The sequence below is a fragment of the Hibiscus syriacus genome, unplaced genomic scaffold, assembly GCF_006381635.1.
Source record: "Hibiscus syriacus cultivar Baekdansim isolate YM2019G1 unplaced genomic scaffold, ASM638163v2 tig00000218_pilon, whole genome shotgun sequence".
Lineage (NCBI taxonomy): Eukaryota > Viridiplantae > Streptophyta > Magnoliopsida > Malvales > Malvaceae > Hibiscus > Hibiscus syriacus.
Genome location: NW_024061774.1, coordinates 906620 through 978708, shown reverse-complemented (window position 1 = coordinate 978708; position 72089 = coordinate 906620). Strand labels below are relative to the sequence as shown.

Here is a 72089-nt window from a genome sequence, read left to right as displayed (position 1 = left end):
AGACTCCTGGGTGAGCCTCTTGTACAGCTGGCGATCTAACTGAAATGTGCACTGGGGTGAAACCGGGAGGATGCGAAGGGTCGGGTGTAAACCCTGGTGGGTGCTGGGGGCCAGATGTAAACCCGACAGGATACGATACCATAGGTTCAAACCCTGGAGGATGCAAGAGATCCTGATCAGATGATTTTGGTTGGTCAACAATAGCTTTTCCACTTGTAGCGTGCTTCTTAAACATTTCTTCGATCTTTTATAGCAAAACCGTCTTGTGAGCTTCTATCTCTGCTTCCATTTTGCTTAATCTTTCTCTCATCTCTGCTTGAGCTTGTTTGTGTTCTTGTTCAATTGAGCTAATTCGCCTCCATTTTCTTAGTTTTACGGGTACCGTATGGGTGTGAGGTGAATGCCAGGATAACTACAAATAATTGGAAATTATATTTTATTATTCGATGAATTTAATGAATGAATTGTTATAATGCGATTATCAAGATTTCAAACATTTAGAAAAACGTAAGAAAATGCAAATGCAACCCGATATTGATTCCGAAATAACTTAGTTCATACAAAAAGTACTCAACAACACACAAAGTCTAAGCACTTTAGGCAAAGAGAATACATCCTCATTGAAATTAAACGTAGAATCTTGCCCTATCGCCTAATCTCTCGATCTCTATTATCAATCCCAGGATGCGTCGCTCTTCCTCTGAATTTGGGATAATAAAAACTCTGAGGGCTGCCGCTTCTTCAGATATCTCGTAGACTTGACGAGCAACACTGCGGGCCTGATTCACTGCTCTCCCCATTGCTTCAAGTTGATTCTGAATGGTGTCGTGAGCCTGCCGTAGCGCGATTCCAAGCTCTGAATTAGTCAATGGTCGGATTTCTTCTAATTGTTGGATTCGCTGATGGCCTTTTTGTACTGCAACTTCTAGCTCAACGATCTTAGCTTTTAAGGCCTCATTCTCCTGTCTGGCTATATCCTGTGAGGATGAGTGAATCAACCTTGCTTCTTCTAACTCTGTCATCCTTTTCTTTAACATCACATTTTCTTTTTGAAGACGGAATACATCGCTGTTGTATGGGTTCTGAAAAGTCTTATCCATACTAAGTAATTGTGCTTCGAGCTGTTCAATCTGTGCCCGCCTCTGTGTCAATTCTTGGTTGGCCTCATCTCTTTACTCTCTTAGTCTTTGAGCGTGCTGCAGGGCTCGCTTCTTTTCTTCTTGACCTCTTCTTGCGCTTCTTTCTACCCTATCAAGTTTTATTTTTAGGGTCTTAACAGTATGATGTAGACCCTAGGCTCTCATATTCTTCTCTAAGGCCCGAAAATCTTGATTTAGCGCATCAAGACTCTTCTGAACCTTCTCTTTATCTTTTGCAAATTGTTTTATCACTCCATCCTTCTTAATCAGCTCGAGCTCCCACATTGTCTTCTCATCTGAGAAGTTTCTCTGTTCTTTTTCTCTATCCAGATTCATTAGTCGTATATCATCTTTTAACAATTCAGCCTCTGTCGGGAGCCTCCTCAATCGCTCCTCCATAGTCAACTCGTCTTCTAAATTTGGCTTCGGTGTATTGTTATTAATTCTTTGCGACCTCCAAACCTCATAGGTTGGTGTGAATCCAGGCTCTATCATTTTGAAGTTCATGTAGTGGGGTTTTTGCCACGCTGTATAGATTTTTGAAATCCGCTCTCGATAACCTGGAGTAGAGAAAGAAAATTCTGCCTCCTTTAAGCCGTGGGTAGCTGGTACGAACTGTCGGGTACTGAACTGTCTGAGTACAATCAGCAGAGTATACCCGATTGCTCCCCATAATCCATGCAGCATCACAAAGCTATCGTTACCACATCTGAAAAGTACATCCTCTTTGGGTAACCAGTAAGCCTTCCACACAATCTCAGTATCCTTCACGTTACGAAGAGCTTCAACCCAATCTTTTCTCTTGCGATGCTCCGGGATTTGACATTTGTCGAGGAAATCCACCAGAGGTGAAAAATTTGATTGATGTCTCCGAGCCCAGCCCTTCTCAACTATCCAGGAGTGGCTCCACCACCAAACTAGTAATAGTGAAGTACATCCAATGAACTGACCTCCTCCCAATCGTCTACATTGATTCAGTGATAGGAATGTTTCCGCAATGATGGCTGGTGCGGGATTCTTTCTGGAAATAGCTTCGACGAAATCGATTAAGGCAATGTCAAAGTGATCCTCAATCTTGGGGAAAATTACCAGGCCATTTTACTACAAGCGCGAAGTGATCTCTTCTTCTTTTTGATGGAGTCTGCTCATAAATCAAACTCTTCAGCTGAGCCCAGGAGATCCTTTCATCACGAATGTACTCTTCGACCCATTCCTTGGTCTTTCCCGTCAGCGTGACCATCTTGGTAATGAACCCCTTAGGTCGGATTGCCTTAGTGTAAATGGAATACTTTCTAACATTCGGGATGTTCAGCAAAGCCGTATATTCCTCCAAGGTAGGGGTCATGTCCACTTTACCGAAAGTGAAACACCTGTAAGCTGGATTCCAACATTCGACCAGGGCCCGAACCAACACTGAATCTATTGGTACTCTCAGCATCTCTGCGATGTCTCCGTATATTTCCCTGAACATTGTCTTCTCATTATCATCCCAGGTGGCCCAAATTCTTGATAATTCATCCCAATGTGCTTGCCTGACTCTGATAATTGCCTTCTCTGGCAAAACTGACTCTTCAGTAGTGACAAGGCTATCCCCGAACCGTGATTTGCCCATACTCGGACCAGGTCTGAACACTGATTGCATTCTCAGTCCCATCGGAATACATTGTTGCCTTAAGCTCTTTTATAATAACTAGGTGATCTGGGAATCAATACCATTTATGAGATGATATGATATGATAATGATACATGCAAAAATGCAATAAGAGTATACAAAAGAAAATCAATGTTAGTAGAAACAAGACAACACGAATCAAGTTAGTTGAAATGATTAGTAAAAAAATAATAATATTAAATATGACTTAAAGTTGAGAATAAAATAAAGCATACAAAGAAAATTAATAATCCTAACCGCATACGTTCTAGTTCTCCTAGGCTATCCACATGGCTTTAGCGGGGTAGACTTACTAAATTCTCTATATGAGGCTGGGTTCTAGCGAAGGTTCCCAAGCTATTTTTACAACCTACTAAGATTGACCCCGATTCTAGCCCATTACAGACTTGTAAATCGGGTTCAGCTCAGGGGATTACACCACTAAAAGCGTACCTCGGAACTAATATCCGGATAGGCAACTTAGGGTGCTTTCCAGAGATACTTTGTCAGACCCATACAAGGAAGCCTAATGCTCCTCATGAGGTGTGTCGTTTCTCTCTACTTAGGTAAATTTGGTTTGAGCTCGGGTTTAGAGCTTTGATATGCAACAATCTTAAATATTTCATAGAAGTGTAAGCATTAACCGGAGAGAAATCTGTTTTTTCTTTTTGAAATAATATAATGAACCATAAATTAAATAAGATCGAACTAGTAATTTCCAAAATCATAAATATAGGGTAACCAACTCGTGGCTCGACTATCAACTTGTTTAAAAAAAATCCCCAGTGGAGTCGCCAAGCTGTCGACACCTTTTTTCGCCTGGGCGGGGAAAGACCGATACCGACTCGGGGTTTTCTTTTTGAAAATCGTTTCAAAATGTGAGGAGTCGCCACCAATCATTTAAGGTGAGATTGGAATACCGTAAAAACTGGGTGATTTTAATAAAATATTTTATTTTAATAAAATATCGAGTTTTGGGGTTTGCAAAAATCCAGAAATCAGGTTCGGGAGTCAGTTACGCGTGGGGAAGGATTAGCACCCCCACAAGCGCCCGAAAATTGGTACCTAGTTGATTACCCTATATTTAAAATCGGAAACTTTGAGTTCGATCTTTATTTAATTTAAAAATCATTAAGGATGCAAAGTTTGAAAAGGGTATTCGTTTATTGAGACCGATAGCATTCTCCCTCGAGCGTAAACACAGGAGATCAGCTATTGTGCCTAATAACCGAATATTGCCTTATTTTTAGAAAACATGATGTAGTTTTGAAAAGGATGTTGACTTATTAAGAGAATTACCAGTAGTCACCCCCTGAGCACGATCGCGGAGGATATACTATTAACTCCTTAATAAGTGAACAGTGCCTTAAAGTTTAAAATAAAATGCACTCGGACAAAATCTTATTCAATCCTAATTAATCTAAGATAAATTAAGGCCTTTTCTAACTTAAGGTATCAAATTATGATAATTAAGGAACCTAGGGGCTTAAACCTAAAAATGTAGGTTCTAATATTAATCCTATTTGATTTAAAAAAAATATTAAATCAAATAACCGAGATGGTCCCTCGAGCGTTTACGCGAGGGCCAACTCAAATTATCCCCTAAATTAAAGACTAGTTTAAAATCTAACCTAAAATGGAGGCTCTATTTAACATATTTAATTATGTCAATATTAAATGTGTAAACATAGTTTGGGGAATAAACATGTCAAAGAATTAAAATAACGGACCTAAAAGATTTAAAAGTCTAAGGTTATTTTCAAACAAAATAAAATATGATACATTGATATATTTAAAAAATAAATACACACATTAAGGTTAATTTTAACTTTGTTTTACTTTATAAATATATACATATTTTCTAAATATGATATTAAACGTATGACATAATATTTATTCTAAAATATAACGAATATAAAATATATATCGTGCTCTACATATAATATTATGTATATAATAATATATAATAATATAAGTAATAAATACCTAAAACATAAAACATACTTTAATGGTACAAATAAACATATACATATATATTCATTAATATCTTAGTGACAAAAATGAGTGAAAAATAATTTTAAAATTATAAACATTAATAAAAATAAATATCATGGCATGAAAAGAAATCACATAACATGAGCACTAGAATCGTAATAAAATAAAATATAGGACTAAAATAGAATAGCATAAACATCAGTAACCCATTTCGAACACAAATAATACATACAATAGTGGACTAAATTAAAATAATACAAAACAAAGTAGCCAATTCGCAAATCATGTAAAGTAAAAGAAAATGGTGACCAAAACACAAAAAACGCTAAACTTGAAGGGACCTAAGGCATGATTAACCCTAAAAATGACTAAAGACGCATATCACATTAAACCTAAAGGACCAATAAAGTGATTTAACCTAAAACTAGTGATCTAAATGCAAAACACGCTGAAACTATGATGACCTAGTATGCTATTTACCCTAACACTTAAACTAAAACATGAAACATATTAAAAATGGATGACTTGACATGTGATTAGCCCAAAACCCAAAATAACTTTACTTTTTTCTCTCCCCAGAATCATTTCTGCGCATGGTTTTTCATTTCCTCTCCTATTCTCTTTATTATTTCTCTCAACTTTCTTCCTCTTTTACTATTTCATTTTTTATTTCGTGGAATAAACGATCGTTGGCCATGAACCACCATGGCCACCACTGCGAACTATCCCGATCTAAGGTAATAATCTACTCACTCTTTTTCCTTCTTATTTTACATACAAAGCTTCAAAAAAAAATATTAGATTCAAAACTAAAAAAAATATTCAAAATACCTTGGAATAATCTGATTTTTATTTCTTTTCTCTCTGATTCTAAATTATTTTAGTATTTTCTCGTAATAGCATAGAGTAAAAAAAATAGTATTTGAATACGAAAATAAAAAATTTACCCTTAAATGCTTGTATTTCTCTGGAAAAATCGGAGAAAAAATCCTCCATTTTTTGATTACATGCATTTGGCTTTTATAGCCAATTTTACAATGATTTTTCAGTTGATTATGCCTTGATTTTCGCAGGGAACAAGGGGTGATGGGGTTGGTGTTGAAAAAAATGGGATGATGGGTGTTGGTGTTGAAAAATGGGGTGGTAGGTGTTGGTGTTGAAAATTGGTGTTTACAAAATGTTTTATCGGGTTTTTTTTAAGTATTGTTTTGTTTAGTCAATGTGACATCCTAGACTCGTATCCGGGTCAGATATGAGTTGAGGGTATTACATTTAATGGTATCAGAGCTATGGTTTAGCCGATTCTAGGCATAAACCAGAGTCTATAGAGTCTTTAAATAGAATACATGCTAACAAATAGTGAGAACTTCTGATCTGGTATAGTATGAGTATGTTGTTTTGCTAATAGAACAATGTGTTTATTCTTAATAGATGTCCGGAGATAATAGCTCCCGAAGTGAAGCGGGAGAAGATAGGCCTGCTGAAAGCAGTAATTCACCTGCCCTGGCCAGGCAAGGTGAAGAACATGCATCTCAATGAGTTCCTGTACAAGATCAGGATACGTTCTTCAGAACGTTAGATGCTATTCTGACACGTCTTCAACCTCCTGCTCCACCAACTCAAAGGATGAATGTAGCAAAAGAGTTGAGAGGTTTAGGAGATCCCAAATTTAAGGGAGAAGCCGAAGAAGGTCCGGATGCGGCGGATCTTTGGTTAAAATGATTTAAAAATCATGTAGGATGGTCTCCACTATTCTGAAGTGGAGAAGTTAAATGGAGTTGTCTCGTTGCTGAAGGGTCATGCAAGAATATGGTGGACGAACGTCACCATGAGGATGCCTAGTGACCAGTTGACTTAGTCTTTATTCTTAGATGAATTTAAAAACAAATACATTGGAGATCAATTTATTCGACAGATGAAGTAGGAGTTTTTGAATTTGAAACAAATGAACCGCTCTGTATATGAGTATGAATGTGAGTTTAAAAAAAGTTGAGTAGGTTTGCATCCGAGCTGGTGCCTACTGAAAAAGAGGCTTGTAAATGGTTTGTGGAGGGTTTACGCCCTAGATTGAAAGAGATGCTGATAGTATTGAATTTGTCCTCGTTCCAAGAGGTGATCAATCGTGCCAAGGCTCTTGAAAGAGCTCAGAATGAGAGATTTGGGGATTTTAGAGTTCAGACATCAAAGAGAACGGGTGCTTCTTCTAGCTTAGCACCATCAAAAAGGGGAAGAGACTCAGAATTTTGATCACAAGCTAGATCAGAATCAGTTGCATCGTCTGCTAGGGGAACGAGTCAGGCAAGACCTAGACAGACACAATCAGTGGGATCTGGTGTTGGGAGATCTACTCCGAGTCAAGCGAGACAGTGTCAGCACTGTGGGAAAAACCATTCTGGGGCTTGTCGGATGGCTGCTGGGACTTGTTTTCGATGCGGAGATGTCGAACATTTTATCCGAGATTGTCCATTGATGGTTGGTGAGCCTGCACCATCTGAAAGAGTTGGTTCTTCCTCACAAAGAGGACGAGGAAGAGGAAGAGGAAGGAACCAGTCTGAATTCTCTGCTCAACCTGAAGTTCGGTCAACCGCACGGGTGTACAATCTAAAGACAAGTGAAGACCCTGATATTATAGCAGGTACTTTTCAACTGTACGATAAATTAGTATTGGTACTGATTGATCCGGGTTCTAATTATTCTTACATTACAAGTAAGTTAGTAAAGGAATTGAGGATTCCCTTAGAAGCTACGAGTAATGAGATTATAGTAACAAATCCTTTAGGCCATAGTGCTCGGGTGAATAAAGTCTGTAAGGGGTGTCCCATAAAGGTTCAGGGAATTGAATTCCCTGCTAATCTGATGGAATTACCCTTTTACGAGTTTGAAGTGATTCTGGGGATGGATTGGTTGTTCCGTTACTATGGAGATATTAATTGCAGATTGAAAAAGGTAACCCTGAAAAGTCCAGGAGGAACAGAGATAAGTGTGAGCAGTGAAAAGTTTAATCCTTTAGCAAATGTAATATCAGTAATGTCAGCTAAGAAGCTATTGCTACAGGGATGTCAAGGATTTCTTGCAAATGTGATATATTTAAGAGCTATAGAGAAAGGGCTAGAGGAGATTCCAATAGTTCAAGAACTCCCTGATGTTTTCCCCGCTAAATTGCCAGGATTACCTCCAGATAGAGAGGTAGAATTTCTAATTGAAGTAATGCCAGGAATTGCTCCAATTGCAATGGTACTTTATCGGATAGCTCCGAAAGAATTACAAGAGTTAAAGAATTAATTGCAAGAGTTGTTAGAAAAGGGATTTATTCGACCAAGTGTGTCACCTTGGGGAGCTCCGGTGTTATTTGTTAAGAAGAATGATGGATCAATGCGTCTCTGTATTGATTATCGACATCTGAATTAAGTGACCATCAAGAACAAGAATACCCTTCCGCGCATTGATGACTTGTTTGATCAACTAAAAGGAGCTTTGGTATTTTCGAAGATCGATCTACGTTCGGGTTATCATCAATTGAAGATTCAAGAGAAAGATATTCCGAAGACGACTTTCAGAACGAGATATGGTCATTATGAATTCATCGTAATGCCATTCGGAGTAACGAATGCACCAGCTGCTTTCATGGATCTCATGAACAAGATTTTTCATCCCTATTTGGACCAGTTTGTTGTTGTCTTTATTGATGATATATTGGTTTACTCGAAGTCCATTGAAGAGCACAACGCACATCTGATGCTAGTTTTGTAAATTCTCAGGGATAAAAATCTCTATGCGAAATTGTCCAAATGTGAATTCTGGCTAAACGAAGTAATGTTCTTGGGGCATGTGATCTCGGCAGTTGGGATTAGAGTGGGCCCTCAGAAGGTTAAAGCTATAATGGACTGGGAAGTTCCAAAGAATGTATCTGAAGTTCGGAGTTTCCTTGGACTTGCCGGTTATTATCGAAGATTCGTTAAGAATTTTTCGATGATAGTGCTGCCTTTAACAAAGATGATGAGAAAGAATGTACCATTTGTTTGGACTTCTGAATGTCAAGAAAGTTTTGAAGCTTTAAAGAGAATTCTGACAGAAACTCCGATATTGGTGCAACCGAAATCTGGCAAAATTTTTGTAGTATACAGTGACGCATCCCATAACGGGTTGGGTGTGTATTAATGCAAGAAGGGAAGGTGGTAGCGTATGCATCGAGGTAGTTGAAACCACATAAAAAGAATTACCCCACCCATGATTTAGAAACGGCAGTGTGGTGCTCGCTCTCAAGATTTGGCGTCATTATCTGTATGGAGAAAGATGTTACTTGTATACAGACCATAAAAGTCTAAAATACCTGATGACTCAAAAAGAGTTGAATTTGAGGCAACGTAGATGGGTAGAGTTCTTAAAAGATTATGATGTGATAATTGACTATCATCCTGGAAAGGCTAACGTGGTAGCAGATGCCTTGAGTAGAAAAACGTTTGCAACTTTACGAGCTATGGATGCAAGATTATCTTTGACGAGAGACAGTGGTCTTTGTGCAGAGTTAACACTTAAACCAGCATGGTTGGAACAAATAGGAGAATTGCAAAGTAAAGATGAAACGTGTTTGAAAAGAATTGAGCAAGTAAAGAGCAAAGAGATTAAAGACTTTGAGGTTAAGCCAGATGGAAATTTGTATTGTAAAGGAATAATTGTAATACCCGACAATGACGACTTGAAGAAAAAAATATTAACAGAGGCTCATTGCAGTCCATTAACGATGCACCCAGGTGGAACCAAGATGTATATGGATTTGAAGGATCGATTTTGGTGGTCAGGGATGAAACGAAGCATCACCGAATTTGTGTCTAAGTGTTTGATATGTCAACAAGTCAAAGCTGAGCATCAAGTTCCGTCAGGATTATTATAACCGCTTTTTATTCCTCAATGGAAATGGGAAAATATTACGATGGATTTTGTTTCGGGGTTACCATTGACTCCGAACAAAAGAGAATCAATCTGGGTAATTGTTGATCGATTAACTAAGTCAGCGTATTTCTTTCCGGTTAGAACAAATTTCTCTATAGAAAAGTATGCAGAGCTGTATATTAGAGAAGTTATTAGATTGCATGGAGTGTCTGTTTCCATAGTCTCTGATCGAGACCCTCGATTCACTTCTAGATTCTGGAAATCTTTGCATGGAGCGTTGGGAACTCGTTTAAACTTTAGTACGGCTTTTCATCCTCAGACTGACGGGCAATCAGAGAGAACTATTCAGATATTGGAAGATATGTTGAGAGCATGCATAATGGAATTTAAAGGATCATGGGAAAAATATTTACCGCTGGTAGAGTTCACTTACAATAGTAGTTATCACTCTAGTATAAAGATGGCCCCATATGAGGCATTATATGGGAGGAAATGTCATACTCCATTAAATTGGTATGAACTCAAAGATCAAAATGTTCTTAGTCCGGATTTAATTCAGGATGTAGAAAAGAAAATTCGAGAAATTCAGCATAACCTCAAAGTGGCATCTGATCGGCAAAAGTCTTATTCTGGTCTTAAAAGAAGAGAGATTGAGTTCGAGGTTGGAGATAAAGTTTTCCTTAAAGTATCTCCCTGGAAGAAAATATTACGTTTTGGTCGGAAAGAAAAGTTAAGTCCTAAATTCATTAGGTCATATGAAGTTGTTAAGAGGATATGACCCGTGGCATATCAGTTATCCTTGCCACCGAAAATGGAGAAGATCCATAATGTCTTCCATGTGTCCATGTTACGAAGATATAAATCCGATCCCTCTCACATCATTACACCAGAACAAGTAGAAGTCCAATCGGATCTGACATATGGAGAAGAACCAGTAAGAATATTGGCTTTTGAAGTCAAACAGTTAAGAAGTAAGACAGTTCCGTTGGTCAAGGTTCTTTGGAGAACTCACAAGGTAGAAGAAGCCACGTGGGAACGTGAAGAAGATATACGACTTCAATATCCCCATCTGTTCGTACAATGAAAATTCGAGGATGAATTTTCTTAAGGGAGGGAGAACTGTAACATCCCCCATACTGGGTTAGTGATTAAATTGTGAAATTTTAAAATTTAGTGATCAAAGTTGATAAATTGAAAGTTGAAGGAATTGATTGAAATATTTGGTGTAGGATCAATTAGCAAAGCATGGGGAACTAAAAGGGCAAATGAGTCTTTTGACAAGGAAATAATTAAATATTTCTTAAGGATATTTAATAAACCAAGTGGAAAGTTAATGAGAGAAACAAGGTTCTGGATATTTCTTTCTTCTTCCTTCTCATTCTCTGCCGTGAAGCCAAGCTAAAGGTGAGTTTTCTTGTGACCAAATTCTTGATGAATTTAAGGTTGCTTATTAATCCTTAGTTGATAACTAAGCTTAAGGAAAGGTTAGATTATCTTAAAACCATAAGATGAGGAGAATATAAAGAATTAAAGAAAGGAAGTAGAAAAGTGAAATCTTAGATTAGAGTTCCTAATAAGAATTAGAAGTGGGATTTGACTTGTCATAAAGCTAACTAAGAGGTATGAAGTGTTAGAATTCAAATTAGAACATGTTGGAATTTGGGTTAGATTCTTAAACTCTACATGGAGAATTGGATTTTTAAGTTTTAAAAGTATGGAATGGATAATAATTAGTTTAAGAAAGAGTATGCAAGTTAAGGATATAAAAAGAGGGGAAATCTAAAGTGTTAAGTAGACTAAGAAGAGATTTTCGTGCTAAAATGACAATTCTGGGCATGTGCATCGATGCATTAATTTAAAAGAAAACATCGAATGCCATCGATGCATAAGGAGTGCATCGATGCACCCCATTAAATGCAAACATCGAATAGGATTTATGCATCGATGCATGGTGTAGTGCATCGATGCATACCTCCATTAAAAGATGAAAATGTCTTTTCTTTTAGCCTAAGAAATGATAGTTTAGAATATATTAATTAGTATACTGATAAGTATCAATGAATTACTATGTAGATATTAAGCCTAAACGAGTTCTGGAACAATCGACAAGTAGGATTGATCGAGGGAAAGACAAAGAAATCTAGGTGAGTGCATATGCATAAAATGAATATGTATTCTATTTAGTTCTAGACTTGTGATAAGTCTAGATTTAATATTTTAATACATGATCACATTTCATATTATGATACATGACATGAATTCATACTATACACATTATGTGACATGAATATGCAGGAAAAAGGTGTATGAGCTATGTGATAAAGGTATGAAAATAATATGTCTACGTGATACAAATTATGTGAATTGTGAAAGCCCATGTTATGTAGATGAGAACTATAGGTATAGTTGGCATGCCAAGGGTAGAGGGTCTACGCGGTCCTTCGGGATATATATATATTCTTTGGAACATGTGTGAAGTCTTGTGAGACACATACTTGATCCCTAGTATATGTATATGATTCTTAAGGAATGATATGTGGTCCTTATGGACATTATTATATGTCACTACGGTGCAATTCTACGCGGTACTCTGGTGCAATTCTACGTGGCACTTCGGTGCAATTATACGAGCTCTGGTGACAGCATAGTGCACAGCCTCACAATACTCACATACCTTAGGCTCTCAGTATGGTACCATGGGCTAATGAACTTAATAAGGTGAACTTATAAATGTGAATTTAATAAGTATATGTGTAAGAAACATGGTTCTGGTTATTGCGTTGTTTACATATATCTTATCATTGCAACCCATCTCATTTTAGCAATTCCTTTATATTTATTGATATTATTATATTGCCTCACTAAGTCGATGACTTAGCGTGTGAGTGTTTCACACGTAGGATCCGATAAAGTAGACGATCGAGGTTAAGCAGCTGGACAACATTACTCCTGCAACTATCAGATCAGAAGCAACTTAATCAGTAGGTCATTTTGTTATGGAAATGGATGTTGGCATGTAACTAAAGGGTGAAGTTGTGTATGCTCTGAGTGTTTTGATAAACTTGTATTAATATATATATATTATGGTATTTTAATAAAATAAGTTCAAATGTTTTATAGGGTTTTTTTAAGTATTGTTTTGTTTAGTCAATGTGACATCCTGGACTCGTATCCGGGTCAGATATGAGTTGAGGGTGTTACACAACGACCCCACAATAAGCACAGAGGAAACAAATGCAAAACAAAAAGCAGTAACCAAAAGCATAAAAGAAGGGGGAAAGCATCATTCAATCGGAGAAGCCCTCGGAGGAAAAGGAATCATCGGAAAAGGGTAAGGGACAATAACTTTTCAGCTAGATCTGCTTCAATCAAGGTGTTATCTCAGTATTTCAGGGCTAGAATCGGGACCGGGGGATGGAGGTGAGACTTTCGATGCATTTGGGTTTTCTTTGACCACCGGAGGCGGCGGCGGACGGTGGTTGGCCATCGGAGGGGTGGCCGAATTTTCGCCGGGCTAGGGAGAGTTGAGAGTGTTGGGAGATGAGATAGTTTTGTATTTTGAAAGGGGGAAAATGAAGAAAACTTGAGATTTTTTGGGATTATATATCGACCCATAGAGCCCAACCGACCTGACCTACAACACGCATGACCCGCGTGTTTCTGGAATAAATAGGGTAAATTACAATTGTGGTCCTTTTTGTTTTAAAATCTTCAATTTTACCCCCTAAATTTAATTTGAGCCCCAATTTCCTTTCGAATTGTGCCTTTAATTTTTTCTTATTGGTTTTTATTTATTTTCTTAGCATTTTATTTATGTATATATACATTAATTTTATTTTCGTTTTTTTATTTTTTATTTATATTTTTTTATTTCATTTGTTTTTTTTTCCTTTTTTTTCTTATTTATTCTCATTTTTTCCCTCCTTTGATTTATTACGTTAGTTAATTTTATTATTTTTTTTATAACATTTATATCTTTTTAAGGGTATTCGTTTAAATCAATCAAAGGTAAGTAATTCGAATCGAATGCTTTAAATTTTAATTTTATTTTTATTTTTCACAATTAAAGACAACCGACAAATTAATTGGTATCGAAAGGGTGGTTCAAGGGTGCTAATCCTTCCTTGACCGTAACCGACTTCCAAACCTGATACATTTATGGTAAAACGCAGATCAGGTAAGGTGGTGTCTAATCCACCTAAACATTTTAAAATGATCGGCGGTGACTCTAACCTAATTATTCATGTCGAAGCCCAACTCCAGGTCCAACCGAAAGACAGTCGCGACAGCTTGGCGACTCCGCTGGGGACATGTAAGTGAGTCAGGCCAGAATTAATTTTCGGTTGTCTTTTTATGCGAAAATAGGAAATTTAAATTTATTTATTTGATTCCAATTATTTACCTTTGATTATTTTTCAAATAAATAGTTATACTGACATTTTTTTCCAATCATTTCAGATTTTTGAAAAGTTTCTATCTCTGGCCCTATACTCAAGCTCCGAACCCTTTTTAAGTGAGGGTGAAAGTGACACCTTCATGAGAATTTATTCTCCGCACAGGCCTAGCAAGTAACCTTCGAGATTCATATACCTTATGTCTTAGTGTGAATTTATTCACCACATAGGAATAAGGGAATGCATCCTCTCGAGTTTAACTTAGTCTATATAAGTTTGTAATGAGCTTAGGACTAAGGGTATGGCAAGCCCAAGGGGCACCAGCAAGGAGAACTTGGGTACCTTTTCTAGAACATAAACTGGGAGACTATATGGAATTAGATCCCACCCCAAAACCTCATTTCAAACTCTAAGTTATTTTGAGTTCATTTCCTGCCTTATTTTATGTTCAAAGCATGTGAACTAGAAATTTATGCGGTTAGGACTGGTTCAAAATCAACTTCCAAGATATAGATCATGTCCGGGTAGGAATATAGGACTGGTTCAAAATCAACTTCCAAGATATAGATCATGTCCGGGTAGGAATAATAAGCATGTGGGGGTAGATGTCATGTGATGTAGGACTTTTATTTTCATGATTGTTTTGATTATTATCATTACCTTACTAACTCTTTTCATTTTTTCTCTCTTTTATTTTATTTCCATCATCTGCATCATTCAAAAGAGGTGTTGATCCACCAAAAATGTGTTTGTTAAACGTAAATAATCTGAATTAATGGACAAATGGGTTATAATACGAGAGATAAAAAGCTCAAAAGTCCAACTATGGTCAAAGAATACTCAGGATGGACCGGGATTTACGTCGGGATTTACTGACCTGGAGAATCCCTTCAAAGATAACAAGAACAAGATGGTGAAACCCTAGCTAAGTTGATCATTATTTGTCGAATTCAAGAAACAAACAAATAAACTTCGGATGGAGGGCTTCAATGGCGCTTTCGTTAAGAATAAGCTCAGCAGAGAGTGAAAGTCGGAGATGCATTCATTCAAGATTTTTTAGAGCAAACAGCTCGTCCATTTAACAGTTTAGCCAGAGAAGCTGAAACAGTTCGATAGGGTATTCAACCAGCAACAGAAAAAGGCTGAAGATGAACCAACCAGTCTGAAGTTGTTCGGGGTCTATACCTTTAAAATGTTTTTGTCTATTAAGACGTAACACTTTTTCCCCCAATAAGGATTATTTATAATAACAGACGTATTTTGGATCAATGCCTTGAACATTCCATGCATTATGCATTTAAACATACTTTGCATTTTTGTTATTTTCATTTCTTTACATTTGCATTAACTAACAGAAGCATGTCTCATAAAAATGGGAACATTTTGATCTCATTCCCATGACTTACAAGGAACTTTACCAACAACTTTTGACACTCACGTAGTATCACCATGCCTGGTGAAACCCCTGAAGCCCCCATACCCCAGGTGGTTTAATGAGAACACTCATTGCGAATATCATAGCGGTGTCCCAGAGCACACTATCGAGAACTACTCTGCATTCAAGAGAATCGTGCAGAAAATGCGTAACAAGAATTGGATCGACTTCAGTAACTCGGGGGCATCCAAATAAGGAAGAAGATCATTTCATCATTTGACGTACTTTATTTGAATTTTTTTTTCTTCTTTTCTCAGTTCTTTTTTAGGAGATTTAAATGAATTTATGCTACTTTAAAGATAATGAGCCATGAATCAAATTTGCAGACTTGAAATTCGTTTAATATCAAAAGAATTAAAAAACTCTGTAAATGATCAGAGTTATAAATCTTTGACAAAGTAACATGACCCTTGATCTTACCCCAAAAGATACGCTCGAAGACCATACATTTCTCTTACGAGAACCGATATAGCCTTTTCATCTCATAAAAGAATGAAAAGAGGCTTGGTATTTATATGTGCATAGGTACGGAAACATGGGGCATATTTTGCATATGTCATTACTATACTTTTTGTTTAAGACTTTCAATGATGGTGGTGATATTTACAGATGGAATAATTGAGTTGGTGAATCTAGTTTAGGTCAGTTGCTTGAAAATTGAACTCTAAAGATGATTTTTTTTACTTTCAACAACACCTAGACTATAACATGTTCTTCTTAACAATCTTAAGATATTAAATCCGTAAAGTTGAGCTATTCCACTAAGGCAATTGGTTATAGTGGAAACTCGAAAGCCCTGGCTTTATGAATAGATTGCGTTCAAACCATGGCATTGCTCGGACACTTGGCAATTCGGTGTTTGCTCCACTGCTATTGTCTGACCGAAGACTTTGTGATGAGATGAACCATTTAGTTAACTTGATAAAATTGATTATAATGTTAGGTTGTCCCTCTAAAGCAATTGGTTAAACGCCCCGACTTTATGGATTCGACTAGCCAGACAATGGCAAATTCAATCAAATTTATCTAAACAAGAAATTTTCGATAATGATAGACTAAGGGAGATAGGAAAACCTATTATAGTCAATTTCACACGAGTACTCAAGAATTTTATTTTTAGACCTATATTTTTGCACTACCTTTGTTAGAGGAGCCTACGAAGCTTGAACAAATGGAGGATTTCAGAGTACCGAAATAGAAGGCCTAGTAGTTGATCATGCTAGTTGCATCATTTTTTCCGCATCCAATTAAAATGTCAAGCAAAAAAAAGGGCATGTTGCAATGACCAAGAAATGACATTTTTTATAGCTGAAACCTTAAAAAAAATAGGAGGTCAACCTAAATCCAACTCATCCATTTGAACATTTGTCAAAGAGCTATAACTCTAAAAGTATGAAAGAGCTATTGATTATTTTGATATCATTTGAATTCATGTTTATGATTTGATTCGATTGCGAGCCTGAATTAAGGAGCAATGTTTTACATGATTATTCCCTCTTAAAATAAGAGAAAAGAAAAAAAACATTTTCAAACAGGACATCCTCAAATATGAAAAGTTATAACCCGAGAAGAAAGTAGGGCATGTTCAATTCCGAGTACAAGACCAACGGACAAAAATGAGACTCCATCAATGATTAATTCATATTGCATGCATCTTAGAGATAATTAAGAGCATCACATTTATTTTTCTCACATACATAATGTTTTGCAGCTTTTAGAGTCAAGTTTCGACTCCAAAATGAAAGATACTCGATTCAGAAGCACCTTCAACAAAAGACCTTCGAGTTCGATTACACTCAGCTCAAAGGCATATCATTTGTAGCATAGCTCAAGGAAAGAAGGGTTATCTGCCAACGAAAGACCTTCGAGTTCGATTACACTCAGCTCAAAGGCACATCTTTTGCAGCATAGCTCAAGGCAAGAAGGGTTATCTGCCAACAAAAGACCTTCGAGTTCGATTACACTCAACTCAAAGGCACAATATTTGCAGCATAACTCAAGGCAAGAAGAGCTATATGTCAAAAAAAAACCTTCGAGTTCAATTACATTCAGCTTAAAGGCATATTTAGTACAACATAACTCAAGGCAATAAGGGTTATCTGCCAACAAAAGACCTTCGAGTTCGATTACACTCAGTTCAAAGGCACATTATTTGCAGCATAGATCAAGCCAAGAAGGGTTATCTGCCAACAAAAAACCTTCGAGTTCGATTACACTAAGCTCAAAGGCACATCATTTGCAGCATAGCTCAAGGAAAGAAGGGTTATCTTCCAAAGACCTTCGAAAGACCTTCGAGTTCGATTACACTCAGCTCAAAGACACATCATTTACAGTATAGCTCAAGGCAAGAAGGGCTATCTGCCAAAGACCTTCGAGTTCGATTACACTCAGCTCAAAGGCACATCATTTGCAACATAGCTCAAGGCAAGAAGGGTTATCTGCCAAAGAACTTCGAGTTCGATTACACTCAGCTCAAAGGCACATTATTTGCAGCATAACTCAAGGCAAGAAGGGCTATCTTCCAAAGACCTTCGAGTTCGATTACACTCATCTCAAAGATACATCATTTGCAGCATAACTCAATGCAAGAAGGGCTATCTGCCAAAGACCTTCGAGTTCGATTATACTCAGCTCAAAGGCGCATCATTTGCATCATAGCTCAAGGCAATAAGGGTTATCTGCCAAAGACCTTCAAGTTCGATTACACTCAGCTCAAAGGCACATTATTTTCAGCATAGCTCAAGGCAAGAAGTGTTATATGCTAACAAAAGACCTTCAAGTTTGATTACATTAAGCTTAAAGACATATCAAATTTATAGCATAGCTCAAGGCAAGAAGGGCTATATGTCAACAAAATTATCGAGTTCGATTCCATTCAGCTCGATGACACATCAATCACACTACTTTTCGGTTGCGGTCGAGGTTTTCAAGTCGAGAAGAAGATCTGGGTCAGCCGTGCCTTAGTGACAAGAAACCATTTCCCGGCAGCACAACTTAAGTCGAGAAAAGCTATATGTCAACGAAGATTTCTGAGTTCGATTTCGAGAGACTATCAACCATAGGGTGGAGTCAATGAACTATTTCCCCATCAAAATTTTAAATCGAGGTCTTTAAGTCGAGAAGAATATCTGGGTTAGCAGAGCCTTAAACCGAGAAGAAGACCGAAAGGTAACGAGAAGCCACATTCCGATTCAAATTCCGAACTATGGCTTCAATCTCATATCATTTCAAGACTTCTCGACGGAGGAGTCATCCATAACTCAATTCTACAGGGAGTTGTTCTTAATTGAAATATCAGAATTAATTTTTCAACTCCACCGAATGGAAATTTTTGTTATTTTGTCTTTATCCTATTTTTCGTTCCACGAAAAAGGATAAAGAGGGGCAGTTGTAGATACTCATTTTCGTCCGCATTATTTATATATATATATATTATATAGTTTTGAAATCAATTTGAATATATATATATATATATATAATATAGTTTTCGAAACATTTTTTTGAAAACTTGTATAATATATAGTTTTTAAAACATTTTAAATATATAGTTTTAAAAACATTGTTGAAAATTATATAATATATAGTTTTAAAAACATTTTTGAAAACTTATATGATATTTTTTAAATCATTTTTGAAAACTATATAGTATATAGTTTTGAAAACTTCTTTAAAAAATATAATATATAGTTTAAAAATATTTTGGAAATATATATATTATATAGTTTATATTATATTAGTATATTATTATTATTATTTTATTCATTTAATTTAATCTAATTTATTAGATTTTGTTTTTCTTTTCCAGATCCAATGTTTCGGTCTATTTCAAATGGCCTAGTAGAAGTCTAACGGGTTTGGGGCCTGACCCAGCCTAGAAACAAAACCCAAATGCATTAGGGTTTCCCAGCTTTCAGTCAAGGCACCAACAGTCAAAGGGCGAAACGGCCGATCGAAATTCCGGGACTGACCCATCCCAGGATGGCCGGTTAACCACGGACAGAACGAGCCTGGAATATCCGAGATTGACCCCAAAATAGCCAAAAATAACCCTCATCGGGGCTATATAAATACACAGGGGGGCATCATCGAGGACAAAATAAATCATGATCGAAAAATAGTAAACCACACAATCGAACATCGATCGACCAACAACCACAAAACACATTATCCAACAAGCCATATACGAAATACCAAATGAACACCGAGAACCATCGACCAACAAATAGTCGAATGCCAACCAAACACAGTGATCCCACAATAAGCAAAGAGGAAACAAACGCAAAACAAAAAGTAGTAAAGAAAAGCATAAAAAAGGGGAAATCGTCGTTCAACCGGAGAAGCCCTCGAAGGAGAAAGAATCGTCGGAAAATGGTAAGGGACAATAACTTCTCAGCTAGATCTGCTCCGATCAAGGTGGTATCTTGGTATTTCGGTGCTAGAATCGAGTACGGGGGGTGGAGGTGAGCGTTTGGGTGCGTTTGGGTTTTCTTCGACCATAGGAGGCGGTAACGAAAGGTGGTTGGCCACCAGAGGGGTTGCCGGATTTTCGTCGGGCTAGGGAGAGTTGAGAGGGTTGGGAGATGAGAGAGTTTTGTATTTTGAGAGAGGGGAAGATGAAGATAACTTGGGATTTTTTGGGATTGTATACCGACCCATGGAGCCCAACCGACCGACCCATAACACGCATGACCTTTATGGAATAAATAGGGTAAATTGCAATTATGGTCCTTTTTGTTTTAAAATCTTTAATTTTACCCCCTAAATTTAATTTGAGTCCCAATTTCCTTTCGAATTGTACCTTTAATTTTTTTTTCATCTGGTCACTTACTATTATTATATATATATATATATATAATATATATATATATATATATATATATTTTGTTATTTTGTTATTTTCTTTTTGGTTTTTATATATTTTTCTAGCGTTTTATTTATGTATTTATACCTTTATTTTATTTTTGTTTTTTTTATTTTTGTATTTTTTATTTCATTTATTTTTTTCTTTATCTTATTTATTCTCATTTTTTCTCTCCTTTAATTTATTACATTAGTTAATTTTATTATTTTTTATGTTTTTTATTTATTTAATATTTATTTATTATTTTTTCTAACATTTTTTAAAGGGTCTTCGTTTAAATCAATCAAAGGTAAGTAATTCGAATCGAATGCTTTAAATTTTATTTTTAATTTTTAATTTTTGCAATTAAAGATAACCGACAAATTAATTAGTACCGAAAGGACGGTTCAAGGGTGCTAATCTTTCCTTGACCGTAACCAACTCCTTAACCCGATATATTTCTGGTAAAATGCAGATCAGGTAAGATGATGTCTGATCCACCTAAACGTTTTAAAATGATCGGTAGCGACTCTAGCTCAATTATTCACGTCGAAGCTCAATTACGGGTCCAACCGAAAGACGACCGCATCACATTCCTTATTAGACCTCCTGTTGCGGCGATGTTTGAATCAATGTTGCATGCTCCATCGGAGTTGAGCGTGAAGAAACCAGCCGGTGGCTTATTCCATTTTACCCATCGTGGCTCTCTGGTAATATTCGCAAAACTCTCATCACTTGCTTTGTTAATATCCTTTGCAAGATTGAGGCCATATTAAAATATATAGTTTGGGTTCCTATTCTTCCCCTGGAATATAGCTTTGTTCCTTTCCTTCCAAATTCCGCAGATTAATGCTGAGAAAATATTTCCCCAAGTCAGACCTTCAAAGGTTCTCTTTTCCGATTTGCAATTTCTTTTTATCCAAATCGCGGTCATTCTCGTTTATTTGTCTCATTCTAGAGTATCTTTCCGTGATTTCCCAAACTTCCTTTGCAATTCGACAATATTTCAGAATATGGCTAATTGATTCTATTTCTCCTTGGCACTCAGGACATTCGTAGTCAGTTGTCATTCTTTTCCTTTGCCGGATATCTTTAAAAGCTGATTTGACTGTGAATAGACCATTCTTTACTGGATCCCACGTTGCTTTGTCAGGAAGCTGCATCTGTTCATTATTTTGGAGTAGTTCAGTCTGGATTTGGTCTAAAATATTTGTTGGTTGCTGTTGATTTATTTCTTGGAAGTTCCACTCGTGGTCCGCGGTTCTATAATTTGCCACCCTTTCCAGTCTATTTGAAATATCTATATCGGGACACATGTCTTTAATGGGTGATGTACCAACCTACCAATCATGCTATAACTTTACTCCATCTTCAGAGTTAACTTTCCATTTACAACCCTTTCTAATTATGAATCTAGTTTTTCAATATTCCTCTCCAAACATTCGAGCTGTTGGCATTTTCCTTACTGTCCCAGAGGTTATTCCTTTTCAGATATTTTTCTTCAAAATTTTACCCCAAAGAGCTTCCTTTTTTGTGTAGCTTCCATCCATTCTTAGCCATAGGTGTTAAAGTCATATCTCTAGCAGTTCTTAATCCCAAACCTCCATAGCTTTTCTCCTTGCAAACCGTTCTCCAGTTTACTAAATGATTACGCCTGAACTCATAATCCCCGCTCCACAGAAAATTCCTATTTAGTCTGTCTAATTTGTTCCAAGTCGAAATTGGCAGCATTGTTGAGTGCATCGTGTGTACGGGAATTGTTGCGGTGACTGATTGGATCATGGTCTTTCTTCCTGCCATAGATAAAATTCTTCCTTTCCGTACAGCTAATTTCATCATAACTCGTTCCGTAAGATGGCTATAGGTGTTTGAGTTCACCTTCTTATGAATTATAGGGACACCCAGGTACGTTCCTAATTCCGTTCACCGAGGAATTTTCTCCCATGGATGTAAAAATAATTTGCTGTTTCTTCACGAATATTTGGTGAAATCAACATTCTCGGCTTCTGCAAGTTGATCTTTAATCCGGAAGCTTTGCTAAAGTTGTTTAGACAGTCTTGAGCCTTTCCAACTTGAAGTGCATCATCTAACTTTGAGTTATTAAAAATGAATTTTATACGTTAAAAAACAATATTTTTGTTCACTCGATACTATAATATTATATTATATTATATTTAATATATATAAATATCATATTTACGAAAATTATTCAAAAATATAAGTTTCATATATATCTTAAGGGTAAAGTATAGTAATGGTCACTGAACTTTTTTAAATCTTTCATTTAGATTCTAACGTTTAAAACTTACAATACAATCTTCCAACATTTAGTTTCAATACGGTCTTTCAACAGTTACGTCGGGATCATATTACAAACGGATTAAATGTTAGAGATTATATTGCAAGTTTTAAAAAGTGAGGACCTAAATGAAAACTTTAAAAAAATTCAGTGACCATTATTATACTTTACTCTTATATTTTATAAAAATCCTTATGAAATTTAATTATCAATTAAACTTGTATTAATGCAAATAACAACTTAAACGTTGAAACTCCAAATTAGAAACGAAAAATAGCAATTAGCCACTGCTCGACATCTGGGTTATTTGCCATTACAATTGTCCACCCACTATCAACTAATGTTTCTCTTGGAATAGATATAAAGAGGGGAAATGAAAATGGCAAGGGATTAAACGATAAACGACTTATGTCGAATGAGATATATTTTATAAAATTTTAAAGATAGGTGTATTTGTAAAATTTTAAAGATGAAAATAAATTATTAATAAAAAATAAATTATTAATAAGAAATATAAAAATATTAAAACATAAGATAATTTAAATGTTTTAGAGATAACTGTCCTGCTCCCTCTTCTATGATATATTCTTGGGGCCGTCGTCCTCTAAAAGCGGTAAAATGTTGGAAAAGAAAGACCCACGTAGTGGGGCATGGAATCGTGAACATTTTAGAGCTGTAGCCATCCATCTTCTTTTCAATGTCTCAATCATCTAATCTTCATTCATACATAGAATAGTGTTCGGTCTAAAAGGGGCATTTTACATAGGGATGGCAACTCAACTCAAATTCGACGGGTTTTGACTCGATTTAAATGGGTTAGATTTTTTAAAAAAAAATTTGGGTTTGGGTAAGGTTGGGTTCGAATTTAGAGTGAAAAAAATTCGATCCGACCCAAAAAATATATATAATTTTACCCTATATATTAAGGGATAATTACAATAATACTTCTCTATATATAATTTTTTCAATTAAGTCATTATTTTTATTGAATAAAAATATTTTTTTATTATTTCGGGTCAGGTCGAGTTTCTAAGTCATATATTCGGATCGGGTCGGATGAAACTTTAATTTTATCGGATCGAGTCGGGTCCGGCACGAGTGGAAGATCCTTTTTTTTCGGGTCGGGTCGGGTGGCCCAAAAACCCGACCGACCCATTGCCATCCCTAATTTTATATATATGGACCAAATAAAAACCCAATATTTCAAGGAAATAAAAGGAGGATAAAATAGTGTTTATATATCATCATTACCAGTTTGTGGAAACTAATGCAAATGCGTTTTCTTCTTTTGCTTTGCTCCAAAACAAAAGAAAAGGGAGCGTGTGATTAACTATTAAGGATCTATAACTAAATTTTCATCCTTTTGACTACAACTTAACAGGATCCCATCACAATCAAACATTGATTCATTGCTCTTATACTACTATGTAAAGACGTTAAGTGATGATATAATAATTATGTCACTTTGAATTTTAATAGTAAAAGGAAAAATCATTATTTTTAGAAGTTTTGGAGTTCGATTAGTTGCGTCATTTGTATTTATAGGATGTTTGAGCGTTATCAATATGTTAAATAAAATTTGAACATATATTATCTTGTAATTCTCTCAGATTATTAAAAAAAATTTATGTCATATGTGATTTTTATTAGAAAGAATAAAAAAGATTATTAACAAAATCAAATAGGTAATGGAAGAAAGAAAGATAACTCTTAAAAATAATATTATTTAATATAATTATATTTATATTTTTTAATTTAAGTATTAATTAAATTAACTTTTAATATTTAATGTTTTTTTAATTTTTTAATAGTCTTGTGTGCTTATAAGATAATATTGTTCATAATTTTTTTAATTAATTAATAACACATACATCAATACATCATGCAAATACAACTACTCAAATTCAAAACAAATTCAAAACTTTTAGTAAGAATAATATTCTTTTTTATCATTAAAATCAGTCGATAATTTAAATTTTTTATTTTTAAAATTTTAACAATTTGAATTCTTCTAATATTAGCTTCTAGTTCTGTTGTGACAGCGACCAGCAAAAATAAAGGGATAGTAATAATAGCAATAGCAATAAAAATAAGGGTAAAGTAAGTAATGGTCACTGAATTTTTCTAATGCTTTCATTTAGGTTCTCTAATTTTTAAAACTTGCAATATAATCCCTCAACATTTAGTCCGTTTGTAATATGGTCCCTCAACATTTAGTCCGTTTGTAATATGGTCCCGACGTAACTGTTGGGGGATCATATTGCAAACGGACTAAATATTGGGGGACTGTATTGCAGGTTTTAAAAGTTGGGGGACTTAAATGAAAGCTTTAGAAAAGTTCAGTGACCATTATTATACTTTACCCTTATATTAATTATATATTTAATATATATATATTTTTTCCTCAAAAAGTTAGATGGTGATTGGTGAAGGTGAGTAAACTTACCTTGTCGTGTGAAATTGTTTGAAGTAGAGAGAACATGGACTTAAAAAATAGTTGCAGCTTGAAGATTAGAGAGAGGCAAAGCTTTCCAGGAGTGAAAGCAAAATAATTTTACCTGGTCACTAAACTAGTTTTACGTACAAGCATCCTCCACAAACTTCTCGTTATAAATACTCCTCAAACTTTGTCAAAAATATTCACCCCTCATTCTCTTCTTCTAATTTTCTAACCCTTTTTTCAATTCCAAAAATGGCTAATTCCAACACTTCTTCTTCCTCATCAATCTCCGGCAAAACATTTTCCGGTTTCGGCAACTTTGTCAAGCTCCTCCCGACGGCGACCGTCTTCATCTTCCAGTTCCTCAACCCTGTGTTAACCAACAACGGACAGTGCAGCCCTGTGAACAAGATCTTCACCAGCATCCTCATTTCCCTTTGTGGCTTCTCTTGTGCTTTCTCTTGTTTCACCGATAGCTACAAGGGCACCGATGGCTTGGTTCAGTACGGTATTGCCACGACTAACGGTCTCTGGCTATTTTCGGGTTCGGGTTTGGGTTCGGTTAATTTGTCGAGCTACAAATTGAGGATTGGTGACTTTGTTCATGCCTTCTTTTCTATCATCGTCTTTGCAGCCTTGTCTTTGTTGGATATCAACACCGTACGATGTTTTTATCCGTCTTTCGAATCGACCGTTAAGGCTTTGCTCGTGAGTTGCCGCCGGTTGTCGGTGCAATTTCCGGTACCGTTTTCATGGCTTTCCCTAACAGCCGCCATGGGATAGGTTACCCTCCTAGTGAGTCCTAGTTGGCTTCGGACATGAATTTATGAACAAAATAATTGGTTAAAGATTGCTAGAAGAAAATTTTATTTATCTGTTTCTTTGGATTAAATGTTTGATTAAATTGAAAAAGAAAAGAAAAGAAAAAGAATGTCATTGATAATATCATCATTGGATCATAGTTTGTTTAGGTTTGCTGTTTATGATTTTTGTAATTTTGATAAATAAAATTTTTTTTTGAATTTTATATTATAATCTTTGTAAGATGACAATTAAATTATAAAATTAAGTTGTATATTTATCTACAAATTAAATAAAATAATAATAATAATGAATGTAATCATCCTATATTAATAAAAGAAGCAGAAAAATTTAAATTTATTAAAATCAAATATAAAGTATATAATATGAATTTTAAAATTATTACTATATAAGTATCTAATAAATCTAATAATTTGAAAAAAAATCAACAATATTATATTTTCAAATATTGTTTACTCAACTTACATTAATTGGAATTCATATTCAAGTTCTCAAATGCTATATAAATGAGTTTTTATTAATTAAAATGTGCAATATTTTAGTATTCAACAATCAAATTTAAAAATTAAACTACAATAGGTTAACATATATTTGCAGTTGATAGAAGTCATTTAATAATATTATCTATTTTCTACGGGAAATAATAACATTGTAATAATAATTATTCTGAAAAAAAATCTAGTTTTTTTTTGGTGTGTCATTGATTTTTTTTCCGTCTTTGTTGATTGACGGTGACACTAATTTTAATGTTGGTTTTTCGTCCACCAATATTCTTTGTTGTCTTTTTCTTTTTTATATTATATTTTTATTTTCTTTTATTTTTTAATTTTTAATAAGTTTGCATGTGTTGCACGTTTTTATTTGTCTTTATGACGTTTTTTTGTATGTTTTTTTTTGGTTTTTTGGTATTTTTTATTTATTTATTTTTCTAAGGGTTAATTTGACATCGTCACAACTGATAAGATGACATTTATCTAATATATTGTTATCTTTCTTGCTTTAGAATTGGATTTGGATACCCAATTTGAGTTTATGGATAACATTTCACGTCGCTCGAGTCTGATTTGCGATTTGTCGGTGGTCGTTCAATAGCTTGATCTCTTTTTATGGTTCATTTGCTGATACGATCAGATCTATTTGTATATATTTTTTCTCTAGTTTCTTGGTTTGATTTAATTTTTCCTTATATGATCCTTATGTAGTCTTAAGTTACTTTTTGTTTCAATGATTGTAGGAAATTTTTCTAATTACGTGTTAATTTACGATTGTGATTGTAATGTCTTTTGTAATTTGTGATATTTTTATTTTGAATAAAATTATTTGATTCTATAGAAAAATAATATTATCTATTGAATTTTTAATTTTTAAATTGGATGAATAACGGATCTAGTTTCATGAAAGTAAAATCAAAGGATTTAAATTTTAAAAAATAATTTATTACCCAAAATTAGGTCTAATGAGGCTCAAAGACTTTTTGTTTCTAAATAGAATAAGATCCACAAACCAGGCTAACTCATTTTTAATGGAGTTTATATATTTTATTAATTTAAGATTTATTTTTCTAACTAATCTTGATTAATAAATTTTAAAAAACAAATTGTTTTTTACTTTTTAAAATAAAAATAATGATTAGAATATTAAATTTTACCGGTATTGGCGTGACATCTTACATGGCTATAAATGTGTCTTCATGTTTATATGATACTTGTTTTTTTTATATCAAGTAAATAAATAATTTAAAATGATATTAAAGTATTAGTTTAAAAATATATAAAATATTAAAAAATTTAACTTTAGATACATTGAACTGACATACTAATACGTTTAAAAAAATGTTTCAAATCTTTTTATAAAATTAAGGATCAAATTTGACTTTTTAAAAGATTGAAGATTTATTTATAATTAATTTTTAATATAAAAACAGTAGATATGGGGATAAACATCACAATAGTTTAAGGAATCCACATAATATAACTTTGAAACAAGTTTTAAATTTGGAATCCTTTTTTTTGTGAACTTAATTATTTATGGTGAGAGGTCTACCGATGGGGATAGGGTTATGCGGAAAAATATATATATATTTTGGTCAAATTATATTACCAGAAAAGAAAATAAAATGTTTTTGGACAATTTATAAATATATATTAATATATTTTAAAATCAAATTAAAATATATAAACATATTTAGTTATAAATTTTCTAAAAATATTTTATTCTGCTCTTTAATAATGTGGTTTGATGTAGTTCATTGGAAATATATGAAATCTATACACCAATTATGAATTAAATATTATTTTTATTAGATGATACCGCCTTGAAATCTCAAGTGTTGATATTGTAATTTATATATCACAATCATAGCTACAATTTGTCATTACTTTGCAACTAAAAACAAAATTAAAGAATTGCTACTAAACATTTAATTTATACACACGAAACATATCATATTGCCTTGATATTTCAAGTGGAAGAATGTCAACTATATCCCATTTGAAAGGAGAACAAAAAGTTCATTGGTCTAGCCGCCTTTCCTTTTTTTTTTCAACCTAGTTTCCTTTCAATAGTTTTGTGTATTCTTTTTCTTTTTCTTCGATTTTTTATTTAGCCGACGATGATAATAATTTTGATTTTAGTTATCGACCGTCAGTGACTATTAGTTCTTTTATTTTTTTTATATTATGTCTTTTATCTTTTTTGCTTTAGTCTTTTTAATTTTAAATAAATTTTTTTGTCATTGTGACATGATTTTTCTCTACTTTTGTGGCACGCGTTTTCTCTACTTTTATGGCATGATTCTCATGGTTTTTGGTACATTTTTTGCATACTTTTGCGGTCGTTTTGGTTCACGCACAAAAGTAATCACGACATTTATTTTCTGATTAGTTAGTCGGTGGTCACGTATAATTATATTCATCTTTTGGTAAAAGGTTGTTTGTCGATGTTATCAGATTATGTAGCAAAGTAGCCTGCCAGATTATTTGGTTCGCTCTCCAGTCCTTTATCACTTCGTCAATCGTCTCATTCGACATAGACAAAGAGTTTTTATGAAGGTAATTAGATTTTGATGTTGGTCGTCATTCTCATCGGAAGGTTTTATTTTTCTTTGTATCTTTATTTTTAATTGTTTCTTTTGTATGAGTATTTTGGCGACTATTGTCTCCAAATTTCTTTTTATATTTTGACGCGTTGTAATTTTGATTCCTTCCATTATTAATAAAATTCAGTTGTCATTGTTCAAAAAATTTATTAGTTGAAATTGGTAATTGGATGATTCAATGAGGCCGACAACTTGTCCAATTCCAAAGTTTTTTTATTAATAATCAGTATTCTATTTATTAATCGATTAATCTGAAACGAGTAGCATAAAAATTTAATATGAGGTCATCTTCTCAACCCAATTTATTCCATGTAAACGTCAAGAACAAAATTCTTGATCTTACTTAAAAAATCTAAGTCTCGTACTACTAGAATATATTGATACTAATTTTGGAGTCTTTAAGATTAGGAAAACGCTAAATGTCTTTTTAGAGTTTGGTTCGTATTGTCTAAAATTATAATACAACTTGACATTTTAGAGTATAATCTTAAATTTAGAAATAAAATCATAATGTTTAATTGATTAGCTTTGTAAGTTAGTTGTAAAGAGTGACGAATCTTGAAATTTAAGAATAAGATTCAAAATTTTAATTTTATTACTTTTAAATATAATAGGTAAGCAATTTTTTTTTATTTTTTTTCTTGAAACATATTAAACTAATTTAACCATTTTTTCCAAAATAAGGGTGATGCATCTAATTAGTTATTAAAATTTGATTTAAAGGTGCGAGAAAAAATGGAAAACACTAATGGGGCAGGAACCCTAACGACGTATTAACCCTAGATTGCAACTTTATGGTGGCACAGGTGGTCGGCCACCGACACTGGCAGAAACAGTCGTTGGTCTTGTGGCCATGGAGAGGACGAAAAACGTTGCTGCAGCGGGGAACCAACAAGGAATTATAGAAGGTGAAAGCAATGCGATTGTGTCCCATTATAGCGAGATGCATGGTGACGACAGTGGTACGAATGGTGCTGTGGACATGAACAAAAGGAACTGAAGTGATTGACTTGGTTACAGGCGATAACGAAGTGCAAGAAGGAAAAGGCAAAGCATCGTATACTTGCAGTCTGCAATCACGTCTAAGCGGGTTGAACAAAACCCTAGGGGACGATTTGGTATTGATTTCAAAACAGATGAGGTGGTTGTGTTGGATGAAGATTGCCATGTCGATGAGTCGGGGCCATTCCCGAAGCTTTCGTTTTCAGAACGAGTTCATGAACAAATTGATAACAACATGGGGAATTCAATTATCGTGCGAGTGTGCGACTATTAGGCAGATCGATTGGGTATAATACTCTCCTCACTTGAATTCATGCATTTTGGATATCACATGGTGAGCTTCAACTTGTCGATTTGGAAAATAACTATTTTTTGGTTAAGTTTGAGGATGAAAGGGATTACGTGACGGTTCTAACGAAAGGTCCTTGGACGATATACAGGAGCTATTTGACGGTGCAACCTTGGAGTAGGTCATTCTCCACATCCGAGAAACATCTTTTTAAGGTTATTGTCTGGGTGCGATTACCTGGTCTCTCTTACAGATATTATTGCAAGGCGTTATTTCAGCGTATTGCCAAGGTGGACTACAATACCGAAGCCCGGGACCATGGTGAATTTGCGAGGTTGGCGATTATGGTCGATCTCAACAAGCCTCTACGACCCTGTATTGGCATAGATTATTTCATCCAGAAGATTGAGTATGAGGGGCTCACTCAAATATGTTATGGGTTGGTATCTATGGTCACACGAAGGAGATTTGCCCTACTTTGAACCCTCCAGCTGCTAAACCGGTTGCGATGGAGGTTATCAGGAGAGGATGTCGGTGGAGAATGGAAAGGGTGATGAACTTTATGGACCGTGGATGATTTTGCAAGGGAGGAAGCGCCGATCTACACCTAAGGGGGACAGTGCTGGTCCGGATCATACGGGTGGTCAGGTTAATGGTTCGAGATTTGGGGTGCTGGGCTGGAATGAGCAAGGCACGTCGAAAGATACTCTACCTGAAAGAGTGGAGAAGGAGGTACAGGCCAAGTGAACTCAAAGGGTAAACAAGCTTTGTCAGGTAAAGAGATTAGCTCTAAGAATAATCAAGTGAAAAAGGCGGTGAAAAACGCAGTTTATCTTGTGTCGAATCCTACAAAAAGGTTGAAGTCGGTGGAGACTCTTCCTGCTATTACTATTACCGGTGACGTTGTTCCTTTGCATGAGGGACAAGCGGTCAAAGTAGCTAATCACAAAGTGGATCAAGATCGAGGTGCACATGCTGCAGTGGCTATTAATGAACCTGGCTATGATAATAATTTGGCTACTAAAAGATTCGGAAAAACCCGAAGTACAGGGGATCGGACGGTAAAGGATATTGCTAGAAAGGTTCTTCAAATTCGGAAACCACCTGAAAGTAGGGCCCAATCGAAGGTTTTTTCGACTGAATGGGTCCAACAGTTGTCGAATCAGATCGATCTCATTGGTACGCACGTTCGATTGTAGGATCGAAGGGATTCTTCATTCACTGCGAGACAACCGATGCCAATGGAATGTGTGATTGAGGATGAAGGCTTGGGGGATAATGTGAATGGAACCCCAGTTGAGCCGTTGGTGAATCGAGGGCAATTAAGTCCGACCGCCTAGCAGTAAGTCTCGTGTTTTTTATCTTTTATTATTATTAATGTCATTTATTTTTTGGAATTGTCAGGGCGACGCTAGTCCTGCTTTTGGGAGAATTTTCAGGAATCTTGTTAGAATGAATTGGGTTGATGTGGTGGCTTTATTTGAGCCACGGATCTCTGGTTTAGGTGCGGACAAAGTTATTATTAAGTTCGGTTTTGCAAATTCGTTTTGAATGGAATCCCATGGTTTCCGTGGTGGAATCTGGTTGTTATGGAGGGAGTCGGTATAAACGGAGGTAAGGCACATTTCGAATCAGTTCATTAATGGTAGAGTTTTGTTTGATAGTAAGGAAGATTGGGTACAATTTATGGCGGCTTATGCGAGTCCTCAAGCGTAAAAACGTCGTACCTTATGGGATCAACTTGCTAAGGTGGATCCGGGGAATAATGCACCTTGGATTCTAGGGGGCGACTTTAATACTATTTTGGATGTCGGTGAGCGTTCTGATGGGAGCTCGTTGAATAACAATGGTAGTCTTTTATTTGATGAGTTTGTTCATGATTGTGGTCTATAGGATTTGGGTTTCTTTGGTCCTCCTTTTATCTGGTCTAGGGGTAATGTTCAACAGCGTCTTGATCGGTGTCTGGGTTGTTATGATTGGATTTCTCGATTCCCTGTGTCGAGGGTTATGCATTTGGAACAGATTGGGTCAGATCACCGCTCTCTTCTTTTTGAAATTTGGGAGCCAAGACAGAAACCGTTGAATCGTCCTTTTAGATTTATAGCGGCTTGGCAGGATCATCCGAAGTTTCAGGACCTATTACATGAGTCGTGGTCCTGGGAGGGTTCGATTGAGGAAAATGTCCTTGCATTTAAACGTGCGCCAAGGTCTGGAATATGGAAACTTCTGGTCACATCGGGAAAAGGAAGAAACGGATTTTGGCGAGAATTCGGGGTCTTGACAAGGTACTCAGCAAGTCTTATAAATTATAATAGTTTCTTGGTTGAGTTAAGGGCGGAGTTGCAAGATGAATACGTAAATGTCCTGGATCAGGAGGAAAATTTGTGGCGTCAAAAGGCAGCACTCATCGGGTCTTGTTTGGGGATAGGAATACAAAATTTTATCATGCTGTGACTTTATCTAGACGAAGGACAAATGAAATCTCTGTGCTTAAGCGAGGGGATGGCAGTTTGTGTACAAAGTCTGATGAGCTGATCGGTATAGTTCGTAATTATTATCAGTCTTTTTTCACATCCTCAGGTGTCTCAGGATCCGGTTTTAAAGTGCGGGGTTGTTTCAAACGATTAAGGGATGCGGATTACGACTCTTTGATGGCTCCTGTTTCGTTTTGAGGAAGCCAAAAAAGCGATGTTTGATGTGGGTAGTTTCAAGGCGCCAGGAGTAGATGGGTTACAAGCGGGGTTTTACCAAAAAAAATTGGTCTGTCGTTGGCCCCTGTCTTCAAGTGTGTTCACAAAGCGTTCAGTGAGGGGAATGTCTCGCCGAACATAAACAAAACCCTCTTGGTTTTGTTGCCAAAGGTTCCTAATCCAGAAGAGGAGAGCCAATTTCGACCGATTAACCTTTGAAATGTGGTGTACAAAACAATTACAAAGGTTATAGTGAACCGTCTAAAATCGTTTATTCTGACTTGGATGTCAGAGAACCAGACGAGTTTTGTTCCTGGCCGTACAATAACTGATAATTTTGTAATCACTCAGGATGTAATTCATTGTATGCGAAGGAAAACAGGTAAATCTGGGTGGATGGCACTGAAGATTGATTTAGAAAAGGTTTATGATCGACTGGAGTGGAGTATCATTGCTGCTACATTGTCTGATATTGGTATTCCAGAGAAGCTTCCAGATTTGATCATGCAATGTGCTACCGCTGTATCGACTCAGATCTTATGGAATGGCGAGCAATCGAAATATTTTATACCATCTCGGGAAATTCAGCAAGGTGATCCACTTTCACCATATTTGTTTGTGTTATGTATAGAGAAATTGGCGTAGGTTATTCAAAAAGCAACAGAGTCTAAGGTTTGGAAGCCGTTTCGTAATTCCAAAGGTAGCCCCGACATTTCTCATTTGTTTTTTGCGGATGACATCCTGTTATTGAGAGAGTTATGCGTGAAATGGGTTTTGTTTTTAGGTTCAGATTTGAGATTTTCATAGAATGGAGAAGAAATGGGTTACATATCTCTGATTTTAGGACTAATCATGCTAAGCCCTTGAATTTTAAGCCCATATTTACATTCTGATCACTAAGTTGTGCCATTTTGTTTTTTTATTCAAATTTATATGTCCTTAATGTGCTATTTTGCATTTTTATGTTTCATTCGTTATCATGAATTAATTTTCTGGGTTAATTGCGTTTAAGCCATCGGTCATTTAGAGTGTTTTTGACTTTAGTCCTATGTGGTATTCTTTTTATTTTTATTTCGAATTGCATGTCCTTATTTTGCTGTTTTGCATTTTTTGTGAAAAGGTGATTTAATTTTAGTATTATTGCATGTCCTTATTTTTATTTAGAGTGTTTTGCATGTCCTTAATTTGTGCCATTTTATTTATAATTTTAGTATTATTGCTTATTAATTTTGTTTTACTTTCGATTTAATTCCTATCATGCCATGTTAGTATAATATGAATACGTTTTAGTATATTTCTTTTACGTCCTAGTTTTTTAATGCTTTTAAGTTTAGATTACTCCTGCTTAGTCCTTAATTAGTACTTCTTTTAGAACTAGTCCCTAAATTTTAGAACTCTTTCCCTTTAATTCCTGAACTTTGAAATTAGGTTATCATTTGACATAATCAATTAGGCTAATTAGAACCTCCATTTTAGGTAGAATTATACTCAGTCCTTTAATTTAGGAAATAATTCGATTTGGTTTTCGCATTAACATGCTAGAGTGACCGTTTTGATTATTTGATTCAATAATTGGTTAAAAAATTTAGGATTAATATTAGAGATTTCATTTTAGGTTTAGTCCCCTAAGTTCTTTAATTTTCATAATTTGACACTTTAGGCTTAATTAATTACCTAGTATAATTAGCTTAAATAATTGATTGTTTGATTACATCATGTCTTCAAAACAAGGCAATGTTCATTTACCAATGAGTTAAGAGTGTATCATCCGCATTATGGTCAGGGGTGACTGCTGGTGATTCTCGAAGTAGGTCGACATCTTTTTTAAAACCCTTCATCATTTTTTTCTTAAACTCGGAGGCACTGTTCGGTTATTGGGAAAAGTAATTGATCTCTCACATTCATGCTAGGGGTGAATATTATTGGCTTTAATAAACGAGCACCCTCTTAAACTTTGCATCCATAGTGATTTCTAAATTAAATAAAAATTCAAACTCAAATTTTCCGATCTTAAATATAGGATAATCAACTAGGTACCAATTTTTTGGCGTTGTTGTGGTGGTAACCCTTTCCCACACATAACCGACTCATGAACCTATTTTCTGGTTTTTATAGACCCCAAACTTAGTATTTTGATGAAAACTATTTTATTAAAATTACTCGATTTTTATGGTGTTACAATCGTACTTTAAAATGATTGGTGGTGATTCCCAACATTTTCTAAAAACTTTTCAAAGAAAAACCAATCATTTTTAAAAGTTGTACAAGTTTTTCCCCACCTGAGCGAAAAACGGTATCGACAACAACGATTAAAATTTTGAAAAAAGATTGATGCATTTTATCTTCAACGAGTCTTTTACATTCAAACAACTTGTAATCAAAGAAATGATATAAAGATAAACTTAAGACATCTCAACATCAAGAAGAAAATTATTGAAACAACATACCAACGTCAAAGAGTTTTTTGTAACTTAATTGTTGTAATTTTCGTTGTTAGACACTTTTAAGCTTTATTGTCATTATTGTTCAAATATTCTTTGGGTGAGAGTTTAATTTTGTCCAAACATATTTACTTAGTTGTGCTTTTATTTTAGTGTGCTTTATATGTACTATTTTTTTAGGAGATTGTGTATTTAATATTTTGGGTATAAATTTTTAAAGATTTTGTAAGGTTATACATTTCTTTAAATGTCAGTAAATTTGATGAGAGTAAGAAATTTTTAGTGTAGATAACTAAAGGTAATGATTGTCAATTTAGTAAAAGAAAAAAAAGTTAAATAATTGTGAATCCAAATTAATCATTTAATGCTAGGTGTGGGCCCCAATGGGGAACCCATCACTGTTGTTTTGTTTGGTTTTTTGTTTTCTCGTCACTTTTAAAGTTGTTTTTAGGGAGTAAAAATGTCGCTTTTAGCTTGTGTGTGGGTAAGATTGGATAGGAACACATACATAAAAATCATATTTTAAAAGCTGAATGAGAAGCTCATAATCGAAAGAAAATTGTAGAGAAAAATGGATTTTTGAAGCTTGATGAAAAAATGATTAACTATTTGATCGGAGGCCTATCCTTTGTTTGATTGACCTGATTTTTGGACAACAATTAAACAACTTTGTGTTCTTGACTATATACGTCCATATTTTTCATCTGAGTCCTGTAGCAACGTGAATCATCATTTTAAAACAATTTTTTTTTGTGATGTTCTCCAATTTTTCTCTCTTTTGCTAAAGATTATTAGTTATTAGCCTTGTTGTATTTGAATGCTTGTTGGAGGCTGGATATTGTGATATTGTAGTTGAACATTTGATGATAGTGGAGCTTTTGATCGTACCCTAAAGTTTTATGGTTTTTATTCTTAATTTAGAGGGGTTTTCCATGGATATTGTGATATTGTAGTTGAACATTTAATGATAGTGGAGCTTTTGATCGTACCCTAAAGTTTTATGATTTTTATCCTTAATTTAGAGGGGTTTTCCATGTAAAAATATTAGTGTCTCGATATATTGTTTTTGTGGTTGACTTGCTTGATTTGTAGTTGATTACATTGCTAGAGAACATGTTTTGTGTTATTGTGTTTGTCATAATTTTGAACTGAAGTTATATGAGAGAAAGAAAATTGGAACTTATGTTTGGTTGTTCTGTTTCTTTTCTAACAAATTGACATCAAAGATTGGTTATTGTGTTAGATAATTATGGAGATTAATATGATAAATATGATTATGTTGAATGACATGGATGATCAACTTTGGCAGAATAAAATGAAAAACCTGTTGTTCGTGAGAGCTTTGCACCTATATGTTTTTGCTACTCAAAAACCCGATTTGAAAAGGGATGAGGAATGAGAATTTAGGCATCGACAGATGTGTACTGGCTTTATTCAGCAATTTGTTGAAGAGAATGTTTACAACCACATTGATCAAGAGACACATGTTCACATATTATGAGAAAAACTTGTATGTTTCGAGGTCAGACAATAATAAGTTTTTGCTGAAGAAAATGATGGCATTGAAATAAAAGGAAAGAACATCTACAACTGAATATGTTAGTGAATTTCAGAGTGTGATGAATCGGTTTCTTGGTATGGGTGTCAAATTTAATGATAAGATTTAAGAGATCTCGTTGCTTGCTACTCTAACGAACTCTTAGGTGACTTTTTAGGTCTTGCTCATTAATTCTACTTCACAAAGTATTATTAATTTGGATTTGGCTAAGAGTTATGTATTGATTAAAGATGTTAGAAGAAGGTATTTGGGTTCTACATCACAGTATGAGGTTTTGGCTACAAAGAATAGGGAGAGAAACAAAGTCAAAGATAGAAATGGTGGAGATAGAAGCTGAAACAAGTTAGGATTGAGATACAAGAATCTTGAGTTTCATTATTTTTGTAAGAAAGGTTAAATCAAGAAATATTGCTTTAAATGGAAGAGAGAGAACAAAGGTGGTGGTGATAAACACAACCGAAAGGATGATAAAACATCCAAGTGTGTTTCTATTATTACTCGTGAAAATCTGTTGGTTATTTCTGATGAGAATTTGGTCAACCTAGAATGCGATGAGACTAGTTGGGTGATTGATACTGGTGCTTGAATTCGTGTCAAGTCGAGGAGGGATTTTTTCACATCTCCTACTCATAGTATTTTGGGTCTTGAAGATGAGTAATGATGGTTTGGTTCAAGTTATTGGTATGAGAGATGTTAGCTTGGTGAGTAATAATGGAACAAGGTTAAATCTCAAAGATATTAGACTGTACTCAATATCCGCTTGAATTTGATTTCTGTAGGAAAGCTTGATGATGAAAGATTTTGTAACACCTTCAGTGAGGGGCAGTACAAGCTGACTAAAAGCTTATTGGTTATGGCTCGATGAAAGAAGAGCTCAAATTTGTATTTGATGCAGGCTTCGACTTCTCTAGAGGCTGTGAATGTGATAGGTGAATGATAACTCAATCGAGTTATGGCATAAATAGGTTAGTCGCATTAGTGAGAAAGTGCTTAATTGTTTAGTCAAGAAGAATCAACTTTCAGGTTTGAAAAATGCTACACTGAAGAATTGTTCTAATTGTCTAGTAAGAAAGCAAAGAAGAGTTTATTTTAGAAGTTGTCTTTCTTATAGAAGATCAAAGTTGCTAGAGTTGGACTATTTAGATGTTTGTGGTCTGATAAAGTTAATGTCACATGGTGGTACACTTTATTTTATGACTTTAATTGATTATTGTTCAAGAAAGTTGTTGGTCTACACTTTAAAGTCCAAAGACCAAGTTTTTGAGGCTTTTAAACTGTTTCAGGCATAAATTAAAAGTAAATTAGAAAAAAAGTTAAAATGTATTTGTACTGATAATGGTGGTGAGTACACATGGCCATTTCATGAGTATTGTCTGTAATAGGGAACCATACATCATAGTACACGACTAAAGACTCCACAATTGAATGGTTTAGCTTAAAGAATGAACTGAACATTAATTGAGAGAGTTAGTTTGCTTTCAGATGCAAAACTTCCAAGATCATTTTGGGCTCAAGCTTTGAATACATTAGCATATATGATTAATTTGTCCCATAGTGTTCCTTTGCGGGGTGATGTACCATATAAAGTTTGGTTTGGTAGAGATGGGTTCTCTTACGTGTTTTTGGTTGTAAAATATTTATTCATATTTCAATGGATGAAAGATCCAAGTTGGATGCCAAGACTCAATAATGCATCTTTATTTCTTATGGTCTAAATGGTGAGTTTGGTTATAGACTCTATAATCCAGTTCAAAAAAAGCTCCTGAGAAGTTAAGATGTGGTCTTCATTGAGGATCAAACTATTGATGATATTGATAAGACATAGAAAATGGATTCACATGATAGTGATGACTTGATCAACGTGAATTTGGTTCCCCTAAACCTTTCATCAGATCCTATTCAAGTTGATGTGCATGATGATTTTCAAGATGATGCCTGTGGTGATGTAAATGATGACCAAAAAGACATAGGTGACTTTGATGCTCCTGATGCTGTGAATAATTAACAACAAGCACCTACAGTTGCATCAGCAGTTTCACTTTGAAGGTCTTCTAGCTATTGGCGATCTTCTGACATGTATTCTTCTAATGAGTACGTTCTTTTGACTGAAAGGAAAAAACTTGAATGTTATGAAGAGGCTGTGGAGAGTGAGTGCAAAGATCAATGGGTTGAAGCAATGAAAGATGAACTTTAATCCTTGTATGATAACCATACCTTTGAGTTAGTGAAATTTTCTAATGACAAGAGAGTTTTGAAGAATTGATGGGTTTATAGATTGAAATAAGAAGAAAAGTCTTTATCTCCACGATACAAAACTAGATTGGTTGTCAAGGGTTATAGTCAGAAAAAGGATTGATTTTGAAGAAATATTTTCTCCAATTGTAAATATGTTCTCTATAAAAAATATACTTTAATTAACAACTTTTTATGACTTATAGGTTGAACAAATAGAAGTGAAAACTACTTTTCTTCATAATGATTTGGAGGAAGAGTTTTACAAGGAGCAACCATAGGGTTTTGTTTCATAAGAAAAAGAGGACTATGTGTGTAAATTGAAGAAGAGCTTTTATGATTTGAAGCAAGCTCCAAGGCAATGACACAAGAAGTTTGAGTCTGTTATGGGGAAGCAAGACTACAAAAAGACTACTTCTGATCATTGTGTTTTTGTTAAGATGTTCTATGATGATGATTTCATTATCCTTTTGTTCTATATTGATGATATGCTTATTGTTGCCGTAATACTTCTAGAATTGAGAAGTTGAAGAACTTGAGTAAATCCTTTGTTATGAAGGATTTGAGGCTAGCAAAGCAAATTCTTGTAAGATTGAAACGCAATCGAAAGGTAAAAAAATTATATTTACCACAAGTCAGGCACATTGAGAAAGTAATTCAGAGATTCAGTATGGACAAAACTAAAGCGTGAGTGTCAAACATAGTCCTCCCACAGAAAATGAGAAAGAAGATATGCATAATTTTTACTCTTTAGTCGTGGATAGTTTGATGTATGCGGTTGACAGCATTTGTTTAGATGTCAAATAAAATTCCTTATTCTCAATTAATAAATAAGGAAATTCGTAGTAAAGAGAAGTAAGGGTTGATCCTCATGGACTTGGTAAAATTCCAAATTTATGTTTGAATGGTTTTAACCAGGTGAAAAGTAGTAGGGGTTTTGTTTAAAATACGATTAAGTAGTAAAAGAGATTAAATAAATGAAGACAATTAAAGTAAAAATATGAGAGTAAAGATTGTAAATGGATATGGTAAAAAATAGCCTCAAGCTTCGCTTTGACTCAATTTCCTTTAAATCATCGAATTAGATTTTTCCTTCGGGATTCACGTTGGTTACTTTGTCTGCAAGGGTAATCCTCGTGACTCTATTTTGTATACCAAGTACCCAAGGTAATCTTTAATTCCGTATTCGCAAACTGATCTAATCAACATCAATTGTCGTAGATCAATTACCGTTTAAGTTCATGGCGATCGACTCGGATTGTTGCTTCTATAACCGTCAATTCCGAACTCAATTCCCTCTTGGCGAAGCTATCTCGCCAGGTGTGTTCCAAGGAAGTCCAATGTTCTTTCAATAAGCCGATCCTTCCTCCCACACTTTAATCGCAACAACAATCTTGACCAAAGTCTATCTTTGATTTTGAAAACCGTTTTGATTTTGAAAAAAACGCAAAGATTGAGAGAGATATTCCAAAGATATTAAGGGCCTGTTTCAATTCTCCCGATGGAATTGAGTTATCGTTTTAGCTCTCGGCTTATGAGAAAATTAGCTAAGCATGACAAAAGTCATACTTAGCATATTTAAAAACAAAGCTTTAAAATAAAAAAACAAATTGAAAAAAGTAAAATAAAAGAGAAAGTTTTTAATAAAACTAGAAAGAAGAAGAAAGTTGTAATCTGAGATGTGTGTTTAGGCTTACCCCAAGAGGGTATTTATAGCCTCTCAAAGCCTAAGTATAAACAAAGAAATTAAAATAAAATAATCCTAAAGATAATTATTTTTTCCTAAATTCAAACTTTAAACAAGTCTCTCAATGCAACTCTGCTCGTCCATCTTCCAGAAGGCGCGCTGAGTAGATCTTCTAGAAACCGTCGCTGAATGAACCTTTTAGAAACTACCACGTCAGACCGTGTCGTGCCCAGAGTCGTGCCCATGTCTCTAGTTGTGACCAAATAATAAAAAAATGCAGAATGCGTCCATTTTATTACTAATTCTGGAAAGTAAGGCACTGCACGAAAATAAGCATAACACAACCAAATCAGCAGAAATGAATCCCCAAGATCGAAGAAATAACGAGCAAATATTAATGATTATGAACACTCATCAGCGGTGGTATGCACGAGACCAAACTTGGCTTACGATGTTGGTACAATTAGTCAATTTCTTTCTGTAACATCCTCAATATCGAGTTTGTGATTAAAGTGTATGATTTTAAAATTCAATGACTAGATTAGATAAATTGAAAAGTGAAGGAACTAATTGTGTATGATAAATTAGTAAATAAAGGATAAAGAAAGAGGTAAATGAGTCATTGAACAAATGATGAAATAAAATATTATTTGGGGTTATTTTTATAACCCACATGGATCATGTTTTGGAAACAAATGTTTCCATATATTTCTCTTCTTCTCCAACGTGAAACACCCAAGCCAAGGTAAGTTGAATTTCTTTTGGTTAATCCTTAAAATTTAAGTACAATTTTGGTTAAGGAAGACTTAAGAAATATAATGGAGATGAAAAATGTCATAGAAACTCAAAGATTTGTAAGTTATGAAGAATTAAAGATAAGAAGTGGATAAGTGAAATTTTGAATAAGGATGTATAAATGAATTTAGAAGTTGAATTTGACTTGTCATAGGTGTGAATAAGAAGTTATAAGTGTTAGAAATAAGTTTGAATTACATGGAAAATTTAGTAAGATTCTTGGTTTTAAGAATTTGGATGAGATATGGGAGGTAATAAAGTATTGGAATGATAAAAGTTAGTTAAAATGGTTGTAGTTGAGTTTAGTGGTATGAAATGAGTTTTATATGAGGAAATTTAATGAAAAGTTGTGGAATTTTTGGGTGAAACCAGTGTATTGTTGACAGGTGCATCGATACACTATGAATGGGTATTAATGCACTAAGACTAATTTTGAGGGTGCATCGATACACAGCTTCAGGTATCGATGCATGAAAATTTCGAAGCTATTTTGGGTACCGATGCACCCATAGTGCATCGGTACACTCCTAAAGGAAAAAAGTGAATATGGGTCTATTAAATTCGTTTAAGTAATAACATCGAAGTATAAGGTTTAGGTTTTTGATAATCATCTTGAAAATTATATTTATATAGATACATAGCCTAAACGAGTTTCGAAACAAGTGACAAGTAAGATTGATCGAGGGAAAGGAAAGGAAATATAGGTGAGTGCATATGCATATCATGATTATAGAAATATATTCAGTTCTAGACTTGTGATAAGTATAGATTTAATACTTTTGATATATGATTCATTTCATATTATGAAACATTATATGCGTTCATTCCATATGCATTATGTGACATGAATATGCATGAAAAGTTATATGAGCTATGTGATAAAGGTATGGAAATAATATGTCTATGAGTTACACTATGTGAATTGTGAAAGCCCATGCTATGTAGATGAGAACTACATGTATAGTTGGCATGCCAAGAGTTGAGGATTTACGCGGTCCTTCGGGACATATATGTATTCTTTGGAACATGTATGAGGTCTTTTGGGACACCTACTTGATCTTTGGTATATGTATATGATTCTTAAGGAATTTCTATGTAGTCCTTATGGACAATTTTATATGGCACTACGATGCAATTCTAAGCGGCACTTCGGTGCAATTTATACGAGCTGTGGTGACATCATAGTGCACAACCTCACAGTACTTACATACCTCAGGTTCTCAGTATTGTATCATAGGCTATTGAACTTATTATATGAATTCATGATGGTTAATTTGATCAGATTATGGGTAAGATACATGGTTATGCAATTTGCATGGATTGAATATATGATTTCATGATATTGCATTTCATTATGACATTTTCATTATATTTTATTGTCATTATTATTATGTCTCACTAAGTCGATGACTTAGCGTGTGAGTGTTTCACACGTAGGATCAGAGAAGATAGACAAGCAAGGTTAGATAGCTGGGACAACATTACTCCTACAACTATCAGATCAAAAGTAAATTATACAGTATGTATTATTATGTGATAAATAGGTTGGCATGTAAACAAAGTCAGTAAATTAAGTATTTATGCTTTGATTGAGTTTTGTAATGTTTTAAACGTATTTATGTAGATGATAACTTTATACTGATGGAAGCTTAAATTTTTATGAGTTTTATATAAGTTGAGTTGAAGGTACTGTAGCAGTGCATCGGTGCACTGTAGAACTGTTCACGGTACTATTCATACATTATAGTACTATTCATACAATATAATACTATTCATAAAACGTTTTTGTCTTAAATTTGTTATAATGAAACATAATTCAACGATATATTATCGTATTTTCTTAATATAAGTCCAAATGTTTTGTTATTTTGTAAGAATATTGTTTTAAAAAGTCAACGTGACATCTCAGACTCGTATCCGGGTCAGGTACGGGTTGGGGGTGTTACACTTTCTAATTCAGGCAGAGAGCATTAGAATGCAGTAAAGTGGATTATGAGATATCTTTATTTCACTTCCAACTCGAAACTTTGTTTAGGCAATGAGAAACATGTTCTTGTTGGATATACAAGTTAACATATGACCAAAGACATTGACTCGAGGAGATGTATTTTAGGTTATTTGATCACTTATGCATGGGAAACTATGGCATGGCAATTAAGATTGCAAAAGAGTGTTGCATTATCCACCATTGAGTCAGAGTTCATTACAATGATTGAAACATGTAATGAGATGCTTTTGAATGAAAAATGGTTTTATTCAGGAGATGTATGTCCTATATTGTGATAGTCAGAGCGCGATTTATCTTGGTAAGAACTCAACTTTTCATACTAGATCTAAGCATATTGATGTGAGGTACCATTGGATATGAGATGTTCTTGAAACTAAACTATTAGAGGTTGAGAAGATTCATACTAATGATAATGGTGTTGATATGTTGACGAAAGTCTTACCAAGAGGGAAGTTTGAAGCATGTTGTTTGACCTCCGACATGGAGGTAATCCTGACAGTTGGAGGGTTGAGTGCGAATCTCACTATGTGGGAAACACATCACCAGTTAACCCAACTTAAAAATGGGTTGCATATTTTTTTTTCATTTGTTTGGTTTTTGCTTTCTCTACCACTTTTAAAGTCTTTTTGACTTTGGTTAAAAGCACTTTTTAGTTTGCGTGTGGGAAAAAGTGGAAAACATCAAATACATTAAAAAAAAGATTTTTAAAGCTATGTGAGAAGCTCGTATTCGAGAGAAAAAGAGTGGAGAAAAAATAGATTTTTGAAGCTTGATGCAACAGTAATCAACTCTTTGACGGAGGTTCATTTATGATTCGATTGAGCTAATTTTTGGACAACAACTAGACGACTTGGTGTTCTTGACTTTGTACTGTTGGATTTTTCATCCGAGTCATGTAACTATGGGAATCATCATTTTACGACAGTTGTGTTTTTGGTGATGTTCTCTAATTTTTTTTCTCTTTTGCTAAAGTTTACTAGTTATTAGTCTTGTTGGAGTTGAATGCTTATTGTAGACTGGATATTGTGATCTTGTAGTTGAACTTTTGATGAAAGTGGAGCTTTTGATCGAACTATAAAGTCTCGTGGTTTTTACCCTTGATTTATAGAGGTTTTCCATGTAAAAATATGTCTCTCGATTTATTGCTTTTTTTTGGTTGCATTGATTGATTTGTAGTTTATTAGTGTTGCTAGAGAACATATTTTGTGCTTTGCTTGTCATAATTTTTAATAGGAGTTATAGAGAGAGAAATAACATTAGTTGTATTCATGCTTGTGTTTGATTGGTTGGTTTCTTCCCCAACATCAATTCTCTTTTACCTTTTCTAAATAAAAATATAAGAGATTGAAATTATTCGTGTTCTTAAAAAATTACTTTTTTCAAGTTCAAACTGAATATAATTTTGAGGTGTCTAATTTGTATGAATATTTAGAAAATATTTCCGACTCTATCGATACAAACTGAAGCGTTTTTTTTTTAAAATTTATATTTATTTTAGTGAAATCGGAGAATAATTTATCACCTAATATCTTATTTGGTTACACCGTGAAGTGTGAACGTCTTTGATTCTAATCATTGATTAATTAATACCAACTTTTTTAATAGTTAATAAAAACTGTTAGATAAACAACTGTTTGAATTTCACTTAAAAATATTTTATTTTATTTTTATATAAATTTAATAAATGAACGTTTATATTAGACCTTTCTAACAGCTGGCTTTATAATTCTGCCCAATGGTTGACGCATGCCGTTTAGCCACTGGTTGTGTACCAACCAAATGACTTAGTAAATATATTTGATAGTAAAGTGTCTGAAATAATTTTAGCACGAAATCAAAAGAAAAAAATAGGGGAAAAAATGAAAGCTCGTTAAAAATGAAAGCTTAATATATATCTTAGATTAATTTCAGAGAAATATGGTCGAAATCAGAAATAAATACTGATATAGATGCAGTTTTTTGCATCATACATGACAATGTGAGAAAATTAAGGAGAAAGAGAAATAAAACATCAAGCATTTATGTTCCATATGTTTCTAAAGCATCTTCAGTCCGTTAAACATACTAGCTTGTGGGCAACGTTCAGATTCTTTTTTATGATATTTTGCTGAGATTTCTCACTTTCTTTCACAATATCGACCTTAACGATATGGTGATCCGAAGTACCTTTCGATGAAATCACAGAGTACGATCCGGGAAGAAAGGTATACGGAGAGTTCGACGATGCTAAAACGTAATCGACTCGTGTCCCGTATTTGCAGGTTCCTTGAACATCTGTAAATCAAACTCGAAACTGTTAAAAAGATCCGAAAAACGAAAGAAAAATGGCGAAAAAATGCATTGTGATCTGATCATATTACCTTGGCCTTTGGCAATGATGACCACTGGTTCACATTCACCAGCATAGTCTTTGGAATCTACATACTCTTTTCCCCTCAGCAGCTTCATTACTTCAGCTCTAGGTCTTGGTTTGCCTATGTCCTCGTAGTACTGCGATATCGACATCCCAAAATCCAGGTTAGTATTGGATACAAGTTTTTTATGTCGGATCAAGAGTTTGAGTAAAATCGAAAACCGAGAAATATTACCTTGGTTATATCTGTCCATCTTTCTGATGAGTAATCTGATGCATTAAGCGAGTTTAAACCTCCAAGTAATAAGTGGGGGGAGTTGTTTGATTCAATTATTGCTTTGATTTGCTTCATTCTCCAGTTTTCATCTAAATGATCGAGTTGAGTGCAATAGAAGTTCACATCTCCAGCCCATGGTACAACAATGGTGGCCTTGAGCACATTCCTGAAATCGTTGTCGTCGGCTATCTTTTGTACGGTCCATCGTTTGATCGGCCATTTCGAGAGAATTGCATTTCCGTACTCCGGAGCCCAACTTTCGGCGAAAACGTACTTCATCTTGAGTGCTGAAGCTAAATCAGATAATGGCTTCATCCCTTGTTCTTCATTTGCTTTCACATCTTGCAAGGCTAAGATATCAGCATTAAGCTCCCTAAGCACTTCTGCAATGCTTCTGCCGTTTTTCGAGCCCCCTTCGTTCCAGAATTGGATCATGTTCGCAGGCAAACAGACCGGCGATCTCATAATAACATTGCCCCGATTGATTGTGTCTGATGAGCCCTCGTTTACGTCCTCGATGAAGCTAAGAAATTTACTCTGTGCCAATGAAATCTCATTATCAGGAAGGTTGATTGAAACCTTGAGGTTTGATCTGGAGAGCTTGTTTTGCTTGTAAGAGTTATGCAGGGGAGATTGCTTGAGTATACTCTTCGGATAATGATTCGGAGACTCGTTATGGACGTCGAACTTGAACGGAGCTTTTAATCCGATATAATCATCATCTCCACAGCTAAGCAAACCAGCTTCGTCAGCTTCTGAAATGGCCGGTGCAAGAGAGAACATAGCAACATTAAATGTTGCAATTCTTATTGGTCTTTTAGGATTGCAAAACCCCAAGTTGCCATATAAATCAATGTTGGAACTTTTGGATCCAACATCTCCTTTTCGATGAACTTTCGGGTTCAACCTCCCTAGCCTTCGGATCACGACCTTCGGCCTCGGCCGCTTCCGCATCAGCCACTGTATTCTCGAGCAAAGATGCCGTAGTTTTCTTCTCAGAACCCTCAACATGGAAGACCTCTGATCACTGCAAAAGAACTCTCGGATCTTTCCGGTCTGCATCGGAGAAAACTCAAAATGTAGGTGCAAAAACTTGCAAGGACTTGAAAAAGTAGTTAAAAAGACGAAAGATCCCCAACTGCCCCGTCAAAGTAATGTGGCGGGAGTTGAAAATGGAGCAAAAATTGTTGAGCTCCTTCAACAACACGCCAAAGCTAAACCAACTGCTACCAATTATATGAAACCAAGTTTCACGTCATTGTCTCTGTTCGGTACATATTATGTACTCAGAACCTGAATGGAAGAATCGGACATACTCGTATCGAACGGATACGCATTCGTATATAAATGCGAAAGAAACTTGATAGTCACTGAAGAAAACAAAGCAGGGCAGAAAAATACATTACCAGTGCTCATATTTGGTATTAATGCGTCAGCTGTCTATTGAAAATGAACAGCCCCTTGAGTTTTTAATCCTTGATTTGGGGTCCTAACACATCTTTTATATTGCATCTTGTTGACTTTGCATGTAAAACAAAATATCCCTAGCAAAAAAGGAGACAATTATTGTTGTGAATATGATCATTACAATTACAGAAGATGCTAATCAAAGCAATATATATTTATATATAATTCAATTTGTCACCCCGAAAAGGGCTCCCTGGTTAGGTAGAAGCCGTATGCCACATGTTTACATCAGTATTCAATTATTTGGACCATGGAACCAAATTAATTTTAGGGTAGATTACTTAAATGACCACTTTACTATGCGGTTAGTGTCGATATAACTACCATACTTTCAATTTTAATAATATTACCACATAACTATGTAAATAATTTTAAAGTAGTCACACACCATTACAAAACAAACGTTAGTCATTACCAACCACATCAGGTTCAACTTTCCATTGACAGGGTACAAGATTGGTTGCGTAAATATCTCGAGGGAAGAAACATAACTGCCAGAATTCACTTCAAAAGTCAAGCGAAGCGTGTTCAACATCCCATTGGACTTTTTTGAGTGCTTGATTGAAGGACCGTAAGTTTCCACAGAAGCAACAAGATCTAGACACCAGTCAAGAAGGGCTAAGTAGGGGTAATACCTAGTTTTAACCGACTTGTATGATGGATAACAGAAAGTAGAAATCTGCAAATAAACAGTGATATCTACCGGTTATTTAGAATACAAGAACCATGATCAATAGCTAGCCATATACAATGTCCACACCAATATGTGCCTCTCAACTTAAACCAGTTGCTAGATAACCAATTTAATAGTAAACAAGTATTTATCAGAACCCCATCAGCGCATGGCTCACCGTCTCGACTCTTTCACGAATATGTGTTTTTTGTGTGTGATAAGTTTGTGTATTATCTGGAAAAAAAAACAGTAAAAACTGCTACAACAATAAGGTACCCTAAAAGAGTTAGGATACCCTGTAAGGAAATATCCCAGCTAACACAAAGATTACTATTTACATCTATTTCTTACTTGCAAATAAGGAATGTGTAATTATTTGGAAGTTATTTTAAAATTTGTAGATTTCATTCACTGGATCCATAAATGATGTGGTCAGTCGAGTCTATCAAATGATTGCTCCTATCTATGAAAATTTATTAGATAGACTTGACTCACCACGTCATATATGGTCTTAATCAATAATATTTGTCCATCTTATTTTTTCCAAGGTGAATCTTTACCTCTTTTCCTACGTGTAAATTAGAAGTGAGTGGTTATTTGAAAATTATTTAAAATTTGTGGATCTCATTCACTGAGTCCATGAATGACGTGGTCAGGGACGGAGCCAAAATTAAATATTGACAGAGGCCGAAACCTTATACTATTTAAAGACTTATTAGATATTTAAACTCGAAGTTCAGCATGAACCAAAACGACCTTATTTGATTAAGAGATTGTTGTTATCCTTGAGGTCCCGAGTTCAAGCACTGCATATGTAGGAGTATGAGCATTCATTATCATATAGTTGAAAGTCTGTGTACATATACTACCTTGTATTCACCGAAAATTTATAAAAAAACTCAAAATTCACAAAACAACTTCTAATTTGTCTGATAATTAAACTTACAATGACCTAAATTGTAATTAGACCAAAAATTTGAGAACACGGGCTTATCATTCTTTAGTTCGACCCCTACTTAATTAAATATTTAATAAATTTGTATATTTTTTAAATTTAAATATTTATTTTTACATGAACCAAAATACTATTAAACTAAAATTATATTAAATATATAAATTTTATCAGGGTCGGATCCCCTTAGACCCTAAGAAAGTTCCGTCCTTGGACATGATGAGTTGGATTTATTAAGTAATTTCTCCCTATCTATACTCTTGTGAGTAAGTTTAACTCTCACAATCCCAATAACATCTAGAATCACCTCCTCGTACCTTACAATTCTCTTAAATAGTCTTTCATTTCTCTCTTTCCAAACGCAATTAACAAGAACTTCCTAATTATTTTAAGGACAAATGAAATCAAAGACTTACTCCTAAAATATCGAGAAGCCCATTCCATCTCATCCTCTCAACTAATCGAGTTTCTTGAAGGTTACACATTATCAAAATAACCTCCAAATGTTTCTAGAAAAGTGACATTCAAAGATAATTTATGGTTTTAAAATTATCATAGAAAACACATTTTTCATCCACAACATACCCAATTTACAACAACCTATTTTTTGTGAGAAGCCAACTAGGAAGGCCATCCACCCAATAATAACATGCTCGAGAATAAAGAGAAAACCATATGATCTTATGCCGTGCAACTTTTAACTCCTTCATATATACTTGGTAAATTTGACACGTACCTGATTACCCGAATTGAGATTCGATGTAGACCCAAATATGATAACATAAAATTGATCTGAAACCTAAAATAAATCGAATCGAACTGAAACTGACCATAATTATAGTTTAATCGAAATCAACTCGAACTAAAAGTATTCGAATCGAAAGTACCCCGAACCAAAAATCAACCCGAACCGAAAAAAACTTGAACTGAACAAAACTTGAATCGAAAGCAACCCTAATTTAATTTACCCATACATGATCCGAACCAAACTTTGACCCGATTTAAACCCGATAATTGTGTCTAAGTGAACAAATAATTTATTTATTATTATTATATATTTTTAGTAATTAGATAGTAGAATGATATTTTTTTATTCTCATTTTATATTGTACAATTAGTCCATCTTCACATTTAATAATAGTTTAATAGTTCAATATAATCTTTATCATGTTAAAAGACCTCTCTATATCCAATAACTTCTAAATTATTCCAAAATAATATAAAAATTAAATTGAAATAAGTAAATATATATATATATATATATATTAAATATGATAAATGATAATTGATTACAATAAAAGTAAAAAAAATTGTTGGGGTTAATACTACAATCAATCCTACAATTTATTGTGATTTACAAAGTTAATTTTATACTTCTAAAATTCTAATTTGATTTAATTCATTTAAACTAAAATTTTTAGCCTCAAATTTAGGATATTGCAATATATAGTCAAATAAATTTTATGAATTACAAGTTATAAAGAGCAACACCGATGATTAAGACATCAAAGGGTGAAGACGGTTGACCTAAACAAAAACAACCCGAATTAACTCGTAAAGGTTGATCAGAACCGAAACCAACCCGAATTGACTTGAAAATCTAAAGCTTGACTTGAACCGAAACCAACCGATCCGATATTGACCCGACTAGAAACCAATTGATTCAAGATTAACCCGACCCAAACACAAACCGATCCGATTTTGACTCGACCCGAAAACCAATCGACCCAATTTGACCTGACTTGATACCCTACCCGAACTGAATTTCTATTGACCCAAACTAAACCTGAACCCGATATAACTCGAACCGAACTGAATGCAATTCTAACCCGATATAACCTGACCCGAAATGACTCAACCCAAACCCGACCCGAATGACCCGATTGCCACCTCTACCTTGAGGTCTAATCGAAGACCAAATTCATTGAACATTGGTACCTAGGAGATTGGGTGCCGATGCATAAAGAACCCGAACTTCATCGCTCAAATCCAGCAGCTTCTACAGTCTCTAATTTGATCTTAGACTTCTCTCAACTCACCAAAAATCCACCCCTTATAAAATGTAAGCCTTGATCCATGCGTCCCAAAGATAAACGTCTATTCATATCATGTAATGGCCCATAGAAAAAGTTGAATACAGTCAATTGATGGATCGCACATATCCAACCTGAATTACTACTTAACAATTATAAAAACAAGAAGTAAAGGTCTTGCATGGCGAGAAATTTTCTTGTAATGATCTCAACTCCATCTCGACGACATACGTGGAGCTGAGTCTTATTCAATATTTACACTTCGTATAGTCGATGTTCATTGTAGTATTTCTTTTGTAGGCTTATACATGACAGCAATCTTGTTATTCTATAAAATTATATTTTGTATGAAATTTATTTACATTTTACAAATAGCACAACAGTTGCAGCAGCATCTGCTTGGTGTGATTTCCAGATCCTTTGTCATATGGCAACTTGAGCTGCTGCTAGCCTTGCAATTGGAACCCTGTATAAGGAATTTGATCCAGTTATTATAAAAAGCTAAATATCACAGTATAATCAGGGATGGACCAAGTATAATTTAGGTTTTTTTTGTATTTTGTATAGATAATATGTTTCCACCCCTAACATAAAATCATATGTCCGTCCATGTTAGTAATAGAAATGTATTAAAAGAAACTATCTAACCTGAATGGAGAACATGAAACATAGTCCAATCCAGCTTCTGCGAAGAATGCAACAGAAGAAGGCTCCCCTCCATGCTCTCCACAAATTCCAACCTGTTCATCATCATTGTATATTATTCCCAGAAGAAAAATGCTTGAAACCAGTTCCTAAATATATTCACAGAGGTTGATATTCAATCTACTTGACATCTAAATTTACAGATGAAAGCTCTTTTTTTCTGAAGTTAATGGATTATTATCAGGTATACTTGCCTTCAAACTTGGCCTAGCTTGGCGACCCTTTTCGGTGGCGATTTTGATGAGTTGGCCTACACCTTTCTGATCAAGAACCTGGCAAAGGATCCAATTGCTATTATGAAATCTTCTTTGATTTTGTAATTGCCATGTTTCTTTCTTCAGAAAGCTTTTGAACATTCAAATATTAATTGACTGACCTCAAATGGGTCACTTTGTAGAATGCCTTTGGATAGATATATGGGGAGAAATTTTCCAACATCATCTCGACTATACCCAAATGTCATTTGTGTAAGGTCATTGGTTCCAAAAGAGAAGAATTCAGCTTCCTTTGCAATCTGCCATTATCAAAACGATCGAAATGTTAGGCATAGTTGTCATAATTCGTGACTACATATGTATGCATATATGTCAATCTTTTACTGAGATGCATATCTGAAATGCTTCTCCTAGGAGAAAGTACAGATGAAATCAAGTTTCAGCCTATGCCACAATCCCGGAGTTTATACAAACCTATGTTACTCAGATTCGGAAGAGTTTCCAGTACGATCATTCTAGGAAAAACAAAGAGTCCGGTAACATAGGGGTACCTCATCAGCAACTAAGGCAGCTCTGGGTATTTCAATCATTGTCCCCACCTTGTAGCTTAAGGAAGAACCCATCTCAGAGAACACTTTCTTTGCAATACTCCGTATTAAACCGACTTGATGACCAAGTTCCTGCAACTTATAAAGTGTCAGTTCTCTGAAAGATCAATGATGCTTTGTGTATGTAATCAATCCGGATGTCTAGAATACCAAAATCAACAGGAACAAATGAATTATAAGCTCATTTTACTAACAGCAACAAGTTATTTAGATCAAAATGATTAAAACAAAACTAAGTATAGAAGATATGGAAAACATCAAAAGAATGATCATGCCTGGGGAGTTCCAACAAGGGGAACCATTATCTCAGGAAGAACTTTAACCCCTTGGTTGCTCATTGAGACAGCAGCCTGAAAGATGGCACGGGCCTGCATCTCAGTTAGTTCAGGATATGATACCCCCAGCCTGTTGATAGAAAATCAGAATCAATGTTAATGATGATTACATACATACATGTATGTATGTATGTATGTGACTATCCGAATTCAACCTATGCTCCATATGGTGCTTTTATGTGCTTCATTCATTGTTTGCACACATCGTGGAGGAAACCAGCAATCATAATATTTCAGAAGTTATTGATATGGAATGACATTTGTCATCATAATCAAACTATATGAAGCACATAAACTTATGTATTTTTCTTATCTAGGCCTAGTACTCTTGCATATATATTATGTTTCCTTGGTAAATAAAACTATTTTTTTACCATTATTATTTTCTCATAACATTCTTAAATGGATTAAAGATGATCAAAAGGAATACCTGCAGCCTCGGAAACCAAGCATGGGATTCACTTCTGATAACTTTTCAATTCTTGAGAAAACTTCATCTTCAGTTGTGCCCGTCTCTGAAGCTAATTCACTCACAATCTCTTCTAAGTCTCCCTCCGGAAGAAACTCATGAAGTGGAGGGTCTAGTAATCGGATTGTTACAGGAAGGCCTGAAGTTCAAATGAAATTCACATGCATCAATAGAGGGAAATAGGGTATCCTATGAAAATTCAAAACTCCAATAAAGTTTATGCCACTGAGCTTTTAAAACCTCAGACTCATGGTCACAAGATGAACAGAAGATCAGGAAAGTACCATCCATTGCACGGTAAATTCCCTCGAAATCCGATCTTTGATATGGAAGTAAGAGGTCAAGAGCTGCTTTCCTTTGTTCAGGTGTTACTGCCATAATCATCTTTCTCACAGCCTTTATTCTCTCATCTGAAGCAAAGAACTGAAAGGGATTCAAAAATACAACGAGTCTTTAGGACAGAAATGAACTGATGGGATATATAATGAGTCATCAATTTTTCATGGGACTGCTATTTATGTTGCGGATGATTAAAGAAAAGTTACCATGTGTTCTGTCCTACAAAGGCCAATCCCTTGAGCACCATTATTTCTTGCTGTCAATGCATCTTCAGGTGTGTCAGCATTTGCCATTACCTATAAGCAAAACACAGGGCTTAATGAGTTAAGAGACCTTCGGAATACTCGAGTACATAATACAAATCTTCGACCAGCTAAAAGTACATATAGAACCTTGATGTGCCTAACTTGGTCAGCCCAAGACATGAAGGTTTCTAAATCCCCACTTAGTGCTGGAGGAGAAAGCGGCTGTTTTCCGAGAATCACTTCACCAGTAGAGCCATTGAGTGAAAGCCATTCTCCTTCTTGGATTTCTACGCCTCCAACTATGAGAACCTGCAATATAGATATAGTAGCATATATAGTGGACACCATTTCATGAAGGAAGGCAATTTACAGGAGGCAGAAGAATAAAATTACCTTCTCAGCATCATTCACTCGAATATCTGAACAACCGGAAACACAGCACTTTCCCCATCCACGTGCTACAACAGCTGCATGAGATGTCATTCCACCCCTAGCTGTTAAAATCCCTGCTGCCGCATGCATACCTCCGACATCCTCCGGACTGGTTTCAATCCTTACCTATAAGCATGCAAAATCATGAGTGACCAGTACGTCAGATAATAGAAAAAGAGAATTTTAGCTGCATATTACACGGTTTTATCACTCAAAATGCGTTAGAACAGACTACTTTGGTATTTTAAACAACTAAATGTCTTGCCCCTCTAAACAGGTCATATATTTTTCTCAAAATTATACATAATAATACATCTTTTACTCTAGAATATAGTAGAATGAGAAGAAAAGTGTATAAATGGACATGAACATAAACATACCAAGATGACACTCTTTCCTTGGGCATGCCACTCTTCAGCGTCATCCGCAGTGAACACAACCTGCCCAACAGCTGCTCCAGGGAGGCCGGTAAGCCCGTGGCAGCCACTTTGTCTTTGTAAGCAGACGGATCCTCAAACTAAATGAAAAAAAAAAGCATAATGTTAATCATTTCATCTCAGTATTTATCAAATAACTAAAACATATTGAATATGAATATGATAATCATTTGATGAATTTATGATTGTATAGTCTTCTATGGATTGTTATGAAAGCCAAAGTAAGGAAGTTCTATAAGCCTTTGGATCCATACTTCAATTCCATTTGCCAAAAAAACTAAGAAGCGTACTTTTCCATGATATTTAATGTTACGGTGTGCATACCTGTGGATGAAGAAGTTGGTCCAGATGCTGTGGTTCCACCATCTTAATTGCAGCTTGTTTATCAACTAGCCCTTCATTAACCATGTCTACAGCAATCTTTACTGCACCTTTACCGGTACGCTTTCCAGATCGACATTGCAGCATCCATAATCTATTTTCTTGAACTGTGAATTCAATGTCCTGCATTTCGGAAAAAAGGGTAAGTTCACAGAACTGGTTCTTCCGTGCTAGGTTCAAGAATGATAACCAAAATCGGAACAACTCAAAACCAATAAAGTTGCTAATGTAAAAACATGATGAGGCTATATCTAGAACACAAGTGAGAAATTATACCATCATATCTTTGTAATGCCGCTCAAGAATCTCACAGTTCTCAACAAGCTCCTTGTAAGCTTCAGGCATGTAGCTTTTCATGGAATCCAAGTCTTCTGGTGTTCTAATTCCAGAAACAACATCTTCTCCCTTTTCAAGAGTGATACATCATTGACATTCATTAATTATGACAAAAACAGTCTTCTACTAATCATAACAATATGGGGAAAAAATGAGGAAGTTCTTCAGAGATAGGAATTTTGATACATGTTTACTACCTGAGCATTTAAGAGGAATTCCCCGTACAGCTTCTTTTCACCAGTGCTAGGATTTCTAGTGAATAAAACCCCAGTCCCTGAACTATTTCCCATGTTACCAAACACCATTGTCTGAATGTTCACTGCTGTTCCCTTTAAACCAGTTATCTGATTGATGCTTCTATACTTATTGGCTCTTGGACTGTCCCAAGAATCAAAAACTGCCTTAACAGACAAAAACAACTGCTGCTTCGGATCTACAAAATAAAGTTGTATCAAAGTTAGATAAGTTTCTAGTATACCATGTACATAAACAAACTGTGAGGTTAGCTTGGAAGAACTCTAGTATGAACTCCACACTTGACTACTTAGTCAAACTTGGGTGCGAGTTTGAAAACAGGTATGTCCAATTTTCCTAAGTTGAAGATTCTAGATATGCATCAGAGCATCTCTGGTTAGTACGGTGAGAAAAATAATTCAGTGTTCCATTCCTCTACCTGAAGGGAACCTTTCACCCTTGGCTTCTAAGTAAACGTTCTTGTATTGTTCAACAAGTTCTTTGAGGTCATTTGCAGTTAGATCGGTGTCGAGTTTAGCTCCTTTTGCTTCCTTCATTGTCTCTAACTTTTCCTCAAACAATGAGTGTGGAATGCCCATCACCTAAATTACCAATAAAAGTAGTTTTGACAAAACTCAAAAAAATACAGAGAGAATTAGCGATGTCAAGATTATGCCATATTGCACTGACAGTAAACTACAGCAATCAACTTAAAGAAAATATTTCAGGAAGTTGGTTGAGTCTCTGGATTTTTGTCTACTCAGCCCAATTATTTCATTGAGTTAAGCTCAACAACCAGGATCATGTGAAACAAATTGAACAAGAAACTCTGCTGGAGATGCACTTGTTCAAATGTGCTAATGTAATGATATTAATCATCAAATCATGAAGAAGAATCACTTACAACATCTCCAAACATATCAAGGAAACGTCGATAAGAGTCATAAGAAAAACGATCACCACTTTTTGCCGCCAAACCAGAAACCACTTCATCATTCAGTCCGAGATTAAGGACAGTGTCCATCATACCAGGCATGGAAATCTGGACATATGTAACAAATATTAGCTAACAAGTGACAAGCAATCTTGATAGTCGACAATATGCTTTATGTTTATTGCTTAGAATTAGAAGTAAGCCTTCCAAAGTTGCTTATCATTAGGATACCAGAATCAATCCGATCATTGCATTATTTAAGCTTTTCAAATCCCTTACCGCAGCACCGGAACGAACCGAGAGGAGCAGTGGCTTGGAAGGGTCACCAAGGGTGGCACCCATGTCCTGTTCCACAATCTTTAACCCTTCCAATATCTCCTCCCATAGGTCTTCTGGTAGCTTTTTCCCATTCTGCTGATACTCCTGGCATGCTTCTGTTGATATGGTAAGTCCAGGTGGAACCGATAGCCCAATGCTGGACATCTCTGCGAGGTTTGCTCCTTTCCCACCCAACTAGATAAACAACAAAAACATAACCATTAACATGTCTGGGAACTTGCAATAATTCAAAATAATGCATTAAAAAATCCACCGTGGAATTCTAGTGAACATTAGCCATGCTTTAAATTTGAATGAATCCTTACCAGAGACTTCATGCCCTTATGCCCTTCACTCCTTCCTTTGCCAAAAGTAAATACTCTCTGTGCAGTGAAGCACACAGTATAAGTAGAATGTAACAATAAAAAAGATACATATGTAAGAAAATAAAAGTTTGTATAAAATTATACCTTTTGCATAGTTGGTGTAGGATCAGAGAGAGGTGAAAGTATGGCTTCAGCCCGTGTCTCGAGTCTCCTCTGTCTTGAACTCGACATTTTCTTTCCATTACCATGGAACAAACAACAGCAACAACTTTCTTGCATCATACGACGACTGGTAATTGCTCCGAAACCACCGAAACTCGGCCTCATCACCCCTAAAAATGAACTGTTTTTAACTTTAACAATATCAACGTTGTGATTCCGATCCAAATAGCTTCTTTCCAATAGCCTCTTCTTATATACATCTGGTGTTGTCCTTAAAAGTAGTCCTTTCATTGCTGCTGAAGACATTTACAAACCTGCTTAATTAACAATTAAAACAATACTTAAGGAAAATCAATCAGTTATATACAGAGAGAGTATTTGATGCTTTCATGAATATATACAATCACGTTCCCATACTTCATTAAAATCCTTAAAAACTGCACACACAAATCTAAAGATTTTTATCCGATAGCATAACGAGTTCGCTGTCGGTACATAAAATTATACACGATCAGTAAACTAAACATTAATCTGTATTATTATATAAGTACCTGGGCTTGGGAAAAGAGGAGTTGTTGATTATATTTTTGAAACTTTGAGGAGAAATGTGGTGAGCTGATGATGGAGAAAAGAAAATGGCGCTTGCTGTTTTATGGGAATTTTTTTTTAATTTTTGTTAATTTTTAAATGAGAAAATTTGAAATTATTACTATTATTATTATTATTATTATTATTATGATGTTTTTTTTTTATAAAAAGGTTGGTTTGATTAGTGACATGAGTGGATGGGATTACGGATATGGCGCTTAGGCGCTTAGGGATGGGGCTAACGGAACTTTGAGTTGTTTAGAATTACCTTAATGCCCTCCCTTGAATCATTTAGTGGACCGTGGTCATTGACGTGCCGTCTAATTTACAAGCTACTGTTTTCACATTTATGTTCTACTCCTTTATTATCCTAAACTTTAGGATTTTATCATTCTATTTTAATTTATAATAATTTGATTCTCTACTTTATCAAGTTAACAATAAATATAAATCGATAAAATAATAATAATAATAGTTTTTTCTTTGTTAAAATGATGGTACTGATTTCTTTTATAAAAAATTTATCCAATCACAAGGTTAAGGCAACGTGGAAAATTAATTAATCATATTTGAATAATAATAAATTTATACATCATTATAATGTTTTAAAGTAATTTTAGAAGAAAATTCACTATTTCCACTTTAAGCACAAATATTAATAATGTTATCAGTTTAGGCTTACTGACAACATAACATTATAGAAGCGAATGATCAAATTATATGATTGAATTTAAGGATTAAATCATAAATTATAGCATAATGAAAGGACTAAAACCATAGTTTAACATATATATATATATATATATTAAAGAATTTCAATATCCAATCAAAAACAAAAAACAAAATAAAAATAGTATCATTATCAACTTGAATGTCATTTTCTATACCAATTGTGTGAATGTTATTATTCATTTTATAGGATATACATATATATATATATATATATATATATATATATATATATATATATAATTCGATGAATTGAGTTGAAATCTGACTTAATAATAATCTTTTCTGAACGGAATTAACTGAGTGTGGGATACAGGGGTCCTAGGTTGCAAAACTTGTAAAATAAATTTGCATAATTTATAATAATATAACATAAAATAAAGTATATAAATGGTATTTTAATTTTATGACGTTGTTTTATTAAGTTATTTTACTATTAAAAATTATAAAATAAATTTTTAATTATAAAATGTTTTTTATTAAGTCTTTTAATTATTAAAAAATTACAAAATGATCATCCAACTATTTATATATTTCACATTCGTTCCGTTAATTTAAAAAATTATAGAAAGAAATTTGTAAGGTATAATATAATAAGTTAACAGCATGAGGATGAAGATTTTTTTGTCGTCAGTTTCACCCATATTAATTGGAGAATATAGAAGAAGAAGAAGAAAAACATGGAATCCCATTTGTGAGGAACTACAAATCTCTCTAGTGCGTGGCATTGCATCAATTATATATTATGACCATCTTTCTCGACCTTTCTTTTCTTTTTCTTTTTGTTTGGACTTTGGACCACCATGATATTTAAAGGAATATATATAAAAAGAGATAGGCTCCTCCTCTTTTGTTTTTTTCTTTTTTGTAATTTATGTTAATTTTATTTATCAATTCAATTTTTTATTCTTTAATTTTATTTAACCGACGGTGATGTCGATTTTAATGTTGGTTGTTGTTCGTCAGTTATTTTTTTTTATATTTTTTTAATAAGAATAATTATGTCTTTGTGACACATTCTCTGTCTTTATGACACGTTTATCTATACCTTTGTGGTATGTTTTCTCTCCTTTTGGTAGCTTATGATTTTTTTGTCATTTTTTTGTTTATTTTTTTTTCTTAAGATTGAATTTGACATCATCACGACTGATCAAGATGACGCTTATTTGTTATCATTATGATCTTCTTCTTTGGACTTTGGATACACTTTTTTTTCTCATTCTGATTTGCGAATTGTTGGTGGTCTTTTAGTAGTTTCATCCCCTTTTATGGTTCATTTATCAACTCAAACAGATTTATTTGTATCTTTATTTTAATTGAGTTTTTCGGTTATGTTTTTTAACATTTTCCTTCTTTAGTCTTTATGTGATCTAGTTGGCTAGTTTTTGTCTCAATGGTAATAGAAAAAATATTATAATTATATTTTAGGGTTACGATTATGCTTTTAAATCTTCACTGTAATTTTAGATATTTTTTATTTTTAATAAAACTAGCGGCTTTCTATCAAAAAAATATATACATATAAAGAGGTAATTAGATGCATACCAGTAGATAATTGAAATTAATAATATAAAATAAAAAAAAATATGATGAAAATAATGAAATTTTTTAATAATTCATTTTTTCTCATTCAATATTTTAACTTAAATATTATATCATGAACAAGAGGAATCCTATTAGATTTGATTGAAATTTGTTTATTTAAGTTTAAATTTTTTATACAAATAGAAACAGTTAATTTCATCAAAAAATATCTAAAATTATATTAAAAGTTTATAAAAATATATATCTAAAATTTTCGTAATTTATTGACAACGTACACATAATATATAGAAGCAATTGTTCAAACCCAAAATCTCTAGAGAAAATAATATTCTCTTTTACCAATAAAACCACTTGATGAGTTCATATCACATATCAATTAAATCTCTATTAATAGATTAATACTATAATGTCAATATTAAGAAAAGTATAAAGTTGATAATTTTTAAAATTTGATAACAATTGTTTAAATTTTTTAATAAATATTTAATTATTAAATGGTTAATTATAAATAACTTAAACATTTTAAAAATATTTTAATAAATAATATCATGGACTTCAAATTAATTTATTATAAATGTGATAAATTTAAGCAAAATTTAAAATCCATATTTCAAGTTAAAGTGGATTTGAACATTGTAAGAAGTAGGTTAATACCATATATAGGCCCAATTTGTCACATGAACATGTTTATTTATTATAGTGTAAAATTTAAATAATACTTAAATTTATAATATAATTAATATTTTTATAATTCAACTGTCATAATTTTAATTTTTAATAAAATATTAATGGATAATTCTTCTACGCTCGACGAGTTGTGAAAGAGTATTACTAACGACAAACACTATTAATTTAATTTATAAAAAAATAAATTCTAAAGGATAAATTATACCGGTAACCACCGAACTATTGTCCCTTTTCATTTTGAGCAATATTTTTTGAAATTTTATCAATCAGGTCACTCAATTATTTAAATGCATTCAATTAAGCCACTTGTCGTTAATATTTAACGGAAAAGTTGATGTGACAGTTAAAATATTTGGTATAATTACATGTTTGGTCACTATTACTTCTATATTCGATCAATTTAGTCCTAATTTTAATAAATTAAAATAAATTTAACTCTCAAATCAAATGGTGCCATGATAATTACCCAAAATTCAACTTTTTATTTCAATTTATTTTAATTTTAAAAGTTACGACAAATTTATATTTATAATAAAACAAAATTTATAACAAATCATTTTTCTAAAAAATTGAATAACTCAAGCAACAATTTATGATATTAAATTTAAAGCAAACTAAATTTATCGCTCTTTTGATATAAGTCAATCCTTAATGCAAAATTTTCCATGCTAAGTCCACCAAGAATCTTATCAGTATATGCTTAATTTATGATTGCGATTATAAATCTTTATTGTAATTTGGGATATTTTTTATTTTGAATTAAATTAATTACTTCTATAAAAAATTTGTTTAACGAGATGATTGTGCATATATTTTTAGGATATGTAAAAATAAAAAGAGTTTAAGGATGTGAAGAGTTCTTGTACTTTTTAAATAAATTAAACTTATCGGTTTTTAATATATAATTAAACTTTTAAATTAAAAAAAATATTCAATATAATTTTCTAATTTATAAAAATTATCCTCAATTATTATAATATTGATACGATAATTCATGATATTAACGTGATGTTTCATATATGAATAATAAAATGATGAAAGCGTTTAAATGATTTTTTTAATAATATAAAGATTTAATTGATTTTTTATAAAATTATCGGACTTATTTAACCTTGAAATAAAACATAAAAGTTATTTAAAATATAAAATTTAGAATTATATGTAAAGAAATACTAAAAAGAAAATATTATTAAAAATCTCAAAAAATATTTTAACATTTTAGTAATTTTTTTATTTTTTTATCTTGTTATTATCATTCACATAACCTATCATATCAACATTATAAATCTCCATACCAACATTATAATAATCAATAATGGTTTTTGCTAATTAAAATGACACATTAATTAAGCTTTTAATTTTAAAGGCTTATTATAGCAGTCTCTCATTTCTTTCGATATAATTTTTTTAATATTTTTGTGTCATTTTCTTTTTTCTCTTTGATAATTATTTAGTCGGTAGTGACACTAATCTTAATGTTGATTGTCGATCGTCGGGGAATATTAGTTCTCTTGGTTTTTATTTTATATCTTTTATGTTTTTTTCTTGAGTCTTTTTAATTTTGAATAATAATCTTTGTCCTTATGACATAATTTTTCTCTGCTCTTTTTTCGGTACGTTTTTTCGCATACCTTTGCGATCATTTTTATTCTCGTACAAAAACCATCACGATATTTATTTTCTAATTGGTTAGTCAGTGGTTACGTATAATTAGATTCTCTCTTTTGATAAAATGTTGCTTGTTGATGTAATCAGAATTGTGTAGTGAAGCAACCCACCAGATTATTTGGTTTGCTCTTAACTCATTTATCACTTTGTCAAGCGTCTTATTCGACAGAAACAATGAATGTGTATAAAGGTTATTGGGTTTTGATATTAGTCGTCATTCACAATGGAATGTTCTAGTTTATTATTTACTTTTGTATAAGTATTTTAGTGACTATTATCTCCAAATTTATCTGTTTATTTTGATGCATTATAATTTTGATTACTTTCATTATTAATAAAATTAAAGTTAAGAAATAATTTAAACAGATAAATGATATGATTTTTTGAAGAATAAATTACATTACCTATATATGTAAACTAAAGACGAATTTAATCGTTAACGCACAAACTTGGTCATTACGGGAAATTTAATGGTTTTGGATGGATTGGACAGATGACTTGAATGAAAGTGGTGATGATGAATAAACAAAGAGCCATAACCAAAATGAGTTCGGTCCATGCATGTGGGACTCTCTTTCTAGATCTTTTTTTTTAATTAAAAAAATTATAATTGAAATTAAATTTAAAAAATCCAGCACACTCAATTCATGGCTTCTGTTCTAGATTTTCAATAGCTTTGCACCACGTGGTTCAATCATAGGTTTTACCTTATCTCTTATAGGTCTGATTATTGTTATCATAAAATCAACCTTATATATATATATATATATATATATATGTTATCATAAAAAGTTTGATCTTATCTATAGTTATATATTATAATACTCAATTAAATTATTATTATCTATAGTTATATATAATAATACTCAATCAAATTTATAGTATATTAAAAATAAATATTTCTCTAATCTTGATGAATATTAAATCTTAAGTATAATTCTCAAAACATAAATACTCAAAATAATATCATTATTAATATTTTGATTTTCATGAGTCATATTTTAAACTTTTCTTACTCAAAATAATATCATTTTATGTATTTAATATTAATATAATATTTTAGTAAAATTTCAATATAATATTAATTATTAAAATATATTTATTAATAATTTTAATAATTTATATTATTATTATTATAAATTCATTTATATTATAATAATAAATTATATTATATTCTTATTTAATATAATAAATTATTAATAAAACTAATATCTTAATAATAATATTATTAACATAAATCATATTAAATAAATTCTTATAATATTTTAAAAATAGTTATACTAAGTCTTTTATAATGAAAAAAATTATTTATTATATTTGATATTTATAATAAAATATTTTTTTTTAAATTATTAATCATTGGAAATGGCTTACACAACATCATCCATATATCGACATCCTAAAATAATCTTCAGAAACTATTATTAAAAATTTATAATTCATTTTACAAGAATCATTTATCAGAACCTCTCTAAAATTCAGTTTGAATAAATCCAGCACCTTAAAGGATTTGAATGGGAGGATTATTCTTCAATTGGGAACGTTGAAGGGGGAGTGAAATGTTATATCAAGGCATCTTGGTGCTTGAGATATTTTGGATAGATCAATGTTTTCTGATAATTTCCTTGCCTTTCAGGTTAAGCAAAAGCTTAATCCAGCAGAACATATACAGTTCCACATTCTAACAATATAAACAGCTGATTATGAAAATTTCAATCTTAATGTTCATTTTTTTCCCGTCAATCTTTATCTTAAATTCTCTGAACTGATGGAAAGATTCATTGAAGGAAAAACTTAAAGTCATAATAAAATGGTTTATTTTACCTTTTTTTTTTGTAGACCAAGGTCAGGAGGAAAAACCCCTACATGCATTCATCACTAAAAATAGCATCATATTTCAGGTTTCAACCTATTGTAACCACGAATGCAGCCAAAGAATGTCCCATTTTAAACAATTTAATGTAATTATGCTTTGAAAAAAAAAGAGAAGAAGAAAGAAAGCCATTATGCTACTCAAAGATCAAATGACCAAGCCATGCCAGTCCCTGTTTAAATGGACACCTAAGCCGAATAATTCAACTACTTAGCATATTAATCTTACACTGGTTCAACATGAAAATATATCATTACAAGCAACAAAAGCAGCAGTATCTGAGTTGATACATAAATCACTCATTAGGCATAAAGTTCAGTCTTGGAACTCACAATATAATTTCCAACAATTTCAACTTGTACATTATAAATTAAGGCTCATAATTCGATTAGCGTTTTCAACTTCATCGACTCCGTAGGCTTAGACACCAATGATTTCTGAGAACAACTAGGTTACCAATTACATGACAAGTTGTGAATCATATCTCCGAGTTTCCTGCATATAAATATGCATGAAAAGTTAACTTCTCAGGTATCATTAAATAACAAACAAATGCATATTGAATGGGAGACTCAACAATAAAACTTACATGGTCATTCACAGCTCCATGAGAAAGCCCAGGAAAAGGAAAACAACAGCTAGAGGAACTCATCTTTACAGATTGAAGATACTAATTTTTTTCATCCAGTTGTTTTTATTATTATTAATATTATATTAGTATTATTTATTTATACTATTATTTTTATTATATTTTTATTATTATTTATTATTATTATTATTATTAATAATATTAGTATTATTACAAACATGTCCATTTTACAAATCCCGGAGCCTAACAGTAAATTGAATCCCATTTTATAGAACCCTGACCCATATCTGAGAAGTCTAACTCGAGCTAGCCCAATGGAAACCCTAAATTGATTAGGGTTTATATCATCCCATGCTTCAGCCGCCGCTCCTTTCAGCCGTTGGATCTGGTAAGATCTAAAGGTCCAAAGCTTTCCAGAAATAACCCTAGGGTTATGATACCCTAGGAGCCACGCGGCCGCCGCTCCTTGCTGCCACCATCTCACTGTCGCTCCCGTAGCTCCACGTCTCAGCTAGCTGTCGTTCTACGCCCCGCCGTTTCAATAGAGATCAAGGGAGACCGTCCACGTTATGGCTTTAGGGTGAGTCACCACTGTAAGTTTGGTGACTAACCGAACGATCCTCCTTTACCCGGTCTGAAGCAAGCACTGTGGTGGCCTATAAAGCCACCACCGAATCTGCAAACAAAAGGACCAGCAACCAAGAGCCATAAAAAACCAAAAACCAACAAATATTAAACTGAAAGAGAGAGAACTTACCGAAGAGAACTCAACGGTCACCAGAGAAACTGCAAACATCCAACCGTCACACGAAGATTCAAAATACCCGAAGGTATTTTTGTAGATTTACGTAAATAGGAGGTTTTTAATGGTAAATGGGGGTTGGATTCGGTTTTAGATCGTTCCGATTTATATTTTAAGAGAGTTTTATATTTTCCGACCACCGACGACGGTAACCGGCAGCAAGGTTGGTGGCGGTAGACGGCTGCCAGCCGTTGACTGACTTTCCTCCGGTGAGAGAAGCTAGAGAGAATCGAGAGAGTTTTAAAACTCTCTCAGTTAGAGAGAGGAGAAGAAGAAAAAATGGCCTTAAGGCTATAAGGTTTAGGGTTAAATACCCCTCCCCGAACAACGTCGTTCTAGGGAAGGGCCTGTTTGTAATTTGATAAGGGTAAAAGCCTTTCCGCAGCCATCTTAAATTTATAAATTTATATTAGTCACTGGTTTTAAATTACAAATGTTTTAATTCGGTCTGTGAATTTTATTTTCTTTATAATTTAGTCCTTTATGTAATTATATATATTTTAGCTAAAATAACTGAATTAGCCATTATGATTTTAATAATTATTATTTTAATCATGAACAACATGTTTTAATTTGTTTTAATTTGATGTTCGAAATTTATATAATTTTATTTCAGACCCTAAATTAAATAAATATAAAATATCATGTTTAGTCCTTGTAATTTTAAATAAATAATTACGAATTAAGGTATCTAATTTTAATATGTTATAATGTAATCACTAATTTTAATTTATTTATTATTTTTTATATTTTAATACCCTAGTTTCAGCTTTATTTTATTTTAGTCACTATTTATTCATATTTTAAATTTCAATATGTTTATTTTCAATATAGTTAATTATTATTATTGTTATTATTATTATGTAGTCATATAAAAATATATAATAAATAATATTTTTTTTTCTATTTGTAAGTTTAACTTTATATAAATTACTTTAAAATAATAATAATCATGTTTTAATATATATTTTTAAAGAAATTGGCTGTCTTAAAGCACCTAGAAGTCTTTTTTCTGATTTTTTTTATATTTTATTTTTAAAAATGATATATTAATTAATTATTTTTAAAGAAATGTTTTATGAATATTTATTTATTTTTTAATATTAAGAAATGAGTTGTCTTAAAGCACCTAGAAGTCATTTTCTGATATTTCTAAGTAAATAAATATTTTATTTATAAAAATATAAAAATAAATATATTTTCTTAAAATTATACTAATAAATTTGAAATAACAGGATTATAAATTAAATATATCTTTGAATTTTTTAAATTTCTAATAATAGAGACAATTTATAATTAATAAGTACTAATTTTGGGCGTTATAGGGGTGTTAATCCTTCCCTAAACGTAATCGACCACGAATTCTTTTTTAATAAAATTTTTGGTTATATGCATATCAGTTTTATCTTTTAAATTATGTTTTATCCAAAACTATTTTAAAAGATTTGTTTTAGGTATTTGACCTACTTAACCCCAAAAAGGTCAATGGCGACTCCCAAAATATTTTTAAAAAAAATCAAAATTATTTACTTATTTATTTTATTTTTTCTGCAAAGTAAAATTTCGTGCCCGTGCAAAAACCGGTTACGACAGCTTGGTAACTCCGCTGGGGACCAGGTCAAGCTTTTAAATGAATTATAAACTGTCTCTATAAATTAGAAATTAAAAATTTATATATTTAATTTATAATTCTTTCTTTTCAAAATTATATATATATATATATATATATATATATATATTATTTTTTAATGCTTTTATTTTATTTTCAAGTATTAAATTTTATTATCTATTTGTTTGTCAGAGGTTTGAACATTTCTCCTCACACACAACACTTGCATTGCATAACATAAGCTTTATAATCAAGCTTGTCCCTTTTAAGTGGAAGTGAAAGCGACGTCTTCGTGAGAATTTATTCTCCGTGTCAGACCTAGTAAGTAGCTTTCGGGGTTCATATGCTCTATATCTTCGTGAAAATTTATTCTATGTGTCAGGCATAGAGAAATGTATCCCCTCGAATTGAACTCGATCCACTTTAGTCTGTGATGGACTAGGATTGAGAGTTAGCAGCCCAAGGGGGCACTAACAAGGACAATTCGGGTACCTTTACTCTTAGAACTGAAACTCTGCATATAGTAAACCCTAGAAACTCTTTTGATCTGATGCCATGCCGAAATTTTGTCCAAAATAGGTGTACACAAAGGAGAAATGAATTCTAACTTTTTCCTTTTAATTAATTTATTTATTTTTATGTTAAATAAATTGCATATAAATTTCGATTATTTAAATTATACTATGTAAAAAGCATGTTAAATAGAAATATCTGGGTAGACATTAAATTTAATTTTTTTTTCTTATTATTTGAACTAATTCATTTTTTATGTTTTCTTTTATTTTTGTTTCCATATCATCATGAAGGATTAAAGGTATTGATCTTCGAGTTAATCGTCTCATTGGAAAACCTTCATCTATGGATAAAAAGTGTTCAAATCAAATAGTTCCAAACTCAGAAATAAGACAGCGGGCTGAGAACTTACAGAGACAAGGGGAAGACAGTCTGCAGGATGATTATGTACCCGAATTGTCAAGTTATGCCCCGGTTTCGCTAAAAAGAAATAATATGCAAGATTTGCGAGGCATTTGGGAGAGTTGGGATTCAAATAGAAAGTTGCAGTTCTACCAGTCTTATGGGGACATCCCGTATTTGCTCTATGTAGAAGTTGATGATAACTTGCTTCGAGCCCTAATTCAATTCTGGAATCCTAGTTATAATTGCTTCACTTTTAATAAGGGTCAAGAAATATTAGGCATCTGGAAATTAAATCCTCTTAAGAGCTTGATATTTTAGGAGGAACTTTACCTCTACAAGCATTCTAGCAACGTTTGAGATCTTCCAGACATAAGCTTACCTTAGTGCTCTAAATTATATCAAGTTGATTAGTTTAGAAATACTTATGCTAATAATTTGTTGAGTCATTTGAATTTTATCATTCCTATGTTTGTCATGACTTTGAATATATATTTATTATTTATTCTAAGATTATCTTTTTGAAACTCAATTTATATTCGAAATTCAATTTATTCTTTCACATTAACAATCCATCAAGAAAGATTATCACTTATCTCATGTTGAAAGCGATAAGCATTACCAAATAAATTATTTTCCCCAGCCATCAATCCATGTTCTCTAGGAGATTACATCACAGAGCTATAAGTCCCATTAAGGTGTATTATGAGAATGAACAAGTCCACATCTGCACTCTGGTTATACCGTGATGCTGGCTCAAGTCTTGATTTATCATTACAACTTCTTCCATGTCGATCATTATGTCCTTCAGAAGATTGTTGAACTTAAATCTGACAATCGGAATAGATTCTACACTTGTATGCCTTTCATATTGGGTAACATTGGTTACAAGATTCCAAAAGTAGAGATAACCAGTTTTATCGTCAACCAAACCTTTCCATGGTTCTAGAAGAATGAGTTATGGCAATGAGTATCTTGAAGCAGCAGAAGAGACAGTCATTGTAGGAGTCATTACAAGAAAATGCACCAACAAAAAATCTTCTAGTTCATCCCGATAATGTTTATTTCTTCCAATAAAGTTGTTACACAGGATGCCATCGACAACAAGGTCGAATCTGCTACGTTTATTCACCAATTGCTCCAACCGATCACCATTCAGTTCTTGCATATATGTTTTCAAATATATGCCAAGACAGTAGAAGGTAACCTTTGCATCACTGATCCTAGAGAAAAGAGACAGGACATTGATACCACCGGGGAATATGTCTCTAGCAGATCCTCCTCATCGTGTATGGTTTTTAAGGAAACCTAGAAGCATTTCCACCTCATCAAGTTCAAGTGGAACAACTTTATTCCTTCCAACCCATACCAGATTCCATTTTCGGCAGTCATCAAGAACATACTTATGGACACTCGAAGGTGGCTCATCGTCATAAGCTTCAAGAGCTTTACGGATCCTTTCTGTCAATTTGGCACTTCTTGTACATGTTTATAAATAGTTCAACTTTGTTCTTGGATCCCAGGATGGCCACCATTTTGTTTTCAATGGAAAAACATCATGTATGGTGTGTGGGGGAAGTAGAATAAGATAAATCTGTTCTCAATTGGCAGATTATGAATATAGCCCCTTTTCCGTACAGCAGCACAAGAATACTTCGAATCAACAAAATTCTGGCTCTACATCATATAACTACCGTAACATTTCGGTCCAAGCACCAACTGGAGCAAGTGCCACGTTCTTGTAGTAGAAATAAGGAGGCCCAATAGCATCTTCTGGAAGTGTTCTTTGAGTTATCTGATTTGGTTTGGTAGGAACCCCAAAGCCAATCATTGGATTTAGAAGAAGAACTGCATGATCGTCGTCATTAAGAAGATTCTTTTCAAGCTTTCTTTGCTTCTTCCTTTTCCAAAAATCATATCCCAAGTTTTGCCTTTTCTTGTAATTGGGATCATTGCATAATGGCTTCCTATCTTCTACCGGAAGAAGTGCATCAGCAACCTTAGCCATTTGAGCAGCACATATAAAATCTGTCAACTCTGCAATTGATGAATATGGACCACATCTCTCAATGGCTATTGAAGCCTCAGCCTCTGAGTACCCCATTTTTGTCAAGTATAACAGTTTATTCTCCTCATAAGAATCAGAATTCAGGATTTCCTCGGTATCATAAGAAATATCAATATCTGTGAAAACATCCTGAAAGATCGCTTCATAATCAGATGAGTAGTTATTAGAATCAACATGTTGCATGAGTGCAGATTTTTCAAAAGCCTATACCATTGAGTTTTGTTCTCAAGTGATTTTGTGACATCATACAAAAATTCAGGCATATCTACATCTACACTCTCCATAGAGGATAGATTCTCTGTTCAAAGAAGAAAGATTTATTGGATTTCTACACAATTGAAGAAAGACCGAGTTCACCACTTTGAAATCAAATGAAGATAAACTTAACATTGATGCATCATATTTAGACATTTGCAAAATAGGTGCCTTTTCATTCATTTTATCCATGTTAAATATTTGACAGGAATTTCAAAGATTTTAGCAAAGATTCGAATCCATCACTCGATGGATTAACTTTTCCAGAGGAAGTTCATAATAAGAAGAACTCATCTGAAGAAGTTCATAATAAGAAGAACTTGTTTAACATTTTGCTTGAATTCATCACTCGATGGATTAACTTTTCCAGAGGAAGTTCATAATAAGAAGAACTCATCTGAAGAAGGAAGAAGAAGTTCATAATAATAAGAACTTGTTTAACCTTTTGCTTGAATTCATCACTCGATGGATTAACTATTCCAGAGGAAGTTCATAATGAGAAGAATTCATCTGAAGAAGGAAGAAGAAGTTTATAATGAGAAGAACTTGTTTAACCTTTTGCTCGAATTCATCGCTCGATGTATCAACTTTTCCAGAGAAAGTTCATAATGAGAAGAACTTATCTGAAGAGGAAAAAGAAGTTCATAATGAGAAGAGCTTGTTCAACCTTTTGCATGACTTTATCACAAAAGGAGATAGATCAGTATCAACATTTCCATAAGTGTCCATAATGAGAAGAACTCATCTGAAGAAGAAGAACTTGTTCAACCTTACATTAATTCATCACATAGGAAGCCAAATTAACAATACCTCTTTTGAAGATCAG

General features: G+C 33.6%; 3 protein-coding genes and 1 pseudogene across 3 annotated transcripts; 1 reads left to right on the top strand and 3 right to left on the bottom strand.

Annotated features, from left to right (window-relative positions):
* Nucleotides 1–1292: 1292 nt before the first annotated feature.
* On the bottom strand, nt 1293–2793 carry LOC120146015. Its single transcript, XM_039159713.1, has 2 exons — nt 2229–2793; nt 1293–2170 (listed from the first exon to the last, which is right to left on the bottom strand). The coding sequence occupies exons 1-2, from the start codon at nt 2791–2793 to the stop codon at nt 1293–1295; spliced, it is 1443 nt and encodes a 480-aa protein (XP_039015644.1).
* Nucleotides 2794–25301: 22508 nt separating this feature from the next.
* Nucleotides 25302–25957, top strand: LOC120149821 (annotated as a pseudogene).
* A 19789-nt stretch (nt 25958–45746) lies between these two features.
* LOC120153692 lies at nt 45747–47614 on the bottom strand. Its single transcript, XM_039165628.1, has 3 exons — nt 46293–47614; nt 46065–46194; nt 45747–45978 (listed from the first exon to the last, which is right to left on the bottom strand). Exons 1-3 carry the CDS (start codon nt 47394–47396, stop codon nt 45752–45754), a joined length of 1461 nt encoding a protein of 486 aa, XP_039021559.1. The 5' UTR covers nt 47397–47614; the 3' UTR covers nt 45747–45751.
* Nucleotides 47615–51822: 4208 nt separating this feature from the next.
* Nucleotides 51823–58593, bottom strand: LOC120153600 (pyruvate, phosphate dikinase, chloroplastic-like). Its single transcript, XM_039165541.1, is given in 22 exon segments — nt 51823–51925; nt 52108–52199; nt 52359–52436; nt 52541–52678; nt 52931–53059; nt 53263–53392; nt 53753–53930; nt 54076–54214; nt 54337–54426; nt 54523–54684; nt 54769–54933; nt 55188–55270; nt 55273–55324; nt 55569–55748; nt 55902–56030; nt 56159–56394; nt 56635–56797; nt 57100–57237; nt 57409–57642; nt 57774–57830; nt 57918–58249; nt 58487–58593. Coding segments are annotated over 21 exon segments (2940 nt in total). The 5' UTR covers nt 58242–58249; nt 58487–58593; the 3' UTR covers nt 51823–51882.
* Nucleotides 58594–72089: the final 13496 nt, after the last annotated feature.

Coding starts and splice junctions, on each gene's coding strand:
- LOC120153692 (XM_039165628.1), bottom strand. CDS start 47,396: ATGCAGACCGGAAAGATCCGAGAGTTCTTTTGCAGTGATCAGAGGTCT. Junction 46,195..46,292: donor GATGGACAGATATAACCAAG/GTAATATTTCTC, acceptor TCGATATCGCAG/TACTACGAGGACATAGGCAA. Junction 45,979..46,064: donor CATCATTGCCAAAGGCCAAG/GTAATATGATCA, acceptor TTTGATTTACAG/ATGTTCAAGGAACCTGCAAA.
- LOC120146015 (XM_039159713.1), bottom strand. CDS start 2,793: ATGGGACTGAGAATGCAATCAGTGTTCAGACCTGGTCCGAGTATGGGC. Junction 2,171..2,228: donor GCTTGTAGTAAAATGGCCTG/GTAATTTTCCCC, acceptor ATTTCGTCGAAG/CTATTTCCAGAAAGAATCCC.